This window comes from Amaranthus tricolor, chromosome 1 (assembly GCF_026212465.1).
Source record: "Amaranthus tricolor cultivar Red isolate AtriRed21 chromosome 1, ASM2621246v1, whole genome shotgun sequence".
Lineage (NCBI taxonomy): Eukaryota > Viridiplantae > Streptophyta > Magnoliopsida > Caryophyllales > Amaranthaceae > Amaranthus > Amaranthus tricolor.
Window position 1 is genome coordinate 10,232,090 of NC_080047.1, and position 71,464 is coordinate 10,303,553.

Below are 71,464 nucleotides of genomic sequence, written 5' to 3' on the forward strand. Positions count from 1 at the left end.
TATTATTTTAAGTTTTATGTGTTTTAGCTTTATGAACTTTTGCATTGAGAAAACACTTAAAAATAATATCTGGTAATGTTTTTGTGATAAAATCTTGGTAGATAAAATTGATGTGAACTAGGAATTTTAAAAAGAGTATTTTATACTTATTTTATAAAAAATAAAAGTTAGGATATCATTTTAGATATGTTCCTTGAGTTTTACTTCATTAAAATAACGTTTAACTGAATTTTCATTTAAAAATATTGTTCTAATAGGAAGAGGTCTTGAATACTTTCTTAATCATTAGAAATAGCTAAGAAAATATATTACTTAAGTTTAAAATAAGTTAAAAGTTTATTAATAAATTTGAAAAAAAAAAGTCAAATAAGAAATAAATATTAAATGGGTTCTTCTTAACTTATAACTTTTTGGCATACTCTTATAACATGCTGCATTTCATGATGACCCTTGGGCAAATTGTCGTGGACCCTATGGACTTTAATTTTTTATATGTATCGATTTATGGCTAAAATGATTGTATTAATTATTTAAAATAATAATCATGATTTTTATTTGTTAAATAAACTTATCTCTTTAAAATGATTCCATATCATCTTGGTGTTTTGATAAAATTTTTATTTTGGACTCAAGTAAATATAAAGAATTATTAATCGGTTTATCGGTAAAATGGTCAAACTAATTTGTTGAAATGCTTAGCATTGTTTTTTTAAAAACTCATTTCATTTAGATTTTGGACCATTAATAACTTGTCGGATTATTTTCATAGTTATGATAGATCCGTTTTACTATTTTACTTGGTTATTTGATAAAATACGTTATTAAGTACTTAGAAATATTACCCTTGACTTTTATGATTATTTATGACATAATTATGACTTAGTTTAGCCTCAGGAATCTTATTATAGCTATGAAAATTTATTATTTAATTGATATTAATTTATTAGATACTAGTAATTTGTTTCAATTAAAATGGTAGAATTGTCAAAATTTTGACCAGTGGAAGTTTGACTTATAAGAATATAAACTATTTCGATTTAGACTCTTGTTTGATATTGCATGATATTAATTGTATGACTCTGATAATAAGGTAACGTTGAACCATGGACCGGCATGTAAAATCCTGGCGTCCGTGTTAGCTGGCATGTAAAATGCGGTGTCAGATAGGGGATCCGAGAAAAGCCATCCTGTGGAGTCTCGAGCATAACAATATTGAGAGGAGTGACGACTTCCACCACCATTAGGGTTTAGGACTACTATTCTCACATAACCAGACCCTTACATATATTAGTTGACATTATTGTTGTGATCTTGTGATGTGCTATGATAATAAAGTTCTAAGGCTTAATCAAACTTGATTGAATAAGCTAAGGTTACCAAGTATTTAGTAGCAGTAATGAACTTCCGCAAATATTGAGAATGTAACTTAATGGTTTAATAAAGGTTAATAATGAGTAATAATCTTCTATATTGTGCTTGATGATTATTTTATAAGCATGATTAAACTATCGCATCATAAGCTTGTTGAGGAAATTGTACTCGGCTTTATCGCTGACCTATTCAATTGGCTGTCATCCGTATTATGGATGACAGTATTTTGCAGAAAATTTTAGCTCAGGTTTCGATCAAGGCCGCAACTTTAGTTATTCTATCGAGAACTTAGCTGCATTGATTTTACTTGATGACTTTGATGACTATATTGTACTTATGTTTTTTTTATCGTATTTAAGCACACCTTATGTTATATATTCTCAATTGCAAGATTTTTAAGTTAAGTTTTAAATGGTTTTAGTTTAAATGGTTTTTAGCATTTTAACGTTTTACACTTCCGCATTATTTATCTTAAGTATAATTATTAATGTTCTACACATAAAGTATACATAATTAACAAAATTAATAAGTATGCAAACTTGATGTAAAATTTGATAAAGTGTGTACAGGCTAAAACTTGATTATTATAGATATTTATTAATTCAAAGTCTTTTCTTGTCAAGACTTTTTTGTGCCACATAGATAATGTAGATATGTATACAATATTTGAAACTTGTACACTCTTCATATAGATATTTTTAAAAATTATTTATTAAATGATATACATAGATTCTAAATTATTTAAAGATTACAAAAATTTCTCAATTTACCACTATATTATAAAAATTTCTAAATTAATTTATAGGAGTAATATCTAATTCATGTGTATTTCTTTTTCCCATTGGATTTTTTTTTCTAGTATTTTTACTTTTGTATTTCTGGTTTTGTATGTCTCGTGCGGTATTATGAATTGGTCATATACATATAATAACTTTTAGGGGTACATAATATGATTTCGGGAGTACATATTTTCCTATAAATAGTGCACCATGTTTTTTGATTATTCTTTAATTATTCTTTAATTATTTTAAAATATTCAATTGATGTGTACTCTCTTTTTCATTGATATACTTAATTTTTTCTAGTTTTGTATGTCTCAAGCGGAGTTATGAATTAATCATGTATATATAGTAACTTTAGGGGTATACAATATCATTTCAGAAGTACATAAGTTTCTGTGAATAGTACACCATATTTTTCATTATTCTTTAATTATTTTATAATATTTAATTCATATGTATTTATTTTTTCCATTAGATGTTTATTTTTTCTAGTATTTCTACTTTTGTATTTCTAGTTTTGTATGCCTCGTGCAGTGTTATGATTGGTCATGTACATATATAGTAACTTAATGGGTACATAATATGATGTCAGTAGTACATAATTTTCTATTAATATTACACCATGGGTTTTTTCATTATTCTTTGATTATTTTATAATATTAAATTCATGTGCATTTCTTTTTTAATTTTAATATTTGATGTTTTTTCTAGTATTTCTACTTTTGTATTTTCAGTTTTGTATGCCTCGTGCGGTGTTATGAATTGGTCACGTACATGTAGTAACTTTAGGGATACATAATATGATTTTGAGTGTACATAATTTCCTATAAATAACACACCATGTTTTTTGATTATTCTTTAATTATTTATAATATTCAATTGATGTGTACTTCTCTTTTTCATTGATGTTTTATATTTTTTCTAGTTTTTGTATTTCTAGTTCTGTTTGCATCCTGTGGTGTTTTGAATTGGTCATCTGCATATAATAACTTTAGGAGTACATAATATGATTTCAGAAAGTTTATAATTTTCTATTAACAGTACACCATATTTTTCATTATTCTTTGATAATTTTATAATATTTAATTCATGTGTATTTCTTTTTTCCATTGAATGTTTAGTTTTTCTAGTAATTCTACTTTTATGTTTCTTGTTTTGTATTACTTATATTTAATCTAGAACAATTTGTAAACAACTTCTTTCTTAGGGATCTTTGATTATTAATATACCCTCGTACATATTGCAACCTCTTTTTTATTTTCACTTGCATTAGAAAGAAAGTACTAATAACTGTACATATACTCTTATAAATATATATATATATATATATATATATATATATATATATATATATATATATATATATATATATATATATATATATATATATATATATATATATATATATATATATATAACTAAACAAAGTAATAAGTGTATTTTAAAGAAAACAATTTGTAGTTTTTAAATATGGTACATATTTTTCATTAGGGGTACATAAGTTGTAAATAGGTGTATCCATTCTTTGCTTCCTCTTGGAGTATAACATGGAATGGGACTAAGACTTATTAAAAGTGGAGTGGATGAATTTTCAATTTCGGCATAATGAACAATAAAAAACATACATACAATGTTAGTAATCATGAAATAAGTACATAATTCTAATTAAAGTGTACAATAATAGTTTTAATAGGCATACATGTAGTTATTAGAATATATTACAAAAGATAAAGCTTTTCTGTATTGATTTTTATACATGATATATAATAATAATAATAATAATAATAATAATAATAATAATAATAATAATAATAATAATAATAATAATAATAATAAGAGCATGCATATTAGTTAAAGGTCAAAATAAAAGTTTAAAATTTAAATTTTCAAAAATTAGATTATCATTCTAAAGGTATACATAATTAAAATAAGAATATACATAATATATCTAAAGGTAATTTGATTAGCATTGTAAAGTGCACAAATTAATATACACATAAGAAAACTATTCATAATTGATAGTACAACTATGTCATTAAGTATAAGATATGAGAATTTAGGGGTGTCAAACAGGTCGGGTTGGGTCGTTTTCAGGTTCGGGTCATATATAAATGGGTCAATAGACCCTTGACCTGAACCTGACCCATTTAATTAAATGGGTCAAAAATTGAAACCCCGACCTGATCTGTTGCATGTCTAGGTCAACCTGCTAATGACCCATTTAACCTGCTTTTTTTTTTCAGGTTATTGAACCCATATATTTCAGGTCATTTGACCCATTTGACCCAAAAATTACAATATTACAAAATTACAAAATAAAAACTAATTTATGGCTAACACTGTAAAACATTACAAGCTTCATCCATTAATGGAACACAGTATAACATACTTTCATCCATTAACAGAGTTGAAAATCGAACACAGTACAAGCTTGAATTGAAGATCAGGAAGATTGAACTGAAAAATCAGAAAAATCAGAAAAATCGAACACAATCCAAATTAGAAAAAATCGATAAAAAAAATCAGAAAAATGGGAAACAAAGAAATAAATCAATAATTCTTACCTTGGTGCCGCCACAGAGAAAAGGAAGGAGAAGGCGCACTCCGAAGTCGCACAGAGAAGCAGCAAGCAGGAGACTGGAGAGTGGAGAGGATTTGAGGAAGGCGCCGCAGTTTTTAGGTTTTAGATTTTTAGGGTTTTTGATATACCAGTAAATTACACTTCAAAATCAAAATTGGGTCAGAAAACCAAAAAATGGAGTAAATAAAGAAAAATGGAGTAAAATCAAAATCAAAACGGAAAATATTACCAGTTTAGTGAAACAAAATCAAAATCAACACAGTATTAACACAGATTACACAAAGATTACAGTAAAATAAAAATCGATGAAGCAACAAGCCCAGAAAATGAAACAGAAAATATGAATCTTGCAAAACATAAAGAAAAATGGAGTAAACATAACACAAATTGAAAAATCGAAAAAATCGATAAAAATGAAATAGAAAAATGAAATAAAAAACAAGATGCAAATTACCAGTTTAGTAAAAATGAAACCCCAACAAATTCGAAAAAATCGAACCCTAAATAACACAAACACGAACCAAATTATTATGAAGAATTAAAGAGAGAAAATCAGTTCCAGCAATCAGCAATGAACATCAAAATCAAACACAAAAAAATCGAACACAATCCAAATCTAAAAATATAAAATCGATAAAAAAAAAACAGAAAAATCGGACTTACCTTGGTGCCGCAGAGAAGATGAAGGAGAAGAGAAGAAGCTGCCGGAGAGAAGAGGAAGGAGAAGGTCTGAATCGCACAAAAGAGAGAAGAGGAAGGAGAAGAGGAACTGAGGAAGTGACGAACTGGAGGCGCAAATCGGCAAAGGCAAATGTTTAGCATTTAGGGTTTAGTTTACCGCTTTATGTCTTATTGTCTTTGGTCTTTCATTTCAGTCAATTAGTCTTTAGTCTTTACTCTTTATTTAAGAAAATTTCAATGGGTTATTAAATGGGTTAATATGGGTCGACTTGACCTGATTGACCCATTCAACCTGAACCTAACCCATTTAATAAACAGATCAAGTCGGGTTGACCCATTTAATTAATTGGGTCAAAAATCTAAACCCAAACCCGCTAATTTCGGATCGGTTTCAGATCAGGTTAGCAGGTCGGGTCAGCTTTTGCCAGCCCTATACGAGATATTATGTATACTGTACAAATTAATATACACACAAGAATCAATAAATTAGATTTGAAAAAACACAATCAATTAACTAGAGAGGAGTGACATGAAATAGAGAGGAGAAAGGGGAGTGAAAGTGAAAAATGGAAAAAAATTATTATGCAAAAAAAACCTTAAATTGTGCAATACAATCTCAACTGTTTATTCAATCTAACGGCTAAATTTGTTTGTTTTCAATTTTCTTTATTTTAAGTGTTTTCACCCGATCTTTCCCGTATGTGTATATATATATATATATATATATATATATATATATATATATATATATATATATATATATATATATATATATATATATATATATATATATATATATATATATATATATATATATATATATATATATATATATATATATATATATATATATATATATGATCAAATAAGAATGATTTTAAAATGAGAAGGGTGAGAAGTATTTTTGTTTCATTTTGTTTGGTTAATATATATATAAAAAAGGATACTATGTTATAAATTAAGAACATTTTAAAAATTATTTCATAGTTACCTTTCTGTGTAACATAGTTTCTTTTACAATTATGAGTTTTTGGCTTAATCGTGACCATAGATTTTTTTTTATTTTAGTGAAATCAAGGGTGTAGAGTCTTTCTTACCCTTCTCATTTTCAACTCCTTTTCAATAGATTCTTCTCGTATATATATATATATATATATATATATATATATATATATATATATATATATATGAGTATATTCTAACAAATCTACAAAATCTAAATTTTATACACCATGAATTCTTGTTTGTTTTCTCCATTTTCGTTAAATAAAAATTTTACAAAGTTTTTCTTATCATGAATCGTTTCATTTTATGACTTCATCTTTTTAGACCAAAATAACCTATTTTTTCTAAAGGGCATTACAACGTTAAATTAATAACCCCCAATATTTGCTTAATTCTTCCAATTTACCACTCTCCTCTTTGTAATCTCTTTTTTTTTTACTAAATATAAATATCTTTACTCCGTATTAATTACAAATAACAATAATCATTAATTACTTTCAATAAATAATTACTCTTAATGAAAAATTGTCCAACATTATTATTCACCTAGATTATATTCTTCCACAAATTCCAAACGGGAATAAACAAATAAGAGGGAGTACACATTATACTTTATATGGGAAATGATTCGGAAAACAGCTAGTCTCTTGAGATATCGTCTCTATGAGAGATGTGTTTTAGGTTCAGCCCATTAATGATTAATGCCCACTTATGTTATCCTCTATGCTTTTTTATCGTATTTTTAATGTCTATTTTTATAGTCTTAAATGTCTACTTAATTATTTTTAATGCTTATTTATAATATTTTAAAAAATTTACCAAATTTACCGTTTTACTGTAGATGATACTATATCGCATAAAATTATAGAAAGGGTTGAGCAAGAATATAGGAGGAGGTCAAAATTGCGCGGAAAATTAACAAGCAAAACCTCATAAATGGCGTTGTTTATTCAAGTAATCATCTTACTTAGACAATGAGCTTCTTATTGAATAATCAAGTACTCCTATTTTTTAAAATAATTGAAAAATAATGAGTTAACTTAATTGTTGAATATTTTTTAAAATTATTACAAAATTTTGATTATCATTATCTATAAATTCCCCCTAGCTAGTAAGGCATTCACTTTAATTTACTATAAAATAATACAATAATAATAATAATAATAATAATAATAATAATAATAATAATAATAATAATAATAATAATAAAAGTTCAATGAAATAATTGGAGTAGACTAACTAATTTAGTTAAACCAAAACTCAAAAGCAAACTCTAGCATTAATTTGAAAGAAAGACAAGAAAAGCAAGACTGAAGGAGGGATAAGTGGGATTGTTTCTTTGGAAATGACAAGCATTTACTCCGCAATAACCGGGTGGGTCCCACAATTGGGAGTTTAGACTTTCTTAATCATAATCATCGTAATTACTAAAATCACTACACAATTCTATCATGCTTAACAAATTAAGTACACCACTACTGTTTGATTACTGCTTAATCTTGTTTTGGTGCATCATGATTAGGTTTTATGACTACTTTTTATGTTACTAATTACTGTTTCTACTCCGTTTTTTTGTCTTTGCCTCTTTAATTATTTTTTGTAACAGCTTTTAAATAAAATGGAGAAAAAAAGGAAGGAGTTTTCACAACGGTTTTTTTTCTGTTTCTCTCATTTTACACAAATTGAGTTAAATTTAGTAAAAATTTTAATTAGAGAATTAATAAAAAAATAAATGAATGATGATGAAATAAGTGGTTAAGATGGACACCTAGTCTCTTAAAAGACTGTCTCTCTTTTTAAGAGACATATCTCAAGCCCTACTTATTAAAGATTAGTGCATACTTATCGTATTCTTAATGCCTACTTACACTATCCTTAATACTTACTTATCGTATCCTTAATGACTACTTTTAATATTTTAAATGTCTACTTACATCATTCTTAATGCTTACTTACAATATTTTAAAAAATATATAACGGCTCCGTTCAATTAGAGATGTTTTCTCAAAAAGACCGTCTTTCACGAGAATTTGTATAAGATGAAAAGCTAGTATAAATTTGTAAATGAGATTATAAAGAAAAGAATGAGAACATTGTCAAAAACGAAAATAATGCAAAATAAAAATCATTTCCTAAAAAAAATTAATAATGTAAAATCAATGTGACAAACTAATTAGCTATTTTTGTGAGAGACTGATTCTCAAAGAGACGACCTTAAAATAAAAAGCTTACATTTTTATTTTCTCTTTAATTTGTATTAATTGGGCTATTTAGCCCATATATCTAATATATCTCTCGAAAAGACCGTCCTTTATAACAATTTGTGCAAACGAAAATGAAAAATAGTCCAAATTGAAAGGAGTGATTAATTTTGTACTAATACAATGTTGATTCGTCTCTTCGCATGCGTTATAACTTAATAAAGGAGCGTTATTTTATGAGAACATGATTCAAAATTTACAATCTTACCTTATATTATTTGGTCTTTGTGTAAGAAAGTGACTACATAATTATTAATTAGTGCCTATCTCTACCTCGCTTTTTCTTATTTATCATTCTTCATTATTACTTTCTCTTTCTTTCTAATTTAATAGCTTAAAGCAAATAGACATATGATAAACTAGAGGGAAAATTAGGAGTCCAACCCCAACCCCAACCCCAAATAAGTGATTTTTTTATATATTTTTAAATATCTCTTTACTATAATCCATTATTTTCAATTTCTTGATTTTGTGTTATTTAATGGAAAATTTGTCCTACATAATTGAACTTATTGCCTATTCTTTGCTAATAATTCAATCTTTTGAAATTCTTTAAATAATTTATCCTTTACATAGTTTTTCTTGCGAATGAACCTTTGTTGCAAAGAACCGGTTACAACTGGTAAATCTCTTTTTCTTTTAACTAATTCAAACATGACCATTTATTTTTCTAATTAAAAAATCTCTTTGACCTTCATTAAAATCTCCATCTACTTCTTCCTCTTCATCTCGGACATGAATAAAAATTTTCACTAGCCGAGAATCTTTCTTCGCCTTTTGTAACTTTGCTTTGAAACCATACTCACATTTCACATAATTTCTGGAAATTGAACTGTTAGTGTTAATGGTGATTTGAGTGCACCAAATAAATTCTATGAATTAGTGAGTGCATAGAAGTGGAATCTTATGGGTAATTAAGTATGAGTCTTAATGTGTATGTTGAATTTGGAGTTTAAGTGAGTATTGAATGCATGAAGTTACGAGGCATTTAACAAGAGACTTAAACATGTGTGTAATGAAGATGAATTATGGCTTCATGAATGATAGTTAATGAGAAGACTAAGGGGCGAAGATTCTCGTACGAGACATCAAAGTAATGAAGCATTGCCTTAATCGAGCATTGGATTCAGTTTTCGACTCTTGATGTTCCTTGAAGTTATTTATTGTGCATTAATCCTTAGCCTTAATTATGTAATACTAATTAATGTACAACCTCTATAAATAGAGGTTTCATATGTCATTGTAACATATCCACAAAAGCACCCTAAGCCTAAATACAAGTCTAATCTCTTCTCTATTGTAATTCTCCATTTGAGAGTTCTTTGAACTCCTTTTGTGATAATATAAGTGAGATACTACACATCTGAGGACGTAGCCGTAATTGGGTGAACCTCATAAAATCTTTGTGTCATTTTTATTGCATTATTATCTCCTACAAACATTGATATAATTGATAGTGTAATTTGTTTGTTACAATATTTCATACATTCGATATTGGTGATATTAGAGATTGAAACACGTTGTTTGATCTCTAATATAGCGTCGTTTTCATGAACCAACACTTCAAGAAGAAGAAGAATTAGTGTTTATGCCTTTTAAAATTATTAAGATTTTCACTAAATTAAAAATGTGAAAGTTTATTTTTTATCTCTCTAAAATTTTAAGGTTGAGTACGGTGTTACTTCATAGAAGCAAGCTTAAAAAGGAGGAGGAGGATGACTTGATTAATGTAATTGCTCTTAGTAATCTGGAATAGCCGATTTGTTTTTTAGAGGGCCCGTTCACAACAAAATGAAGGCAAAGGTTGAATTATTTAAAATTTTTCGAAAGGTGAGATTATTCATAGATAATGCCAATAGATTGGATTATTGAAGACAATTTTTTTCAATTATAAAGTATGAATTCTCATTTAATGTCTTAGATATAGTCTTAAATTGGCCAAACAATCTAGCCAAATTATTTAAACTATTGATTTTCTACTTAAGAAACTCACTTTTAGTTGCTTCATATTTACCATGTTATTTTGGATATATACCTGAAACTTTAATATTAAAACACACACTTGTTTTAAAAAATCAAATTGATTCTATTCCATTATGAGACAGTCTTATATAAGAGCTGCTTGTAAAAAAAAGGGTATTTTAAGGACAAAAGTAGTAATTTAGTTATGTTATTTAACCCAATTTACAATTACCTCACGATAATTCCATCGTAAATGAGAATTTCTGCTTTTTTGTTTAAATTGTTGAAATTATTTGTTTTTATAATTTGTCATTGATGATTCTTGTTGGGCAATTGACTTTGACCAACTTATATAATCCTAATTTTAGGGGTATTTTCCTAAAGTAAACTCAGGTAAACCGATGATATGCTATAGTAGGTAATTAACCAAAAAAGTAAACTGAAAATTAAAGAAAAAATTTGAAAATTTACATAAAAAATTCTAAATATTTTTTTAACCATTTTGTTGACATTTAATTTTAATTTATTTTTTTTAAAAAAACTTAAAATTTGCTATAGCAAGTAATTCGTTTGCCAGATTTTCTCTAGAAAAATACCCCCAATTTGGGATTATTTAAGGTTGATCAATAGATGAGATTATTGTAGAAAAATCATGAAAATGTTGGATTATTCTAGGTAATTTTTTCCTAAAATAAATATCGGTAGTTATTTTATTGGCTTTTGCTTTATTTGTTCATATGTTGCTCAATAACTAATAAAACAGTTAATAACTAATTTTATTAAATATTTTAAAATTTCAGTAACCTATATTATTAGCTGATCAAATTAATTAATAATAAATTATTAAACTCTAATTTATGTGGTAAAAGTTATGTGTGATTCAATCTCACGTAAATGATAAATGCTTTTGCCGTTTTGCGAAAACTTAACATTTTAAAAAGTTTTTGGAAACCGAAATTGAATTTTACGGTCCATAGGAGCCAAAACATTTATTTTAGTCATTAATTAAAGTTTAAAACAATTTATTTTGAATTAAATCTTGTAGAAGTATAGTAAAACTTTTAATTTATAGATCACAGTGAATTACAAGAGAGACATGGCATAATTATGTCTACTAAAGCTATGAATAGATAGTTTTTTTGTTTTAAAGAAATAGCTTAAAATACAAATAAAATGAATCAAAAAATGTGAATAAAGTAGTAAAAATGTATATTTTGATGGAAATTAAAAATTGCATATGTAGATGAGTAGATTATAACCAAAAATAAAAATACAGCAAATTCAATAGATCAAATAAAACATAAAGCTAATTATTTTAAAATAGTGAGAGTACTTATATATTCACTACTTTACCTTTATTATTATTATTGAATCAAACTTTTCACTTTATCTTTATGTTTTTTAGGGGAGTGCTCAATTAATTAACATGAGAACAACTCAACAAAGCTTTTTCCAAAACACAATCTAGTACAATACACAATATCCTTAATTGCTTCCTAAAGGTACTCATCATGCATTTGAATTTAGTTGAGTTTCCAAAGACGTATCAATTATAGGGATTATGATGAATATACTTTTTAATTAACTTTATCATCCACTTAAAAATATATACATACAAATATAAATATAAAAATTAAAAATTCACTACTCTACAAACCCCCCACAAAGTGAGGTGGGGTAACAAATAAATGATGTACATATTGCATTCCATTCAAAGAACTTTTATTTTATTCAATTTGGTAAAATAATTCACACCCACTACGAGAAATTTGACCCCTCTTGAAGTCACATGAAATAGTCCTAAGAAGTCCAGGCCCCATTGAGCAAAAGGAATCGGGTTGTGGATGTATTTCAGCTCATTAAAAGGTGTGTTGATGCTGGGACCAAGTTTTTGACACTTTTCGCATTTTTCTACCATGCCTTTTGCATCTGAAAGGGTGTTTGGCCAGTAGTACCCCGCTCTGAAAGCCCTGTGGGCCAAAGATCTTGCGCCCTGGTGGTGACCACATACTCCTTTATAAATTTCTCTCAAGATGTACTCTGCTTCCTCAAGGGTTACACACTTCAGAGGGGACCACTCTTGGCCACCTTGTACAGCTCGTCATTACTGATTGTGAATTATAGTGTTAGGTTTCTAATCTTTTTGGCTCTAGTTGGGTCTTCCGATAATGCACCCTCCTCTTTATACCTTATCATCTCCTCCATCCATGGGGGGAGGTTCAGTCTGTTAATTGCAAAGACTGAAGTTATGTCTTCATGAATTGCATTTTGGGGCTTCACTGCCACAAGAACAGATCTCTTTATCTCATGTTGACTAGCACTTTCTAGCTTAGAAAATGCATCGGCATGTTCATTTTGTGACCTGGGGAGCCTTTCTACCTCGAAGCTTTCAAAGAGTGCAATCAGGCTTTTGACTTTCGTCTGCGTTGAAGGTTTTTTGGCTTCGTATTCTCCCAGGATCTGGTTGACTACCAATTGGGAATCCATCCTCAATTTGACATGCTTAGCTTTTAAAGCTATACAGAGTTGAAGGCCTGCAATTACTGCTTCACACTTAGCTTTGTTATTTGTGGCTCTAAATTGGAATTTCAGAGCGTACTCTATGGTTTTCCCTTCTAGAGAGATCAGGACAACTCCAGCCTCGGCCCCTACATTCTTTGAAGAACCGTTTGTAAGCAGCTGCCTAACTGGGCCATCTTTTCTCAGTTCAAGGCTGTAGGTGCATTTTGCAAATATATCTGCTAAGGCTTGCCCCTTGATAGCAGTACTTGCCTGATATTTTATCCCAAACTTGTTCAGTTCGATGGCCTATTTGGCCAGCCTCCCTGACCTTAATATGTTGTCTAAAGATTTTTTTTAGTGGTAGATCAGTTAGCACAATCACCTGGTGGGCATCAAAATAAGGCTTGAGTTTCCTAGCAGCCACCACAACAACATAAGCTGGTTTCTCAATCAGGGAATATCGAGTTTCAGCATCTAATAAGATTCTGCTCACAAAATATATCGGTTGTTGTATGTACCCTTCCTCTCTGACTATTGCCGCACTTACGGTTGTTTGACTGGCAGCAGCATATAGGTACAACATTTCTCCTATAACAGGTCTTGCCAGGGTGGGCAGGCTGTGTAAATGGTTCTTCAACTCTTGAAAAGTTCTCTTCTGCTCTTCTTCCCAGAAGAAGTCCTTGTTCCCCCTGAGTGCCTTGAAGAATGGTAAGGACTTCTTTGCTGATTTAGCTATGAACCTGTAGAGAGCTGCCATCTTCTCTGTTAGCCTTATAACTTTCTTTTTGGACTTCGATTCTGCTAAATACAAATCTGCTTGTACCTTGGCAGGGTTTGCATCAATGCCCCTTTGGGACACCATGAATCCCAGAAATTTTCCAGATCTGATTCTGAAAACACATTTTTTAGGATTCAGTCTCATGTTATGCTTTCTCATGTTCCCAAAAGTTTCTCTGAGATTAGGAATGAGGTCCTCTTCCTTTTTGCTTTTGACAATCGAGTCATCCACATACACCTCTACATTTCTCCCCCTTTGGCTAGCGAAGATTTGGTCGATGAGATGCTAGTATGTTGCACCAACATTTTTTAGGCCAAATGCTATCATTTTATAATTGTCATATGGATCAATGAAAATCTGATGGTCTTTCTTTGTCACATGGGTCAATGAATATCTGATGGTACCCTGAAAAGGCATCCATACAACAGAGCAATGCATGCCCTGCCCTAGAATCTACCAGCTAGTTGATCCTAGGTAAGGGGTAGAAATCTTTGGGACACGCCTTGTTGAGGTTAGTGAAATCAATGCACATCCTCTATGCTCCTGTGGCCTTCGACACTAGTACAACATTAACTAGCCATTCAGGGTATTGACAAGGCTCGATGAACCCTGCTTCCAAAAGTTTTTGGAATTCTTTCGCAGCGGCTTTATCCTTCTCAGGAGCCATGTTTCTCTTTTTCTGCTTCACTGGTTTTGATCCCTCAATCACATTCAGTTTGTGAGTGATGGTAGTAGGATCAATACTAGGCATATCCTGCTGCAGACCATGCAAAAAGGTCAGCATTTTCTTTCGTCAATAGAGTTAGCTCGATTTTTACTGTAGGTGATAAGGTTTTGCCAATCTTGATCGTTTTGTCTGTCCTTTCGATGAGGGGTATCTTTTCTAATTCTGTCTCCTCAGGCTCGAGGGTCCTGGGAGGTATCTTGCTTCCTGCCTCATCATCATGAGAGGGCCTAGGGTCTACTTCTGCTGTTTCCCTTTCCCTAAGAGTTAGGACTGTCCCTAAACCTCTTGTTGCTTCTTCTATACACATTCTCTTGTTTCTTTTGTCTTTTCCTTCTTCCTCTCGTCTGGGTCTTTGCTTGTGAGTCCTGACAGCTTTGATCATGTTGCATGTCCTAGCTATTTGCTGACAGCCCTAGCTCTACCCACCTTTCCATTTTCTTCTGTAAACAGTAGTGTTTGATGGAAGGAGGAAGGAATACCTGTTACATCCCCCAACAGCTTTCTGGCCAGGATGCTATTGTACCTTGTTGGGGCATTAATAATATAAAACTCTTGTGGGGAGGTAATGGTATTTACAATTTACTAATACCTTACGCAAAAATTAAGTTGAAACGCAACGATCTAACTTGTCCTTCATTTCATCGATAACTTGATGCATGTTAAGGAACACAATTCAACACTGTAGTTACTCAAAACACATAACATAAGAAATTTGTTGTGCATACCAAGCTTAATATTATAATAAAAATAATATGCCTTAAACTTTAAATTCATACTTATACAACCTACTACAATTTGCAACCAAATACAATACAATTTCAATATGCATTAAAATTTAAAATTCATACTTATACATGCATAATATTATAATTTTTACTTATATCATATATCCATCAACTAGTAAAATTACCAATATTCTAATTGAGATTCACAAAACAAAAGCAATCCATAAAAGTTTAATCCATAATTATACACAACATTCCAAATTACACACAACATTCAAATAATAAACTTATACTTTAAAATTCATACTTATAATACACAAAAACAAACCTATATACACAATATTCCAAGTTATAAACTTATACTTGCATAACTTATACACAATGACATTTTACACAACATTCCGAGTTAAACACAACATTTCAAGTTATAAAGCTATATGTTAAAATTCATACTTATATTATACAAAAATAAACTTATACACAACATTCCAAGTTATACCCAACATTAAGTTATTAACTTAAACTTTAAAATTCATACTTATACACAAAAACAAACTCATACACAATATATGTTCAAAGGTTGAAGCTTGAATAAACCTTAAAATACCATGAAGCTTGAAAAACTAAATGGTTAAAGAAATTATACCTTAGATTTTTTAAAAATCCCTCATATAGTGTATACTTCTAAGAATAGCATCACATACCATTCTACAAACACCAATTTGTCAAAACCTAAGTGAGATTCACATAAGAATAGCTGTGAAGAGAACAATCAACACTCTCAGCAAAGTTGAAGATAATATCTTTTAGGGTTCACAATGATTATGAACTACTGGTGAGGTCTGAGTTGCTTTTCCGATCGTTTCACTGCGTATTCCTGCACAAGGTAGCAAACGAGGGCCGTAGAGGGGTCCTCCGGAGGTCCTCCTCCGATGATTAAGTCGGTAGGGGTTATGAAAGAATTACTGATAAATCTTTTAGGGATTTAGAGCTTTCTTTTTCTAAGAGAAGAATGCTTAGTATTCCGTGTAAAGAGTTGTCCCCTTTTTGGTGATGCATGACATCGTATATTTATAGTAATGGGTCTTAGGTGAAGTCTCCCTAAAACCCTAATGGCAGTTTAAGCTTTTACCTTAATAGAATCTTTCTTGGGACCGGTAAAAAGGGAAATAGAATATTCTGCAAGTCTACGTGGCGTTTGGTAGTTTTTTGATTCTTACACCATGGTCCCTCCTCCTTATCTTTTAGTACACCTATATGGGTAGGGTATGAGGTAGGCGTGGTGCCTTGCCTTATACAAGCATTGGCAGCTTTTCAGGGCATAACTGCAGTTGTCTCCTGACACGTCATCGTTTCCGTTGTAACCATCCTGCGGGTATTTAGGTTCTTCATTCTTTGTCAGGGTCCTTTTGATAAGACCCTGCCGCTTCTGAGAGTCATATCGTCCTGAAACTTAGCAGAGGAGTAAGTTTGGTCCTCCAGAGAGCTAAGTTGTCTTTTAAGGTTTTGGGACTAAGAAATTATTCCAGCACATACATTTCCTAATGACATAAAAGTAATAATGATTTTCCTAATCTATAAACCTATCACCATGTGCGTATATTTGGAAAACAAATTGTTTATTATTTTGAATTTAGTAAAATATATCTTCTAAAATAGATAATGGAGTAATACTTCAGATAATATTCTAAATAAAATTTCAAATAGTTATCAATTTTATTGTCTAAACTTATACACCTAAATTTTAGTGGCGCACATATTAGGAAAATCAGAGTAATAAATAAAATACCTTAATTTGTACTTATTCGGTGGGGTGTAGGCGGTAGGTATATGTGTTGGTATTATATTTCAACAGTAGAAGATGGAACTAATTTGGAGACCAAAGGTGGCCGATTACCTTGTTTCTTTCAACCTTTATTTTGTTCATCATGTTTAACATGAGCAGAGAGCAGTATGTAATATATACACAATTAGTCTAGTACACATATACCAAACTCCTGAAGTATGCATGTTTATTGTCATTATTGTACTCATTTAAAGAGGAATATGTAACCATGAAATAAACAAATGTGTTAGTTTGCCGAGTTATATAAATTTATATGGAAAAGATGGCTCTAATATTAAGAGTTAGGGTCAGTTATTATTTGTATTCTTTGTTTAAAATATGTTTTCATTCATTTAGAAAATAAAAATCAAACTATAAAAACAAGATAAGTACAAAATTAAGAGAATTTTGATAAAGATAAAAAAAAACTATGGTAAAGTGATGAAAAAGAAAAAACAAAAAAAAGTAAGCCTGATAGACTATAGTACTATAAAATAGCTAGGAAAGAAAAATGAACTAATTGTTGACAAAAGAAGAACGTGTAGTATATTATATATAGAAACGCGTAAATAATATGGAAATTCTTTGTGCTAATGCTATTTTTCCTCAAATTGTCACCAATTTTTGCAATCAAATCGATTCAAAATATAAACCCTAACTCAAAATTCTTGCAATTTTCAAAACCATTTTTGAGTACCAATATAATTTGGACGAAATCCTTTGAAATCACCTTTTTAAAAATTTTAAGTTGAACTTGAGCATCCGTGATCGAATTCGTGAAATTGGGGAGTAACTAAGACTAGTTTGATGATTTGAAGATGAGATTTGGGGAAATTCTTCTTCAAATTTGAACTTGAGAAATTAGAAGAAAACCTTCAAAAAACTTTCAACAATTGAGAGAAGGATCAGTCTCTTGACTTGGGCATCCTTTCTTAATTAACGAGTATCAAACGTTTTTTTTTATCCAAAAACGTCAGGCATGTTCTATTTGGTAAACCTCAAGGTTTATCATATGGATAATAAAAAGTCTGTCTACCTCATAGAAAATCCAATATCTCAAGACTACCACGTGAAATTTTCTAAAAAGAGAAAGCTTGTTAAAAAGAGAGGAAACTAGTTTTTGTGGCACCGTGATTCATTTATACTACTGAAAATCTTCCACTGGTTCCAATTCCCATAATATTCATGGCCACAACGGTCAAAGTTAGCTTCAATAAGTACTCCTTATGGTCTCAGTGGAGTAAAATGTAGCTCAAATAATATTATTACAATCATTGCTGAATGTTTCAATGATATAGAATCAAAACCGGGAAGAACACCAATGATATGATAGGATTTAAAAGCAACGTATTTAATATTTTTCTTACCCTGAAAATAAAAATTAAGTAAAAATCAATCCCATATAAATTTCGGATGTTGATGAATTTTTTGCATTTCCAGAAACAGCCACCTCAAGCGAAACAGATGAAAAATGAAAAATCCATTACAAATCAGTCACATGTTCTTCACATCCTTAGAAAGCCATACATCAGAAATAACCGTTGGGTCCTGAACAAAAGCTATAACACAAAATCATCAACAGCACGCCATGATACAATTAATCTTAGATTGGCTTGATTTTGAAGTGAAGTGAGATCAGCGAAAATACAAAACACTTCAGGTCCTGCAACAAAAAACGAAGCAAAAATTCACTATTACGCTCATTCACAACTAACGGACTTGCAACAAAAGAATTAATGCAACATGAATTATTTTACCCAACTCAATCAATCTGTATTAAATTAGTTCTCTTTTGCTCTAATAAAGTACTAAGTCGATTGCGAAAATTAGAAGTGTAGCAAAGTAAATGGAAGCATTCCAAAATGGTTTACGTAGCAATTTTAAGGAGACGAGGGAATTTTCCATAGTCTAGATGGCGGGGGGAGTACCACGCGTAGAAAATACAAAGGGAGCTAACACTTTCTGCCTTATTACTTGATCTTCCTATTTTTCACATGACTCCTCCCATCAACCCTTTAAGTCCTCACCCATCCCATTTTTTGTTTTGTTAAATGCCAGAGATGAAACAAAGCCTCAGCAAAACTACAGTTTCATCTAACAACAACGCTGATCATTCTCTGTACATGGAACTTATTATCTCAGTCGATATCAGAAAGACCACATTATTTCATCTCTGACAGGTAACAACTAATGACCTAACTATTCAGTCCCAGCGTCAAAAATGTAAGCAAATAACCATCAAGTTATCAAATCTGCAGAGTGAGATTTGATGTAATCCTCTAGGTACTATCTGAACCTGTAATAATAAGATATTAGTAACTATTAAGAGCGAAGCAGATAATGGTCAGGAGAATAGGGTGATCAATTCCTATTTATTGCGATTCCGTGCACATCACTTGAAACACGAGGGCATTTAGTGATCCAAATGATATCAAGTATTAAGAAAAATATAAATGTCATAATCCTTTCACAACTACAGTAAAATATCACAAGGTTTCTACAAGATAGAAATTTCAGCATTCCTGGCAAGGGAATTATGCATGAAAATTTCCAACTAGAGGAAGGATATGGTAGTATAGGGTTGTTGATAGCCTGGTGAAACTTTAGCTTGAGATACCAGAGGATCCATGAACAGTGTGTATTGGTTATCTGCTTACCGTGTCTAATTGTGATAAACTTTATATACTGAAGTATATGAATTGAATACACTTGGACTTATCAAAATGGTTGGTTGAGTGTTGGAGAACTTTTCGGTAAAGTTACTTTTAGGTTGAATCGATTTTGGTAGGTCTAAATATGGTAGACCTTCAGCCCATGTTTGGTATTATTACAGTTGACAAAATGGAATGGAAACAGATTAAAGAGTGGAAAGTATTATGTTAAGTATGTTTCATTTGGTGAAGAATGAAATTTAAACGCTGTGCAAATGGAAACGAATTAGAAAGTGGAAAGATAACAGAAGTCCAGAACTCATTGAGTTAGCAGAACCCAATTCTAAAATTCTTCTATCCAGTTTGCCAAGGAAAGAACATCAAGAAACAGACTCTATACTATCATTCTGGGAATGGTGTGTTCCCTTTGTAAAACCTGCAGTTATCCATGAAGACCTTCAAAGTTTATGAGCTTCTTGGTAGTTCAGCTTCTCGACTTCCTACAGTTAGGACACTTGTATTTTCTTTGCCAACCTGATACTGCCCTAGAAAGTAGAAATTGATTAAGCAGTATCTTCTATTCAGTCTGGTTGTTATGAGAGCCCTAAATCAGTGTTCCTCCAGTCAAGATATCATAGTCTGTCATCAAACATGATGTTCTATTCTGCTAACAGCTTTTTCTTCGGACCTCTTTAATAAGCAGTTCCAGCTACACCACCATCAATTTGACTCTCAAATCCCAAACAATAATTCCAGTTTCACTATAGAGCTAAAATTGTTTGCTAAGGTTCTGATTAGAAGACTGGTGTGTTACACATTCTAGAAAGTCAATTTCACAACAATGTAGTCAGGCATGACCTTAAAAAGGCATATGAGTCCTTAAAGGATCCATTCTGCAGGTTATGCTGCCTAGATTACGCTATCCATGCATTTCTGTCCTACACATTTCCATCATTGATAGAGCCTATTAGGCCTTCCCCAGAGAGAGACAAAGGCTTAAACATGATCCCATGTCACCCTACTAATATGCCATAGGCCTAGAGTATTTATGTAGAAAGTTGAATGCTATTGATTCAAAACACGAGATAGAAAATAATCACTTAATGTTTGCTCGTTTTGTCTACTCTAAGAATAAATCACACATGCTATCCTAATATATAAGGACAGTGCCTTTTGGATTTGAACACTCTGCAACTTAAAATAACTATAGTGTTGTTTATTTCACCAATAATACGGAATTAGTCAGATATTATTTGTCCTAAATCTTGCAAAGAGCTACTAATGAGTTGTGAGTACATTTATCTTCAGCAAATTTCACAGTAAGCTGTGAGCCAATGTAAGATAAGTATTGATAAGATTATCACTAGGACTAATCTTGGGCAAGCAGCAAATGCAGGCAAACTGCACATAATCAAAACAGTCACATTGGAATGCAGTATTTAAAGTAGTTTGAATTTAAAATGTAACGAACATTGGAACAAAGTTGCTGTCAATTAGGTTATGTGCTCTGTTCCATAAAAGAGATAGATAATTGGGTTAAAATGGAAAAAAGATACTCGCTTATATTAAGGGATGACATAAATGGTCTATGACTTTGCCCAAGAATGGTTGTTAGCCTTGTAATAGACCTTGTTCTTATACTGTAGAGGAAGAATAGAGACATAGTATTAGAAAAGAAACAATGTGTTCACTTACTCAATTACAGAATTTATCAATGTAAAATTTATATAAACTATATACTAATGTGAATCTAAGATAAGGATGGATTTACTTTATTCCGACTATTTTCTTCATTAGATAAGAACAAGACAATTGTTTTGACACTCCTCTTCAGAACATTTCTCTCATCCCAAGCATATATGTTACCACCTCAAACCTACTTTATAGAATTTTTTTTGGCTAAAGGATCACCCGCCAAGAGAAAATTTCTCCTTCCTCAGTTTTGCATTCTCGAAGCTACATTGTTATATTGCTATAATGCCCACCTAGAGTATGTAATCATAACACCATTGATTGTAAAATTTCTCTCCAATTTAATTTCCACATTGTTTTCGCATAGCATAAGTAACCAATCCAATTAAATGCCTAAGAAAGCTATTGTTAAAAGTTTTTCTTGTAGAGACGGACAGTAGCTAGTAGAAAAAGATGGAAGCCTATACTAACACCCATCAATTTTCTAAGCTCATAACTTATTATGCTATGTTGGCTTCACATCCTGAAGTTTTTTAAACAAGTTACTTTTGTTTGACCCCCTCCTAGGAGCTTATAACTTATTTATTCTATGGTTCACTAGCAATCACACAGCTCCTAGCTTAAAACATCCCTGCTCATTAATGAATCATCATTACTAAATAACATCCTCAGCTGACCAATTCAAGTTCTGGCGGTTTCAAATGTAGCAAAAAAAGAATATGAGAACAGATAATAGATTCCAACATATCTCCCCATTTTTGATAAAGATATTCACATTTTAATGCTGCCGACAATATAGGTTTTACAATTTACACAATGTGCAGAAGCCATGTTGAATCACTAAATCAGATAAAGATGCATATTAACCTGGACAAGGTAGTAGAAGATGCGAAGACCCTCAGGATCCTTACTACTTTGGACATCAACAAGTGAACCAATTTTCGAAGTTGTAAATGAAATATGCTCATTTCCCATCACAATCTCCAATTCTTGCCTCCCAATTCTATCAGGTTCTGGCCACAGATTGTCATCTTCCTTCATTATCTAATTTAAGCAATAGAACTGTTCAGTAAAATTACACGAAGCTGAGCTGCTAATAATGCTTACCACAAAAATTACCAAACCTTCTTGAACTAAATTCAATTACAATCAAAATCACACAACAATAACAAATACAAAATCTAAGTCGATATTCGATATTGAATTATAATTTAACTAAAATACTTTCTAACAATGGTATAAACTATACGCAATAATTTAAATTTTGAACCCTAAAACCCTAAAAATAAAAGAATTAAAACAAGTCTGAAAGAGAAGCAGACCTCGCTTTCAGAAATGATGCGGCGACATTCGCGAAGAGCAGAAGGAGTGAGAAATACTTCCTTACGAATCATGGTGTCATTTTTATAGTTGGAATTGTTAGCATAACGAAGTTTGCCATCGGGACGAAACTCGAATTCAAGAAATTCATGGCCGAATTTTCCTTTGTGACCTACATAATACCTAAGGTAGAACTCCCCTGCATCTTCCTCTGCTGCCGCCATAGCTAATGCACAAAGGTATCGGGTTACAGATTCGGATTGTAGACACGGGTTTGTGGACAAAATGGAAATCTGAGGAAGAAGAAGAGGTTCTCTGGGCACGTAGTTCTTATTTTAGCATTCAAATTGGGCCATAGAAGTCCATTAGTTTGCTATGGATCTAGGCCCGGTATACTAAGACTAGAAAAATTAAAATGTACAAGATAAATTATCAACAAAATGAACTAAATAAGATAAATTTCAACTTATTTTTAAAAGTAACTGCGAATAACTTTCACTTTTTTTTGACCTGTTCACAGTTACAGCTACTTTACTTAATTTGTTTTTCCTAATTATTGAGTTGCTATTTTTTGTATTTGCATTAGAGACATTAGAATAAGTTATTATAAGTCAATGTATGTTTCAGGCGGGATGATTCATCGCCAAAACTCCGAACATTCGTAATTCAAAGCTTGGAGGCTATAATAAAGTAAATAAACATATATATACAACTAAATATATACAAATGTTTGAAATATACAACTACATAAACATATATATATATACATAGTCAATCCAAATACACAAAAACGAAACGCTAACGCTTATGACCCTCATCTACCCTATCCAACTGAGTTGGTCTCCTACGCCTCCTACGGTAGTAAGAGGCGTTCGGGTGTCGCTCTAGCAAAGGAGGACTCTATAATTGTGAGCCATTTGTTCCTTGATTTCTAAGTATTTCTTTGTTAAATTGATGTTTACTTGATTATTGAGTTTACTTATTTGAGTATTTGAAATGGGTATTGGTTAAAAATGTATCTTTAGACATGATATGATTAAGACTCGATTTAGAGATGAAATTACTAACGGTGTGTGTATGCTACATTTGGTGGTGAGATGGTGGATTGGAAAATGTTACAAGTTGTTTAAAGGCTTAGTTTGGTTATCTATTGTTGTGATAAGTGATAGTTGGTAATGATATGCTTGTAGTTGACTATGAAAGTGGTCTTGATTATTAGTAGGGAGTAATAGTTGTTAATTAGTGTTGTTTGATTGTTGTTAATCACAAGTACTCTTGTTAGGTTGTTATTAAAGCTATAAATAAGGTCATGAGTATAGTGTCAACTTATCATTGATGGTTGCTAAAGTTAGTTGTTATGATGTTCGATTATAGTTCTTTCTAACCTTGGATAATGTAATAAATGATATTGCGATATGATATCTTTAAGATTTGTCATTATCATCATATTATAATAAATGATATTGTGATGTGATAACTTTAAGATTTGTTATTATCATCATATTAGCACTATATTAACATCGTAAGATTCAAGTGTAATTTGTTATTTTTTGGTAACGTGAATCAATATAACTCAAATATCGTTGATGTAAAGGAACGATTTACATGATCTCTTTATTCTTAAATTGATGGAAAGACTCGTGTTGTTGTTGATTTAATGATCATGACTTGTATTGAATGAAATGTGTGCGTGTTAGAGTAATCGAAAACTTATAGTGAATGAGTAATAGTGATTACTTTGGCTTTTAGCTGGTATGACAAAGTACATAAGTGGACTTATTAGTTATACTCCTAACTTATATAATGCCCAATTCATAAGAGGATGGTAGAACTTTAGTTGGGTGACTTTTGTGACTTTTGGTCGTGCAGTGACGCTTACAGGTACGTACACGCAGTAACTAACCCTTATATACAATTTTCTTTTAAGACATTATTGTTTATTGTTTATTGTGATAATATGCATTTTATCGAAACTATGAAGTACTAGTGAGTAAACTTTATATGAAGAGATATCGATTATGAAATCCTTGAGCTTAGAATAGTTTAGAGAATGAGAGTATTAGTAGAAGGCGGGGACCATCCCCTTGTTTATTTAAAAATTAAATTATGCCTTACTTGGAGTTAGAATGACTCCTTTATAGGTGAATTTTGTATTTTGTTTGAGTTGCTCAGTGGGTTGCTATCTAGGGCACTCATTAATAGTAGAAAGCGGGAGTTATTCCCATTTGATAAAGCATTAGATTATGATTAGCTGGCGTGACTCAACTGGACTATGTCCGGTTGATTTAATAGTCCCCTAGGTGAGATCTAGCGGGATTACTGTATGGGGGGTATGCATACTTTTGTCATTTGGGTGCCGGGTGGCCGATACCACCCCTTGACCAAGGTGTTACCGTGCGGGCTTTGCAAACTCCAATATGGTGACCTCTACACTGGATTGGTACCCCAGTGTGTTATAATTTTTCATTGGAGGGGGTATGAGCTCATACTTTTGCCATGGGTGCTGAATGGCCGATAACGCCGTTGGCCTTGTCACTATGCCATGAAGTGGAGAAAAGATCCACTGATAGAATGTTACACATTGATAGAAAGTTTATTCATTCATAGAAAGCTTACACATTGATAGAACGTTTACTCATTGATAAAAAATTTATTCAATGATTGAATAGTTTATGCTAGTGAGAAGTGCGTCTAAGTTAAGTTACCTCAAGGGAGTTACCAGTCCCAAAGATAGACTATGATCACACTTACTCTAAGATAAACAAGCTCTATAAGGTCATGGTAATCTGTTAATGTCTTGGTTGAGTTGATACTTTGCGTGTTTTACAAGAGTTATGTTTAGAGAAGAGGAGTGTGAAGACCTGCATTCTACCCAAGATCACATGGTTTGGGTTGGAAAGGGCATAATGAGATTAAGAAGTATAGGTGGACGATAAATGATTACTATTTGTGCTTGTGTCTTTTGAAATCATCTTATGTTGTTGTATAACATAATGTTATCTAGTAGTTGACCTTATTATATTTGATGCTAGTTACTGACGTGTACGTGTTTGTGTTTATGTTTGATTGTTTGATGACTTTCTATGATTGTCCTGGTATGACACATTGGCCTTTGGTCTGATGTCGAGCAGCAGGAGGATCATAGACAGACGTAGTAGGTATTAGAGCTTCGTTTGCATTTGCATTGCATTGGGGGAGAGTGATGAGGGCGAAGCATAACCTGTGTCATACCGTTTTCTTTTGATTTTGTAGTTCTTATTTATCTTTTGTAAACTTTGGTTGTGTACATTTTGTTATGAGGCCTTGTGTCATCCTTTGTATCTTTGTATTTCCACTGCGTATAGTTTATAACTTCGTATGGTTTTAAAGAATTAAGTCATTTTAAAACGCAAGCGTTGGCACTGGAACCACGATCGGTGTGTGGCATGTTGATTTGAGAAGCCGACGATGAATCATTATGTTGTGGCACATTTTTGGAAAGGCATTGAAGGCCTCAAATTAGTTTAGTTATGTTATCTATCTATATATCCTTGTCGCATCCTCAGTTTTTAGTAGAGATGCTGCCGAAATTTTCACTCACCTTTTTAAAGTTAATATTTAACATTTATCTATATTCTTTTCCGTTTCTTTTTATGTAACATCCGAATTTCCTCCCGTCCTTCACGATTTTGATTTGGTTTAAGGGATTGAAAATTCAGGTGTGTTACATAATGGGCTGGCCCAATATGGTCTCTTAAAGAGACCGTCTCTCGCAAGAATTTGTGTTCCACTATTACTACAATTACCAAATGGGCCCTAAAAGTAATAAAGTAAATCTAGATGTAATAATCTACATGATGTTCAATAGACACAAAAAATTACAAGAAAAACTCTTTAATTATGAGTTTGTCTTCTATAAATTTAGTACACACTAAAATTAATATGAATCAATCTTAAATTTAGAGAGTATGAGTTAGATAACGTGGGTTAGTAGAATGGAGAGTGAAGAGTGTAAAACAGATAAAAGACAATTAAAAAGAGATACGCAATAATAATAATAATAATAATAATAGTAATAATAATAATAATATTACACAGTATGTCTATATTAAACTTATTTGTAAATTTTCTATTATTTTACCCGTACATGCCAAGATTGCTGCATTGAACATGAAGTTTCAGGATTCTTAATGACTCAACTAATACATGTTGCTTACCAAAAGACAATGCCAACGTGTATGTTGTCTTAACCTTATAAAAATCACAAAACTAAAAAGATATTTTATACATTGTGAGGCTAAAATTGAGATTTACAATAAATTTTCAGACATTACAACAACTGATTCAAGGGTGTTGGCGCTACCTTTTTAATATACATTTATATTTTTAGTTGTAAATTTTTTAAAATCTAAGTTCCGTTAAATTATTAAATTCTACTAAAAATTTTGATCTAATTCTAGGCCTATCTTTGACTTGGATATCATGCTCTCGTCAATTGTCATAGTCTCAACAACTTATCAGTACTCCATTACAATTTTGTCTGGAAATAATTTTAGGGTTGAATGTATAATCTCCAATAAAAACCATTAACAAATCATGCTGAGCGGGGGGTTGATTTTTTTTGACCAAACTAAGGTTTTTTTATTTGTTTTCTTTAGGTGGTTCAAAAAAACCACCATATCATTACTCCAACTCTAAGGGGACTTAGATGCTGTTTCCCAATCTGTATTATATGGTCTTCATTCTTCTTGCCTTATACTAGTGGAGTATTTTGGCAAATCACCATAATACTTGCATTTTTTCTTCTTAATTTTGCAAGTTATGGATGATGATGAACTACAACAGCTCCATGTAGTTTTCTTCCCATTCATGGCATACGGCCACATGATCCCCACCTTAGACATCGCGAGACTCTTTGCAGCTCGCGGTGTCAAGACAACCATCATCACAACCCCTGTCAGCTTACCAATTGTCACTCAAGCCATCGAAAAGGCCAAAAAACACGGCTCGCCAGCAATTCACACTGAGATCTTCAGCTTCCCATCAGCAGAAAACGGTTTGCCTGATGGGTGTGAGACTGTAAACCAAGCCATAAAGTATAACATGATCCCCAAGTTTATGCAGGCAGTTGAGATGCTAAACACACAGCTTGAGCAGTACTTGGAGAAAACCCGACCCCATTGTCTTGTGTCTGATATGTTTTTACCATGGACAACTGATTGTGCAGCAAGGTTTAATGTCCCTAGGTTGGTGTTCCATGGGACTAGCTACTTTGCTCTTTGTGCTGAGGAAATTGTTCGGGTTTATAAGCCTTATAAAAACGTCTCTGATGAAGAAACGTTCATACTTCCGTCTCTTCCACATGAAGTTAAGATGACAAAATCACAATTTTCAGAGGATTTTATGAAAGAAGAGCTAAATGAATCGAAAAAGGAATTCGAACAGATCAAAGAATCGGAGATTAAGAGTTATGGAGTGGTTGTTAATAGTTTTTATGAATTGGAACGCGATTATGCCAAATTTTTCGGTAAAGAATTGGGAAGGAGAGCATGGCATATTGGTCCTGTTTCACTTTGCAATAGAAGCATTGAAGATAAGGCAAAAAGAGGGATATTAGAAGCATTGAAAGATGAACACGAGTGCTTAAAATGGCTTAACTCGAAGAAGAAAAACTCGGTTGTTTACATTTGTTTTGGGAGCATGGCTCAAATCAATGCATCTCAAATGCTTGAAATTGCAATGGGTTTAGAAGCTTCTCAACAAGATTTTATTTGGGTTGTCAAGAATGATAGACAAAGTGAAGAAGAGTTATTGCCACAAGGATTTGAACAAAGAATGGAAGATAAAGGCCTAATAATAAGAGGATGGGTTCCACAATTGTTATTGTTGGAGCATGAAGCTATAGGAGCTTTACTGACTCATTGTGGATGGAACTCGACTTTAGAAGGAATCTCAACAGGTCTACCGATGGTAACATGGCCGGCTGCAACCGAGCAATTCTACAATGAAAAATTGGTGACCGAGATTTTGAAGATCGGAGTTCCAGTTGGGGCTAAGAAGTGGAATGTAGTTCCATATAATGTAGACTATTTGGTGAGAAGGGATGCAATAGAGAAGGCATTAAGAGAAGTAATGGAAGGAGATGAGGCTCAGGAAAGGAGAAACAGGGCAATGAAGTTAAAGGAAATGGCATACAAAGCTGTTGAAGTGGATGGTTCTTCATATATTGATTTAGGTGTATTAATCAATGAATTGAGGAATAACATGCTTAACTAATCCATGATTTATCTAATAAAGCTTACTTTGTAACATGTCTAAGATTAGTTCTTTCACATACTGTATTAATTGCTATTAATTTTGTAACAAAATGTAAAATTAATAGGGCTCAAACAGCATTAATTGCTATTAATTTTTCCTCCGAATTTGAAAATTTATATTACATTTTAGCATAGACATTCTCACAATAAGATGCCTTTTTGAACGCGGTAAGTGTGACACAATGGTCTTACCCTTGTCGCAACCAACTAATTAAAGGACCATAACTCCATTACAATTAAGCCTGGTCTTACCCTCGTTGCAACCAACTAATTAAAGGACCATAACTCCATTACAATTAAGCCCGGTCGTACCCTCATCGCAACCAACTAATTAAAGGACCATATATCCATTACAAGCCAAAAGAAAAAAATATGAATTTTCACTAGACTTTTTAAACACGTAGCCTAATTTGCTTCTTCACACTAGCTCAGTAAAACATATTCGTAACATTAATAGGATCATGTGGTTTTTAGACTTCAGAGTACTCTGATCTATAAAATACATATTCCCTATGTGTAGTAAAACTTCATCAAAAGATGGCAGAAATAACTCAGCAGCTCCATGTAGTTTTCTTCCCATTCATGGCACACGGCCACATGATCCCAATCCTAGACATCGCGAGACTCTTTACTGCTCGCGGTGTCAAGACAACCATCATCACCACGCCTGTCAATCTAAAAACCTTCACTAATGCTCTTGAACACAGTGAAAAAGCTGAAGGAGCCTCAACGATTCACTTTGAGGTCTTCGAGCTCCCGTCAAACGGGTTGCCTGACGGATGTGAGACCATAAACCAAGCTATGAAGTTGGATAAGACTTACAACTTCTTCATGGCAGTTCGGATGCTAAATGAGCAGCTTGAGCAGTTTTTGGAGAAAACTCGGCCTACTTGCTTAGTGGCCGATATGTTTTTGCCATGGGCGACTGAGAGTGCTGCAAAGTTCAATGTCCCAAGGTTGGTTTTCCATGGGTTTAGCTACTTTTCCCTTTGTGCAGAGGAAATTGTTAGGCTATATAAGCCTTACAAAAATGTGTTTTCTGACGAAGATACATTCATTATTCCTTCCCTTCCACACGAAATTAAGATGACAAGATTGCAAATTTCAGAGTTCGTTATGAGAGAGGCAACTGGTTTTCAAGATGCACTCAATGCATTTAGAGAATCAGAGCTAAATAGTTACGGAGTGATTGTCAATTCTTTCTATGATTTGGAAGGCGATTATGCAGATTTTTTCAGTAAAGAATTGCGAAGGAAAGCATGGCATATCGGCCCTGTTTCGCTTTGCAATAGGAACATTGAAGACAGAGCGCAAAGAGGTGGACTACAAGCATTCCAAGACAAACATGAATGCTTAACATGGCTTAACTCGAAACAGGAAAAGTCGGTGATCTACATATGCTTTGGAAGTCTAGCAGAGCTAAACGCATCTCAACTACATGAGATTGCAACAGGTTTAGAAGCTTTGGAACAAGATTTCATTTGGGTGGTGAAGAATGAAGAGGAAAAAAAGAGCCAAGAGTGGCTGCCTCCGGGGTTTGAGCAAAGAATGGGAGGCAAAGGCTTGATAGTAAGAGGGTGGGCTCCACAGCTACTTATCTTGGAGCATAAAGCCATAGGAGTTTTCGTGACTCATTGTGGTTGGAACTCGATACTTGAAAGCATCTCAGCTGGTGTGCCTATGGTTACATGGCCTAGTGGAGCTGAGCAATTCTACAACGAACAATTAGTGACTGTTGTGTTGAATGTTGGAGTCCCCATTGGAGCTAAGAAGTGGAGTAACGTGCCTAATGCAGATGATTTTGTGAAGAGGGATGCAATTGAGAAGGCATTGAGAGAAGTCATGGAGGGAGATGAAGCTCAAGAAAGAAGAAACAGAGTCAAAATATTGAAAGAAAAGGCACTCAAAGCCGTTGAAAAAGATGGTTCTTCCTACTCTTCTTTAAGTGCATTAATCAACGAGTTAAGGAATCATTAATAAGTCAAGATCATTTTAATCATCATCCTCGTCATCATCAACATCAACATCAACATCATACCCAGTGTATTCTGCTCTGCTCATAAAAAACTAATACCAGAGCCTAGGGAGGAGAAGAAGGCGGCAACCCATACCCATTAAGAAAGATGCAGCCAAAAGTCCCTCAACTCGAAAAAGATCCTAAAAAAATCTTCAGAAAAAAATCCTCTTAATCAAACATTCAATATTCTAAATTTTACTTTTAGTGTCGCTTTTCTACTTGTTATCTAAAAGATGGAATTAATGGTGGGATAAATATTCAACATCAATAAATTAAAAATGGTGTGCACAATTTATATGTCATATGGTTTATCCCACAATTTATAAGTCAAAGGTGATTAGTGATGGTCAACGGTCATTTACGCTGGTCAAAGGTCATTTGGTTTAGTTAACGGTCATTTGCCTGAATGGTGTAGATTTTGATATTTTGGTGGCAGTAAATCACAAAAAACAAACTTTAAAACTGTAATTCGCAAAATCCCTAAACTTAAAGACTGTAATTCGCATATTTCCCTACTATGAATGATGAAGATAAATGTTATGTGTTCCTAATGTTACCATTGTCCATCCACATAAAATGATTAATTTTAAAAAAAAAGTCCACAACAAGGATAAGCAAAAATAAAAACCAAATTTACTTGCCTGTTTCTTTATTTTAGTTTGAAAGATTTAAACTTACGTAATCTTACCCCTATAAAAATAAATTTTTGCAAAAGAAAAATCATATTTCATCAAATAATAATACTCAAATTTCTTAAATTTTACTATACATACTATTCTCTGTTATCCCTTTAATTTTACTACACTTATTTTTGGCCGCCATTTGACACTCTTTGTTTTAATATAATCCCCAAAGAGGCAAACTTATTCTCCCCTCTCATCGCATCGACATATTTCTTCCAAACTCGTGTTTTTTCTCTTATACCCAATAAAATAATTGTTGTATTTTTACCTTTTGTAACAAATTTAAGAGGCAAAGGTACTACATGGAAATGCAACATCTTTTCCCACAAAATTAACTTGCTCAATAATTTGCCAACTCTAGAAACTATTGAGATGTTCTGTTCATAGCTTTATCAAACTTTTTAACAAGAAACCAAAAAAAAAAAATCATTACAAACGTTGTAATAAGGTGACTTGAGTAGCAAAATCTGCTTTCTTCAAAACACCACAGACTCATGTTTATGACATTCATAGGATCATGTGGTCTTTAATTAAACTTACCCTATATATCTACACTTGTGTAGTACAACTTCATCAAAAAAATGGGGAAAAAACCTAAACAGCTCCATGTAGTTTTCTTCCCATGTATGGCACATGGCCACATGATCCCAATCCTAGACATCGCGAGACTCTTCATTGTTCGCGGTGTCAAAACAACCATCATCACCACGCCTGTCAATCTACCAATCTTCACTAATGCCCTTGAACACACCAAAAAAGCCGAAGAAGCCTCAATGATTAACTTTGAGATCTTCAAGTTCCCACCAAACCTGTTGCCTGATGGGTGTGAGAATCTAAACCAAGCTGTGAAGTTGAGCACGATGAGAAACTTCTTAATGGCAGTTATGATGTTAAATGAGCAGCTCGAGAAGTTTTTGGAGAAAACCCGCCCTAATTGCTTAGTAGCCGATATGTTTTTACCATGGACGACTGAATGTGCTGGGAAGATCAAGGTCCCTAGGTTGGTTTTCCATGGGACTAGCTACTTTGCTCTGTGTGCCGAGGAAATTGTTAGGCTATATAAGCCTTATAAAATTGTCTCTACTGATGAAGAGACAATCATCATTCCTTCCCTTGCACATGAAATAAAGATGTCAAGATTGCAAATTTCAGAGTATATTATGGAAGAGGACACTCATTTTCTTAACGCAGTGAAAGCAATGAAAGAATCAGAGCTCAACAGTTATGGAGTGATTGTCAATTCTTTCTATGACTTAGAACATGATTATGCAGATTTTTTCAGTAAAGAATTGGGTAGGAGAGCATGGCATATCGGCCCTGTTTCGCTCTACAATACGAGCATTGAAGACAAAGCACAAAGAGGTGGACTACAAGCACTCAAAGATGAACATGAATGCTTAACATGGCTTAACTCGAAACAGGAAAAGTCGGTGATCTACATATGCTTTGGAAGTGTAGCAAAGCTAACAGCATCTCAGCTGCTTGAGATTGCAGCAGGTTTAGAAGCTTTGGAGCAAGATTTCATTTGGGTGGTGAAGAACGAAGAGGATGAAAAGAGCCAAGAGTGGCTGCCTCCGGGGTTTGAGCAAATAATGGAAGGCAAAGGCTTGATAGTAAGAGGGTGGGCTCCACAGCTACTGATCTTGGAGCATAAAGCCATAGGAGCTTTCGTGACTCATTGTGGTTGGAACTCGATACTAGAAAGCATCTCGGCTGGTGTGCCTATGGTTACATGGCCTGGTGGAGCCGAGCAATTCTACAACGAACAATTAGTGACCGTTGTGTTGAAGGTTGGAGTCCCCATTGGAGCTAAGAAGTGGAGTTACGTGCCTAATGCAGATGATTTTGTGAAGAGGGACGCACTGATAAAAGCATTGAGAGAAGTCATGGAAGGAAATGAAGCCCAAGAAAGGAGAAACAGGGCGAAAATGCTGAAAAAAATGGCACTCAAAGCTGTTGAGAAGGATGGTTCTTCATACTCTTCATTAAGTGCATTGATCAATGAGTTAAGGAATTACTAATTAGCATTTACGCTGTATGATTGTAACCCTCTTCAATCTTCATTGATCTCGTTAAACAATTAAAAAAAAATCTGCCGGAAAACAATAGTCTACTGTACCAATGTTATTTTGTAATTTCATCTAATTAAATGTTCACTGTCTAGTTATCGACTACCCATTGAGGTGATGGTGCCAAAAGCCAATGTGGTCAATGTTTCTGAATTAATTAAGGAATTATATGAAGACATGGAAGTTGTAGGGTTGACGACCCGAACCTTCATGTCGACGGTTCGTCGACGCTGGTTCTTATGATCCTGATGCTGGGTGCACGTGCTGAGTTCGTCAATCATTAAAGCTTTATTTACGTTGTAGTTTTATGTGCCTATATTGTTATTATATAAATTCTTTTATTTTATTAGTTTTAAAATTTTTATTTGAAGGTTTAAATAATTTTTTGTTGTTTTTAACTTTTTGTCTATCTTAACATCTTGTTTTTAATTAGAATATTTAACACCGTCATACTCTAGATTTATTTTAAATCTTTAGTTGACAATTGTGAAAATATTATCTATTCATACTCGAATAAAAAAACCTCCTTTTATTCATAAAATTCTTCATTTAATTTAGCAAAATTGATCACACTTTCAATGGGTCGTGGATCTCTCAACATGGAGCATTTAGTAAATAAGATCCGGGCTTTTGCTCCATCACTTGCTCAAAAATAACTCCAAAAAGTACACATGAAAATATCAAGAAATTAAATTTAAAGCATAAAGTATCTTAAACTCAATTCTTACTCAAATAAGCCAATATTATATTATACCCAAGCACAACAGAAAACCATAAAAGTACAAAGTAACATAGACTAAATAGGTGCTCTCTTCTCCATGTTACAATCTTGATGTGAAGTAAATCAGATTTAGACTTGCATGGTAATAGTAACCACTATAAGTGAATCCAATTTGAGCAGACTTGTGGAGACCTATCTAAATATCTAATTTGACAGTTCGACGTAAAAATCACATTTCCTAAAAAATATTTAATTTATTATCAACATTCCAAAGGTACACAATTTTGCTTAAGCAAGTGGCATGATATTTTTTTACCTTTCTTGGTAAAATTAAAAGTATTTCAAATCTGTTTAAAATCGGATCTTTTATCTAACTTGATCTTTATATTATTGTACATTCATTTTGAAGTCGGGTTAAAGTTGAATTCGGTTATAAAGTCGATAAATATTAAATATGTTTTGAACATCTTAGGTAAAATTCTCTATTGATATAGGTTGCCTTTGTACTCTTATTTTTTCATTATCCACGTCTAATGTTTCTATACTGACGAGACATTAGTGACCTATAGACTAAAGTGAAGCAATAATGTAAAGCAGACAAAAGACCTTTCTAGCATGCATCTAGAAATAAACCTGTCAAATTCAACTTTGCTCCTTCAATCTTCACACAATTCGAAGACGTATATACTTCATATACATATCACAATAATTTTTAGTGGTTCTCCTTCTTACTAGCTTTTCACAAAATATCAAAGTAAACATAATATCATCTTCAAATCATCAAAAAATCAAAATGGGTGTTGAACCTAAACAACTTCATGTAGTCTTTTTTCCGTTCATGGCTCATGGCCATATGATACCAACACTAGACATAGCACGGATGTTTGTTGCGCACGAAGGTGTCAAAACAACCATCATCACTACCCCTCGCAATGCGCCTACCTTCACAAAAGCTATTGAGAAGACCATAAAATCTGGAGCTTCATCTATCAACATTGAGTTATTTAACTTCCCAGCCCAAGAAGCTGGGTTACCTGAAGGATGTGAGAATCTAGAGCAGGCCTTAGGGCCAGGAACTATGGACAAATTCTTTAAGGCTGCCGCTATGTTAAGGAACCAACTCGAGCAGTTCCTTGAGAAGACTCGGCCTAACTGCCTTGTGGCGGATATGTTTTTTACTTGGTCTACTGATTCTGCAGCTAAGTTCAACATCCCAAGACTAGTGTTTCACGGACATAGCTTCTTTGCACTATGTGCTTTAGAGATTATTCGGGTTTATGAACCTTATAATAATGTCTCGACTGACATGGAGCCCTTCATTCTTCCTTTACTCCCACATGAAATAGAGCTGACAAGATCACAGCTTGCACCAGATTTATGGAAATACAAGGAAAGTGAATATAAAAAACGGAATTTTGCAATCAAGGAATCTGAGCTTAAGTGTTTTGGAGTAATTGTGAATAGTTTTTACGAGTTAGAACCCGAATATGCAGATTTTTACAGGCAAAAGTTGGGAAGAAGGGCATGGCATATTGGTCCTGTTTCACTCTACAATAGAAATATTGAGGAAAAGATTCAAAGAGGGAAACAAGTTTCCATTGATGAACATGAATGCTTAAAATGGCTTAACTCAAAGAAGTTCAATTCAGTCATTTACATCTGTTTTGGGAGTACAATTCACATGATACCTCCTCAACTGCAGGAGATTGCAATGGGTTTAGAAGCATCAGGGAAAGATTTCATATGGGTGGTTAAAAATGATGATGATCTTGGAGGTTTTGAAGATAGAATTAAAGGAAAAGGTCTAATTATCAGAGGGTGGGCCCCACAGATTTTGATTTTGGAGCATGATGCTGTTGGAGCATTTATGACTCATTGTGGATGGAATTCGACACTGGAAGCAATCTCTAACGGTGTTCCGATGATTACATGGCCAATGTTTGCTGAACAATTCTACAATGAAAAATTTGTCACTCAGATCTTAAGAATTGGTGTACCTGTTGGAGCTAAGAGGTATACTACTGCACCTTCTTTAGAGGATGTAGTGAATCAGCATGATATAGAGAAGGCTTTAAGAGAAATAATGGAGGGAAATACAGCTGATGGGAGGAGATACAGAGCAAAGGAATTCAAAAAATTGGCAAGGAAAGCTTTAGAAGAAGGTGGTTCTTCTTCTTCAGATTTGAGTGCTTTGATTAATGAACTGAGATGTTTATCCACCTAAACACCAAGATCAATGATCACATTTAAATTTGTATGGTCCCTTTCGCTAGTACTTTTTGTTTTCTTGTACTTTCATGTAACAAATTAATTAGAACATGAAAAAAAAATTTAAACATTTTAGAACATGAATAATAGCTGCACTATTCCGTTTTAATTTGTCTTATTTTCATTCAGATGTAAGAGAGTAATTAGTCCTTAACATAATCCAAAATCTTGAATACCATTGGTCACGACAGATGATAAAATCATTTTTTCTGTCTCAGCCTCTATTGTGATCGCATTGACCTCAAAATCTTTATATTAAAGTGGGTCAATATTTTGCGTGTAATTCCTACGTCGAAAAAATGTTGCATAATAATGTCAACATTTCTCAACAAATTAGTACTAGTATACACTAACCTCTGCAACACAAGCATTGGTCATCTTGCAGAAATTCATATGCATCAAATATGCACGTTACGTGGGCATGATCCACAGTTATTCAAATTCGCAAATCTGCTAAGTAAGCAGCTAAATGAGTGCTTAGAGAAGATATATTCCAACCGCCTTGTGGTGGATATGATCTTGCTGTGGGATACTGAATCTGCATCCAAGTTCAACATCCAGAGATTAATATTCCATGGGATTTGTTGCATCTCATGAGGAATCGTTGAGGTTCAGCTCACAAATTCCAAGTTTGAGTTACCAGACTGTTTATAAAAAACAAAGAAGCAGAATTTTGAAAGCTGATTATTATAAAGGAACCAGAGCTCAACAATTACAAGGTGATTGTTGATAGTTTATATCTGGATGAGGCTCGTTTCTCAAAAAGGCAATCACGCTTCTAAAAAAAAGTAATTCTTTAAAATGGCTCAACTTAATGAAACCAAGTTTAGTAATTTACATCTGCTTCAAAGGTATTGAAAATTTCATAGCTCCCCAATCACATAATTGCAATGACCCTAGAAGACTTGGGAAAACAATTCATCTAGGTCACAAAGAATGACAATATACGAGGGTAGCTACATAAGTGTTGATCTTCGAGAAGGAAGTCATAAGAGCTTTCATGACTCCAGTTTGTTAACTAGTACATGACTGCTTTTGCATAATCTGGCATGAAAACTAGCACATCACTGTTTTTACATAATCTTTCATCCTAAATTTCCAGTTTGTTAACTTTTCCAACCATCATAACATAACGTCTCCCAAAACATGGGAAAATTGATGAATTTTCAAATTCGTCGGAATAATTTGCGTCAGAAAAAGAATACTAATTGTAATTTTTCAAATTGATACTAGTTGAAAAACTGCAGCAGTTTCATTAGAGGCATGGGGAGTTATCGAAAAAGATGGAGGATATTAAAGGAAATTGAGAGGGCAAGAGAAAGGGTCAAATTTGAGTCACTAGCAATTAATATCTATGGTGAAAGTAAAATTGGTCAGTACATGGTGATGAAAGAAATTTGTATGATAATTATGGAGAAAGTTACCATCCCTCGTAAGGGAGAAAATGGAAGAAAGTATGGGCGTGTTGGGGACTAAAATAACAAAGACTCAGAGAATACTTGTCGTGTGAAATTGTGCGGGTGTCGATGTGGGCCTTTGATGTGTTTGGTAGGTGGTTTGTAGACATGAACATGGGCGGGCCGGAATGCGGGTGGCACAAACATGGCCCCCAATCGCCTTGTAGCAGATATGATCTTTCTATGGGCAACTTAATCAGCATCAAAGTTCAACATCATGAGACAAATACTCCATGGGACTTGTCGGGTGTGATGAGGAATCACCAGTTCTTTCTACCATCCACCATGATATTCAATTGACAGAATCCTTGCTACCAGACTATCTATGGATAAATGGGGATCAGAATATTGAAAGCAAATGATTAGGGTAACGGAATCCGAGCACAACAATTACAAGGTGATAGTTAATAGTTTTTATGAAATTGCACCACACTACGCAGAATTATACGTGAGAAAACTGGGAAAGCAAGCATGGACTGATGGTCCTGTTTCCCTCTGCAACACAAACATTATGATAAAGCTCAAAGAGGCAACTACGTTTAAAAAATGAAAGGAATTTGTTAAATTTTTTCAACTTAATGAAATTAGGTTCAGTAATTTACATCTGCTTCAGAAGTATAGCAAATTTCATAGCTCCCCAATTACATGAGATTGCAATGACTCTAGAAGCCTAAGGAAATCAGAAAGACTAAGAATGGTTGCCACCATGATTTGACCAAGGCATGGAGTGATGGAGGCAAAAGTATTGATCTTAGAGCAGGAAGCCATGGGAGCTTTTGTGATCACTGTGTATGATATTCAACGGTTGAAGGGAGCTGAGGTCGCTTACCAGTGATAACATGGCCTATTTTCTCGGCACAATTTTACAATGGAAAGTTGGTGTATCGGATTCTGGCATTTCTGTCGGAGTTAAATAATAGAGTAATATACTTGTAATAAGGCTATCATCAAATGAGATGCAATAGAGAAGGCGTTGAGACATATAACAAATGGAAAAGAGGTGGTAGAGAGAACCATAGCAAAGAAAAAGAAAGAAATGATATGCAACTTATACTTAGACCATTGATAACATCTTTGCCTTATTTATTGTTTGGACTTTCAGCCTTTATGTTCTTGGATTTTTGTTTTTGATCTCTATAATTGTGTTGTTTTTTCTTGCCTTGCTACGTGCCTTGTCTTGTCTTTTATTTTTATTTGTCGGTTGGTCTCATTGGCCGCAGCCTTCTATCACAAGGATATGGTCTATCATCCTCCATCTCTCCCAACCCAAATCATAACTTCTATAAGTGGTATACACTTGATATGATGATGATGATAGATGAGTCAAAGAGTTATACCTTCAAAGCAAGAACAGCCATGATAACAGCCAAAGTTTAAAAAGGTCATCTTTTTTCCCATGTATTCTTTTCAAATGTGCCTATAAAATTTTAGTTGCTCAGTTCAACCATCTTTAAGAAGTTACTTCTAATAAATTTGATGCATAGTACTCAAAAAGTATGTAAACTATGACTTATTATATATACACCAACTAGCTACGCATTCACCATCTACATAGGCAATCATCCAAATAATGTTTCACTTAATTGACAACCACAAAAATTAGGGCTTCTGCACAAGAGGGGAAAACACACTCAGCTTCTATATACCAGTTATTAAGAAAAGAAAGAACAAAGAGAGATAGAAGAAAAGAATGTAAAGCCACAATTCAAGCCTAACAAATTGATCACAAGAAGCCTCTTTAATGACCTCATAACAGAAAGCATTTATTATCATAACTAGCAATCCCTTAACCAACTTTCATCCAGCTCGCATAACGGAATTCTCCTCTCCTTTTGTATATTCCTCTTCTTACGTCTCTGATATGTTTGAATTGCTAGCTCCTCACTCACAGGTGTGACACTTACATTTAGAATACAATGATAATTTTTATAGGGAAGAACCAAGTGGAAAAATCCAAAAATAACGCAATGAAAATTCCTCCAAATAAGAGGTGGAATAAAATTATAAACAGAATGAGCACCTCATCACTCTCTTTCCACTGCTGTTGCTTCAGATACGAGTGATAAAAGTATACAACAGACAGCAGAAAAGGTGCGCCAAGCAAATAAGACATTCCAATAAAACATTACATACAACAACTTATTTTATAACAAAAATCAATGTAAAGTATTATCATATAAAATCAAAATTAAAGGTTCTGAACTTACCGCGACCGCAATATAAGCTTAAACAACCGCAAAACCATCAGCATGGATGGAAAAAGTCATTTCCCAACTGTGTCCGCATCTAACATTTTGCACAGGGCTCCATAATTATTATATTTTTGGTCCCTATGAACTATTATAAGTCAAACTTGAGAAAAATTTGGCAATTAGATGCATTATTTTATGAACTATATCAGACAATTTGTCTTCAAAAGTACTTGCATACTGAGTCCTATTAAAAAAATAGACCACAATACAACATGAAAATTATGGTCAAATCTCAAAACCCCTCCTTGCATAGGCACTATGACAAACAATTGAGTAAACGGGAAAAAGAAAAAGGAGTTAAGAGTTACCCTTTGCCTTGACATCTTCAATCTAGAGCTATATAGATTGTAAATCAAGACCAAATGTCTGGGTCCAGGGTCCTTACTGGAAAATACATGAGCACGTTTCATCCGTTACCATACTGCGCATTCAAAAGATGCCAACTAACTAACAAGCCAATGAAACAACATAATTCTCATGACACAGCTTAAGAACCCGATGAAACACAAGATTGTTGATAGATTAGAGAAGACTTCTTACGTATACATATTTCACTATTACAAGCAAATGAGAGCATCCAGTTCTTAGAGTTTCAGATTAATGTGCACTCGCATGTATTCCTAATTATGTATGATTCCATTTCCTCCTTGTATAATCACACCATCAAAAATCTGAAAATATTGATTGATTGGTGGCAACTTTAAACTTTAGAATAAATTATTCACGGAACGAATATCGTAACAACATAGCGTCTCCCTAAAATTGGACAATATATACTAATTAGGGCATAAACTGATGAATATTTCAAATTCGTCGGAATATTTTGCATCGAATGCTGATAAATTACATTTCAAAATTAAAAAACTACTATAATTCAATTATTTCAAATCGAGTACTAGATGAAAAACTGCATCAGTTTCAATCAAGGGAAGGAGACATACCTTACAAAGTTGGATTATTAATTGTTAATCAATAAATGGGATTACCCCATAAAATCATAAAAAGTTGGATTGTTTTAGGTATTTTTTTTTTTTAAGGGTTATTTGACACTTGGCTCGTGTGGAATTTGAAAAACGCAATTCTCCTAGAGAAACCATCTCTAATTAGGTAAGACTATAAAAGAAAATATAAAGTAAGAGTAGGTATTAAGCTTTAATAATAAAAAAATAAAAAAAAAGTTATCAAAATAAGTTTCGAAAAATTTTAATTTTTAAAATAAGAATCTCTGTGTCCGAGCCTAAAATTAAAGTTTGTTCGTTGTTACTAAGAGCCAAAAAATTTTACGTATATATGAAAAAAAATAAATTTCATGTTGTTCGTTGTTATCAACAGCAAAGTAATATTATTCGTTAATTTTTTTGGTCCTTTTAAACATTAATTATGATATTGTCTATTCATGTGGGAATTAATTTCTTTACCTTTACAATTTACAACTACTTAGAGGATTGTTTCGGTAGTGAAACGAGGAAGTGGAAGATACTTAAAATACTGTAAGTGGAAGCGTTATCAGGAACGGCGATTCGTGGAAGGAAGCAACCTGAATTCCTGCAACACAACGCGTTAGCCTTGTCCGGGGGTGATCTCTCGGAAAACCCCTCCGACGCTCAAGTTAGAACAGTGATATAAGATTATTGAAGAGACGATTATAAACTGAATGCAAGAATTAAGATATCGAGGTTGATATTGCTTGTATTTTGGTAGGCTAATGAAATGGAGTGTGAGTAAGGATGCTAAGAGGATTATTTTCAGATGATCCCTTCCTTTCTGATGGTAGCCTCTATTTATAGCGATGAAGAAGGAAATTATTTCAGAGAGGAGGTTGATCATCATGGGGGTAGTGGGCAGTTATCAGCCTTGGAGGAAGGAGAACCATGCAATGAGGGATAAGTGGGAAGTTGGGTCAATCTGGAGGTTACTTTCCTGGAAGTTAGGGTATTTTGAGGGTTATTTGCTCATGGGCCAACTAAGGAGTTTGGAGAATTCAGGAAAAGCTCATTGACTAAAAGTCAAGGTCAATACGAAAAGTCAAAGGGTATTAGGGTAATATGACATTAATAATTTAAATAAATAAATAAATTAGATAAGTGATACCATGACAAGGATAAAGTTACAATTTGTGTAGAGAATTATAGAATGAACACAATAACAGTATCTTCATTTTCTGCTTTTTAGAATAACTTGCATTCTATTAAGTTTTAGCTCATTTTATATGAGATCATTTTACTGTGAGACGGATCCATATAATTAGCTTATTTTTTTAAATGATCAATTTAAAATTATATGTGATTATTTAGCACTATAAATATACATAAGTCAGTCAGCTTAATAAATAATTTCATTTAAGAATTTGTGATTAAGTTTTTAGTCTTGGGTATCCTGAGCAAATTTATGACCACATTACGAGCTTAGGGCCAAACAGTCAACCCATTTGTCATCATTTTGCAATATGCAATTTTGAAGATATAGAGAGGTAAAATGAACCATAAATTAAAAAAAAAAATAAACATACAATCTAGTCTAGCTATTCAAAATAATTGTTCATTTACTAACAGAAATTTGTAACGTTCCTAGGCTACCATTTTTACATAACTTTATATACTTCTTAAAATTATGTAACTTTGTTTAACAGGAAGTAATAAATTATTTTGTGAAAACTCATTATTTTTTTACTGGTATGTTCAGAAAATAAAGAGTTTTGTATTTTTATTTTGTATAAGATTGAACACAATTGAAGCATAAATCACAAGATTGGTGAAGATTTCAAATCAAAGTGGAATGAGCAATAAAGAAGTCTATGTAAACACTTATAAGAAGCTAAAATGTTAGTCCAAGTGCCAATAAACTTAACAATGACGATAACTTTAATCATATTATCGAATCTTTTTTATCATGTATATCGGAGGATGATGGTGAAGATGTGTCAAGTGTGAGTGGATTAAGGTTTGAAACAATACATGAGGTGTTTAACATGGAGCGTTTGAGGTTCCATTGAAGCGAAGAACCAGTCAAGGCATGGGAAAGTATGGTGCTCGATTAAGACAACAAGGATTCGAGGTCAGAAGCTGGATCATGGGGACTGCTCGTTCGAGCATATGCTCGCTCGTCCGAGCAGTGTGTATTGAGGCTGGCAGAATGTGCAGGAAGACCCTGCTCGTTCGAGCATGTAACGCCCTGCCATTTTTATGATGTCATTAATTATTATTATTATTATCACTTTTGGATATTTTATAAATATATTAAATTATTTTGAGTTAGTCTTAATATATTTCATTCACATACGAATTTAAATATTGACATATTTAGATTAAAAATGAATTTGCGATTACTAAACCAAAGAGGTTCGAATTAAAATTATTATTTAAATGTATGAACAAAACGAATGTAAGTTTTTCTTAGTCGCGCCTTGTGAGAAAATTAAGCTAGAAAATAAATAAATTACATAATTAAATGAGTTAGGTTTTATTTTTAAGTGAGACCAAACACTTCCCTAATCTTATGAGCCGTCATTCGCCTTCCTTCTCTTCTTCTCTCCTTTCTCCCTCACTCATGGCTGATCACGAACACCACCACCATCAGCGGCAGCCCAGCCACACAGCAGCAGGCCTCAACATGAAATGACTATGAGTAATAAGGAAAGGTGCTATCCTTGAAATTAGTAGTGGTGTGGGCTTTCATGTTATGTTTTTGGTGGTGTATTAGTTTTATTGATTCTTGCTATGGACAATGGTTAAAAAGTGTTATCTTTGAACATGAAATGACTAGGGTTTGGATTTAGAGATGAAATTACTAATGATGTGTGTTTTATGCTATATTTTGGTAGTGTGATGATTGATTAAATAACCTTAAAAGTTGTTTTAAGACTTAGTCGATTGGTTATTGTTATGATAACTAGTAATGGTGATGATTTTAGTTGACTATGAAAGTGATTTTGGTTGCTAAATTAGGAATAATAGTTGCTACTTGTTGTGCTTTGATTGTTGCGAATTACAAGTACTCTTATTAGGTTGTTATTGAAGTCATAATGCATAATATTATTTAGCTAAGAGTATAATGTCAACTTATCGTCGATGGTTGCTAAAGTTACTTGTCGTGTTATTTTGATTATGGATCTTTCTAGCTTTAGAGAATGTAACAAATGATATCGCGATTCGATAACTCTAAGATTTGCCTTATCGTCGTATAAGCGTTATATTAAAGTTGTAAGGCTTAGTTGTGATTGATTATTTTTGGGTAACGCAAACCGATATACTCAAAATTAGTTGATGAAAAAAAACAATTCACATATGCTTTTACTCTTAAATTGGTGAAAAGACTTATGTTGTGTTGAGTTAATGATTTTGACTTGTATTAAATGAGTTGTGTGCGTGCTAGAGTAATCGAAAACTCATGTTGAATGAGTGATAGTTGTCACTTGGGCATTTAGTTGGTATGACAAAGTAGTTAAGAGAACTTATTAGTTCTATTCCTAACTTGTATAGGTTCATAGTTCATAAGAGGAAAGTTAGAACCTTAGTTATAGTCCATTGCGTAGTTTCTGGATGTACGATCGTAAGAATAGTTCTTTTGTATCCGTTAAACCAATGCGTCAACACTGGAACCAAGATCGTGCTGGAATTAGTGAATTGATGAGCCGACGATGATTCATTCCGCCGTGGCATCTTTTGGAGGGCTTTGATACGTTCGATTAGTTTAGTTGAATTACTCTATTTATCGATCTACATGATATCCTCAATTTCAGTAGAGATGCAGTCAAAATTTTCACTCACTCATCCTTTTTAGCTAGTCTTTAACGGTTTTGTTTTATAATTTTTTTCATTTTTCTTTTTATGTAACACTAGAATTCCCTCTCATCCTTCACGATTTTGGTTTCGTTTAAGGGGCTGGAAATTCAGGGGTGTTACAAAGCAGGCCTGTCATAGGCACTCCAACGATCTTTTTAGCAACGTTTTGGTCATTCAATGTGTTAATTACTCTATTATTTATTGTAATGTTTATTGTTGTGGTTATTATCATAGTTAATTTTGTGATGTTATTGTGCTTTATGGTGCATTGAAGTGTGATTCTAAGAATAATGCTTTCCTTTCTCTATAAAATGGAGCATCATTCATAGAACAAAGCATCACAAAGACATATTGTTGAGAGCTATACATTGTTAGAAACTTGAGAGTGTTCTTACTTTGTATTAGCATTTAGTGATCTTGAGAGGATTGTTCTCAAGATAAGAATGGTTTATTACACTGTAATATAATTGTTGAATTCAATCTAATAAAACACTTTTGTTTATTTGTGCTTATTACTTTTATATTGTTTTTCATTGTTGAACCTCTTTAAGGCTTTCATTTCATAAAATTATCAAAGGTTTAACCATATTGAGAGGGTAGAAATCTAAACATCAAATTCTAAAATAAGACATATTTGATCTTTATGTTATATGTAGTATAAGTTTTAGAACTTGTAGGATTAGTCTAAGGTTCCAAAGAGTTAATGAAAGATGTTTGAATTTTACGGATTGTGATAAACCTAGGTGGGGAATAAACTATTTGTAGTTCAACCTCGTGCATGATTGGCTACGTTTGGTCCATTGCAATTCCGCATAAAATTTATTTTGTTTTTAATTCTTTGAGACACATTTAAACAAAAAAGGGGCAAACTCTTTATTCACCCTTTAAAGGGTTTCGATCTTCTATTGAACCTTTAATTTTTTTATAACATGAAACGACGTTTGTCGTAAACTATCTACTCCAAAAGACAAATCATGTCAAACGTAGAAAAGTAGACAATAAGACGACCTTGATAATGTAGTAATTTCATTACTGAGAACTGAGTTGACTCTTCAAAGTCAATTTTGTCATGAAACGATTCTTATCGTAAACTACTTTAAAAGCAAAAGCGTGTCAAACGGAGAAAATTAGACAATAAGACGGCCTTGAAAATGTCATAATTCGAGCATTGAGAGAGGAGTTCATTCTTTAAAGTCAATTTTGTGTTTTAAATTTTTTCAAATATGAAATGACTTGTCTTAAACTATCTATTCCAAAAGTCAAACCATGTTAAACAAAAAAAGTAGACAATAAAACGATCTTGATAGTTTAGTAATTTAATACTAATATTTTCTTTTATTTATATATAAATTCTAAAATGAAAATGTCAATAGCCTTATATAGTAAGACGGTATAATATAAGACCAATTATTATTTAAAAAATTATTCTTTCAATGGTCAAATACTTGAACGGCCAAGTAAAAGTTCCAACCACGTCATCAAACATAAGACCCCACGTAAAATAGCCTTCTTAATCAGCGGTCCAAATTCCATCTTAGAAACAAATCCAACGCCGCAAAGTACTCCAATTCTTACAGACATCTTTTTCTTCTCTCCCCAGTGTCTTCTATTAATCCACCAACAAACAAACCCTTCTGTCTCTTACCATTTCTTTGCATCCTTTGTTTCTCTCACTAGCTCTTCCGTTTTTTTCTCTCTGCTGTCGCCGCCGCCGTTATTTTCGGCGGCGATTATCTATCTCCGGCGTCCTTTCGCCTTTACCCATCAACCCTTCCCTCTCCTCTCTTTATTTCTCTCTTTAAAAAATTAAAAAACGAAAAAATTTCATCGAAATTCCCTCAAGAAAAGCTCTTTTAACGATTTCTAGTTTTTATAGTGAATCGATTTGCTTATTGTTCAATAATCAGAGGAGAGGGAAGTGGGTTTTATCTAAATCTAAAAAAGAAAAAAAATCTGAAAATTTCGAAAACCAAAAAACCCTAATTTATTTTCCCCGTATTTTAAGGTTTTAGGGTTTTTTCTGGAGCAAAAAAATGTCTCAAGTCCAGCTTCAGTTGAATGGCGCTGTTCCACCTGTTTCCACCGCGGCTGTAGGTGGTGGAGCCCCTAACAATGCTGGGGTTGTTACGACATCGTTGTATGTCGGAGATTTGGAGACGAATGTGACTGATTCACATTTGTTTGATTTGTTTAGTGGCATCGGTCATGTTGTTTCGGTTCGGGTATGTAGGGATTTGAGTACCCGCCGGTCACTTGGATATGGGTATGTCAATTATGCGAACCCACAAGATGGTGAGTCATGATTTTGTTTGATTTATGTTTCTGGGTTTATTTTGATAGATTGGTTGCTTTTTTGATTATGAAATGGCTTTATATTTTGATGGATTATTGAATTAGTTGTTTTTACCAGGCAATATTTTTCATTTAAAATTAAATGTGAATGATTCATTAGTTTAATACATTATTGAATAGAATTGGTCTGACTGTTTGAGCTGAATTCGTTGGGGTAACATTTGTGGATGGAAAATTTGTGTTAAATTTGACTATGTAATTCATTAAATTTAGGGCTCCTTAACTGAGTTAAATTTGATCCTGACTAAAAGTGCCTTGAAATCAAATTCAACTTATCAAATTACTTTGATTTTCGCGATTTGATTGCATTGAGGTAACATAGCCGATATTTTGCCTTATAATGTGTGTGGTGTTGGTGGCAGCTTTGTTCTTGTTGGAGAAATAGGAAGGCTATGATCTTAAATCTAATGTTTTGCTTGCTTGCAAGTTTCTGTTTTTGTTAGTTTTCTAATGGGTTTCAGAATTTTGTATCTTTTCCAAGCTCTGAGAGTTTTTAATGTCCAATAAGAACTAGTTAAATAATGAATAATGAATTATGCGGTTATGTATTACTGTGTTTTTATGAATAATGAATGAATATTCTCTTGATAGGGTTACCATTGCGATATGTATTTTGTGTGTGCATTGGCAGAATGAAAAAGCAATTTTTGATTGACAGAATGAGCATTGTTTCTTATCACAAACTAGACCAACAATAGTAAATGGTTTTCAATATGATAGGCTTAATTTTTTGTTTCTTTGTAATCTTGACAGCTGCAAGAGCTATTGATCTCCTGAACTTTACTCCTCTGATCAACAAGCCAATCAGGATTATGTACTCTCATCGCGATCCTAGTATCCGTAAAAGCGGAGCTGGAAATATCTTTATCAAGGTCAGAGTTTCTGCATATTATAGTAAACGATTGATCTTCTCTAGTCTTATTTATCGCCTTGTCGGTTCATTTCATGTTGTTTTTGTCTTGTTTTTTATTTAGAATTTGGACAAGGCAATTGACAACAAGGCACTGCATGAAACATTTTCTACTTTTGGGACTATACTCTCTTGCAAGGTTGCTACTGATGCATCTGGACTGTCGAAAGGACATGGTTTTGTGCAGTTTGAGAGTGAGGAGTCTGCCCAAAAAGCAATTGAGAAGCTGAATGGAATGCTGTTGAATGACAAACAAGTTTATGTTGGGCCTTTTCAGCGTAGACAAGAAAGAGATAATGCAATTGACAAAACGAAGTTCACAAATGTGTATGTGAAGAATCTTGCTGAAGCAACATCAGATGATGATTTGGACAGAATTTTTAGTCAATATGGAAAAATTACTAGTGCTGTTGTGATGCGTGATGTAGATGGGAAATCAAAAGGCTTTGGATTTGTCAACTTTGAAAATTCTGATGATGCTGCCAATGCTGTGGACACTTTGAATGGGCAGGTGATTGAAGGGAAGGAATGGTATGTTGGTAAGGCTCAGAAGAAAGCCGAAAGGGAAGCTGAGCTGAAGCAACAATTTGATCAGAGTATGAAAGAGATGGTAGACCAATACCAGGGAAAAAACCTCTATATAAAAAACTTAGATGATACTATTGATGATGAGAAACTTAAAGAATTGTTTGCTCAGTATGGTACAATTACTTCATGCAAGGTGAGTACTATTTGTGATTGTATACTCCATGAATAGAAAAATTAAGAGCCAATATCATTTGTTAGAGTAAATCATGGGAGACCCTGTTCAGTGCTGTTCTATGTGCGTCTTACATTAGGCTTTTTGTTTGGTCTATAATTTTGAAGGTTATGCGAGACCCTAGTGGTGTAAGCAAAGGTTCTGGCTTTGTTGCATTTTCAACCGCTGAGGAGGCATCTCGAGCTGTAAGTTGATTTGAGCGTTTACTGGGAATGCTGTAATGATATATTCACCGATTGTATTGTTTTTACTAGTTATTGGAGATGAATGGGAAGATGATTGTTAGCAAGCCACTGTATGTTGCTCTTGCGCAACGTAAAGAAGACAGAAGGGCCAGGCTGCAGGTATTGTTTCTATTTCGATATGCTTCTGCCAACTTTGATTAGTGGTGTGATTCTGATTGCTTGGGAAGTGAAGTACCAGACTCTTATAATGTTTTTTTGTGTGGAATGAGAAAAATAACACTGCTGCAGTTTTGGGAAACCTTTGGCCTAGAGTTGCAACAGCTTGTGAAGTTTTCTCCCTCTGCAGCACAAGCTCCATTATAAAGCACCTGGGAATGTGTTGTAAATGCTATCTCAAAGTTTTAATGTGGTTTGGAGCTAGTCAAAGGTTTACTTAAGGATGTTAGTTGCACAATCGTGGTGTTTTTATTTGCGTTTCATCTCATATTTTCCTTTTGTGATATTGACAATTTGACATACAGACTTTCACTGTATGAGTAGCTCATGAAGTAGACTTCGGCCCTCTTAAGTTCTTACTGTTTGTTTGTTATTTGCGGTGGGGAGTGTTAAAGTGCTAAACTGAGGAAATTGTAAGTTTTTGTGCTGATATTAACCTCTTTATTTTGCAGGCTCAATTCTCTCAAATGCGTCCTGTTGCAATGACGCCATCTGTTGGTCCTAGGATGCCAATGTATCCTCCTGGTGGTCCTGGGATTGGGCAACAAATATATTATGGGCAAGGACCACCAGCTATGATTCCTCCCCAGGCAATCTTCTAATTCATTCTCTTTGTTGCACCTTATAAAAATAAGGCCACATTGCATCGCTTGCGTTGTAAAAGTTTTTAAAACAAACGAATTGATATTTTCTACGTTGTAAAGGTGTGACATCTTCGTCTTGGGCTGTGTCAAAGGATATCTTGTGATTCGACCAATATTTAGGCATTACCATAACCGTATGGTCATAGTGCTTATGGGTTTGTTGTCCTTGTCCATATTTATGGCATATGAATTTTTTGATGTTGGAGATGTGTCCTAGGAACAAAAATGAAATACAATAACGTAAATGTTTTTCTCCGGTTCAGTTAGCTCCTATTTTAAGATAACTCAGTCAGCTTTTTATCTGATCTGATGTTCACTAGTCATGAATGGAGGAACTCACTAATGGGTTTTGTTTCTGATTTTTTATTGCTTTTAGCCCTTTGGATATCAGCACCAACTCATGCCTGGTATAAGAGGTGGTGGTCCAGTGCCAAATTTCTATATGCCCATGGTTCAACAAGGGCAGCAAGGGCAACGTCCTGGTGGGAGGCGTGGAGGCGGGGGTCCAGTCCAGCAGCCACAGCAGCCTATGCCTATGATGCCACAACAGGTGATTTGTTTTTAATTTTTATTTTTAACATGCATTATCAAGGACTCTTTAATCGCAGGGCTTAATTTGATATGTTCTCTAATTCTAGATGATGCCAAGGGGTCGTTATCGTTATCCCTCCGCACGTGCACTGCCAGATGCTCCTATGCCAGGTGTCACTGGAGGTGTGCTCCCTGGTGTTCAATATGATATGGGTGGCATGTCGATTCGGGATGCTGCATTGCCTCCTACTCCTGTTGGTACATTGGCAACCCTGCTGGCTAATGCTACTCCTGAGCACCAGAGGCTTGTAAGTCTTCTTCTGCTGCTTTTTTTAAGTATTGAAGATATACCTGACTCGTTATACTATATTTTGCAATGGATTTCTGTTTTTGCTCATTTGCTGCGTTGTAGCTGTTGGGAGAGAACCTGTATCCATTGGTGGAGCAACTGGAGCCGGAAATGGCAGCTAAAGTAACTGGAATGTTGCTGGAGATGGATCAGACTGAAGTCCTGCACTTACTAGAGTCTCCCGATGCACTCAAGGCCAAGGTTGCCGAGGCAATGGAAGTCCTGAGGAACGTTGCTCAGCAACAGCAGTCCAGCAACCCAGCTGATCAGCTTGCTGCTTTGTCGCTGAATGACAACATATCTTAAGGGGTAATGACCCATGGTACTGAAACTAAAACCAGAACGGATTGCGTTTTGGGGATTTTGATAAACTTCAGGTGTGTTTTGAATTGCGGATTTCTGGTTCTTGATTACATCTTAGGGTTCTCAAGATGTAGTTTGTTTTAACTCTTGCTTTTTTGTTTAGTACTGATGTTCATGCTTTGGGTTGGATGCTGAAAAAAACTGCTGTTTTTTAATTTATGTTTCAAGTTGACTGTCAGCGAGCGTGTATTTTTGAATTTGAATGCATGATATTATGTGGTCGTAGAATCTGGTAAGCTCTCTCCTGTACTGTGTTCGAGGTTAGAGCTTGTCCGTCCTCAGGGATGTCAATTGCCTATCATTTTGTGAATTTTGCACGGCATAAATTTGGTTACATGGGAGTGGGTACGAGCAGCTTATCTTGCTCTTGGTACCCGCTTCCCTGTGTTTTTTGCACTCCATGTTAATCGCACAATACCAATAAGATGCTTTTTATGTAAAACTTTAGCATGTTCAATTTTGTAAAATTAATCAACTTTGGGCTAAGTTTTGTATGCACCTTTACGTGAAAATTTGAAAAAAAAAGATTATTTAACAACTTTATTCCAAAAATAAGCTTCGTGAAAACTTTATTCCTGAAATAAGCGTCCGTACATCCATATCTAGGCTTGGTGTAATGTCGTTGTTACTAACAGCATAATAAAAAAAAAACTAGTAAAGTTTCAAGTCGCTGTTAGTAATAGCGACTTTAAGGTTGACTAGTCAACTCCTTAATCTTTACGATTGGAATGAGGAAGTAACTGAAATGATGAAGAAGAAACTTAAAACGCATTAAGTCGCTGTTAATAACAGCGACTTGGGGCTTTACTAATTTATTTATTTTTTTAAATATTAATTTTTTTAATTCGCTGTTAGTAACAGTGACATTACACCTAGCCTACGTTTGAATGTATGAACGCTTATTTTGGAAATAAAGTTTTTACGAAGCTTATTTTTGGAATAAAGTTGTTAAATAATCTTATTTTTTCAAATTTTCCCTTTATGTAACACTAACGGCCTATTTGATAGGTGGTACTAAACGGTAGTTATGGGAATGAAAATTAGTGTAATTTTGGTTAAAAAATCTATTGCTATTATTACCACTGGGAAATGTGGTATTAGGTGGTAATAAAAATTTATGAACAAAAAATTTTTTTTTGATTAAAGTCTCATTACCATGAGAATGATTTGGAACTTTTGATGAAATTTTATACTATAAAGTATTCTTATTATCGTCATTTATTACCACTAATCAAACAAGCTGTAAATACTATAACATGGATTTTGTTTGTATTGGCCTATTGGGTGGGTATGAAGGGTGTGGGACTGTGGGGGCGGTATACCACGAGTCTTGGTTGCTATTCCAATTATTGCTCATGGAAAGCTATTCCCTTTGGTAATTTTGTAGGAATTTGATTATATATTTTGTTTTACCATTATAAATTTATAATTGACACTGAGCGTCCAGACTGAGTCTAAATATTTAAAGGGTAAATAAAAGTTAAAGTCGGAAAATAAAATTAATGGATAGAAGATTAACTGAATTTGATTGTTAAAGAGGTAGATAAATTAGTTATAATGTAATGAAAAATGGATAAGATAGCAATTAGTTTTCCTCTTTTGGATATAAATTTATGCTAGGAGAAAATAGGGAAAACTTCTCTCCAAATGAGGTATATCATTCTCTTTTATTATTTATCGTTTTAGTTTACATTTTGTTACTTATTTGCACTTTTACTTACCTTTATTTTATTATTCCAATTACTTATTTATACCTCTATTTATTTTTATTTTATTAGTTTGACTTTTTTTAATTCTCTTAAATATTTATACTCGATTCAAGCAAGGCCTTAGGGTTGTACATACTTGTATTGAGAGTAAATAATTATAAAGGAAGTAAAAGTCAATAAAAGAAAATATGGTTATTAGACTAGAAGATTTAGAAAATATTATTGTGAAAGGTAAAAAATAATATTAAAGTGAAGGAGAAGAAGAAATAGAAGAGTTAGGCTTTTAATTTTAAATTGTTCACTATGCATATTTTTAATTTATATTTGATGTTTTTGTAAAAAATAATTTATCAAATTTTCAAATAATATCATCTTATATTGACTTTACGAAATTACTTCACATTTTTATAAATTTTTATTAAGTTTGACAAAAATTTATAAAATTACGTCTTGACATGAAGAAAAAACATATGGGTTATGTTTAACTTGATCATTTTATGGAAAATTCAAAGTTTATTTTGGATGGAGCTAGAGTGGCAAAATTGGAAGGTTTTTTTTTAAAAAAGTGATAACATGAAGGCTTATTTTTTCATTAATTTTTGGCTTTGCATTTGGCTTAGTGGTTAGTTAAAAAGTGTTTGATAATGTCATGTTTGGAAATTGGAAATGATAATTTCATTTAGAATTTTGGAATTGACTTAAATTTATTGTTTGACAAATTATAAATTTTCAAACCTTGTCATTCTCAAATTCTTCATTTATAATTTCATAATTGAGATCCAAAATATAAAATGAAATTCTTGTTCCCAAACACTACATAAATGATTTTTTATTGAACTAAAAAGATGTTTTAAGTCAAAATGATAAAGCTAACTTTTTTTTTTTCAATGGTTTATGATTTGTTAGCTCATTTTTCCTCTAAAATATACAACTAACTTCCAATACTAAATTTTACCAAACATATTCTTAAACAACCGACTCATCTAGTTGGCTTAAAAAAAACAATTAGCATTTTTCGCTTGTTAAACAAACCAATTAAAAATGCCAAAATCTACAACCAACAATCATATTACTTAGCAAAAAATAATAGCTTTTTGATAATTTGATAATTTTATAAAAAAAACATTAATAACCCATATTACTAAACAAAAAATGTGTATATATATCTTAATTTAATTTAAGTTAGTATCAACATTGTACATAAAAATAAATTTTTTTGACTCTAAAAAATTTAGGGTCCTAAGCAACAGCCTGTTTTGCCCTTGCCAATTGACTACTATGCTTCTATATAATAGCGTTATAATGCATTGACCTTAAGAATCCAATAAAAAGCAAATTATAAACTTAATCTATTGGTTGCCTTGAGGTGTGCTGCAAGTCACAAGTTTATATCACATCTAATCTTCATACAAGTGAATATGTAGTAGTTATAGAAATGTGTCGTATTTATATTTTTAGCTGAAAGGCTCTTATGTGAAAGAGAATGGTCAAGTATAAAACATATTTTGGAGCTCTAATAATAAATTTTATTTAGGTTGATTTTTTGACAATTAGATTGGAAATTTTCGATTGTTGATGGAACCTGCATTGCCCTATTCAACGGGAGCTCCAATAATAGTTATTTGCAATTGCCAGTTAAATCAGAATTAGATCTTGTCTTTATTGAAAAGCATATACCATCTTAAATTAACTGAATCAATGTGAATATGAGAGTTACCAATGAAAACAAGGAAATCTGTATGCAATTAATTATGTACTCCTAGTCTATTAGTACAGAAAGACATCAATAATTAAAATCATACATGCTCCGTTTTGAAATAGTATTGCGGTTAATGTGTAACTAAAAATATAATTATGTAAAATCTTATTTGAATCGTCTAATTATGTACTTTTATAATATTAACTTTTTATAATTTTACAAGTATATGAAACGGAGAAAGTATGTCAAAAGTCATAACGAATGAGCTGTCCTCTGGTTTGCTGTCTTGATCGGATTTATGCCACTTTTGCTTATTGATCCACATTTTTAAATAGGGCATTAGTAAATATTGTCACCTTTTTTATTTTATTGCCTCCCTATATATAATGAATTTTCAAGATTGCCCCTGCATAATTTTCGAACTCAAAAACTGTAACATGTCTCTAAAATTCTCTAAAAACACTATGTTAACTTAAACAAGCTAAAAGTGTATATCGAATAACAATGGCGAACCAAAACGAGCGTAATAACGATTCGGTAAATAATTAATCGATTCAAAATTTTTCAAAAAAAAAAAAAGTTTCCAGAACCCCCTCCAGTCGCACAAAAAGTGCGACTCGACCTAGGTTCAGTCGCACTTTTTGTACGACTCCTCCTAGGTCAAGTCGCACTTTTTGTGCGACTGAGGGGTTCTGAAATTTTTTTTTTAATTTTTTTTTTGAAAAATTAATTTTTTTTATTTATTATAATTATTTTTTAAGTTATTATTGTTTATTAAATATTATAGTAAATTATTTTATTTTATTATATATTTATATATATTTTTATATTTACTTAAATTATTTATTTATGTTATTTTAATTTATTTTATTTTATATATGTATTTTAAATTCAAAACTAATTATTATAATAATATTATCATAATATAACAATATATTAAAATAAAATAATTTATTACAAGATTTATTAAATAACAATCACTTAAAAAATAAATTAAATAAACAAAAAGAATTTTAAAATTCAAAAAAAAGAGAAAAAAAGGTGCGACTGAACCTAGGAGGAGTCGCACAAAAAGTGCGAGTGGACCTAGGTTTAGTCGCACTTTTTGTGCGACTCGTAATTTTTTTTTATATAATTTTCAATTACATTAAAATAGAAATTACCTCGAGTTTTTGTTAACGACTCCTTCAAGGTTCAATCGCACTTTAGCTCCGATTAATTTGATTTGTAGATTTTGTATTTTTTTAAGTGATTAAAGTGTTGTTGAGTGAGTTTAAAGTGTTCTATAGAAGTTTTAAAATTTTTAAGTCCAAGTGCATTCTCATCATTTTATTAAATTAATTTAAAATAAAGGTGACGATAAAATGGAAAAGGTAGCGAAAACTAAGGATTGGGTATTACTACAATACAAATAAATTTGCTTTCTTAGTGTGCTCTCTTAGATTTCAATAGATATTCACATGTTGACTATTTACACAATTACACCTGCATTTACTAATACAACTTGTGTTAACATTTTGCATCACACAACCATACCACACACAGACTTCAGGGTAGTATAAGATTTCATTTTTGTCAATTGTTTCTGATTGTATAATAATAACTTTATATAAAAATAAAGTTTGTGATTAAGGAAACTTTTGAACAACAAAAATAGCCAAGTGAAAGAAAAAAATTTGAATAAAAAAACACTATTTAATTTTGTAAATCGATTAACTAGCTATAAAATGATCATAAGTATTTTTATGAGATTTCTTTCCATCAGAAATTTCAAATCCCAATTATACATAGACGTTAAACTATGCACGTTAGTTGAGAACGAGAAAAGATCATTTAGAATAGGTTTGACATGCCTTCCCATAAAACACTTCTGGGCTCCGAATACTCGAAACCAGGGTCTCTCAGAAAAGAGAGTCGAGAATCAGAACGACTACCTTATGGCACTTCGGCAGTTCAACGAGTCGGCCCCTGTAGTAATACAAATTTATTTTTCGCGCAAAACAGGACAACACGAACATAAGTATCCTTAAAGTTGTCAGCAGGAGACTAAGATGAATTACTAAGAAACAAAAATAAATAGTAATACATTCCTCTTCCTTCTATATTATTACACGTTATAATATGCACAAAACTAATATAAATTGATCTACAATTACCTCAACTTCCTTCAAAACATGTATGGTATAAACGTAATCAAATCAAGCATCAACTTGGTTGCCTCGTCTTATAATCACAAACCCACATCATCTTGTCTAATTACGGCATCCCTCTGCAAACTCATACTCTCTGTTTCTTCAGCAGCCCTTTTTACTTCCCCAAAATTATGGAGCCTTCGACCAATAAGATAGCGGTCATCGCGAATGGAATTGTGCAAGTCTGTGAACCAAACATGGAACCTTTTCGCACAGAAAAATAACACACTTAAGGACAAGCATCCCAACCAAGAGAACCGGTAGACAGCTGAATTCACAATCAAGGGGTAACCAAAAACAGGAAATACTCCTCGAGCTAGAACGTAAGGTACACAAAGAGCTGTTAGCAGTTTCATTATGATAGGGAGCACGATCTCCCGCAGCACCCACAGACTCTGCAACCTGGAGAAACCATTTTCTCTCACTCTCTCAAATTTAGTTCTCCAAGTCTCATCTACCAGGGGCATCATGTGGTCCAACATAACCTGAGGAATATTCAATAACCAATTAGGTTTCCGAGGTTTAAAAATGAAATCAACATAATAATGATAAATTCGAATCAAGAAGAAACAGATCAATCTCTAGTTCGATACAAATTTTCAACAAAACAGAAAACTGATTCTGGTAAACTCAGCCTAAACATTTCCCATGCCCCAAGGCACAAGTACTATGCTCAATAAGTGACCTACATTGCTCATTCGGCACCAAGAACCAGTTAGCTGACAAAACAGGATAAAGGTAGTTCATTAAAGATTCCAAAATGATCCAACACTCACCAATCTTGTCCATATCTTCAGAAATATTAGTCCCAAAGCCCAGTCCTGGTACAGGAGGAAAACAGGGCTTTCATCCACTGGCACTCGCATTGGAACGATCACCAAAAGCTCGAATAGCAGCCCTATCAAGACAGGAATCACAAATATCTGCACCAGCACAGCCATTGAAAGTCAAAATAACTCATCTAATCGGAATTCAACTTCAATAAATTAACAGCAGTTTCAAAATCCCACCCTATTCTTTTTTTTAAAAAAAATTAAGAAAAAAAATTATCACAATACTGCAGAAATCTTCCAACAGCACACATGCATCCTTTCTTTGCTTGATCTGCGTAGTGCAAAATATGGTGTATTCTTTGTGGGTCGAAACAGTATGTACACTCACCCATATTGATAAAAGAGCAGAACTTTTGAGAACAATTCCAAACCACTTCCAAATTTGTCCAAACAGAACTGCAGCCCTCCTTGACTTGACCTGCTCAATTGTATACCTGACTCCAGCTATAGCAGTCCAGATAAGATAGCTTCCAATGGTGAAAGCATACAGGTCTATAGACAACCAGATATATGGTTAAAACACGTACTCATACAAAGTTTAGCAACACTAAAAAGTACAGCCAATAGAATTACCATTGCATTTTATGCCATGTGTTATCGGAAGAAGAGGGAGAGAATTGAAAATAGCCCTTCCAAAGGACACAGGTATGATGACTAATACAGAATTGAAGACTAGTAAGGTCATCCAGGCCAGCATCAAGAGTAGGACAATACGAAATACAAATCTGTATCGCCTGTGAAGATAAAGGAAAAATTGAGAATGTAGTTAAAGCAAATATGAGAATACTAAGTTAAATTATTTCGAGGAAAGTAAAAAAATAATGAAAACTAGATCGAAGAAATGTAGCAAAATGAATTGCTAATCGTATGCATATTCCAACAGCATATCTAAACCCGTAAACCGTCTTTCTTATGTTGTGAATTGTGATTGAGGAAGGAGTATGGTTGAAAATATCGATGAAATAGTGCAAAAATGCCCATTCAATTGCATAACAGCCCCAAAATAGCATTTGAGGTCAATCTAGATGATTTCGCTATTGTCTTGGCCAATAATTCGATCAGGGTAAGCTGATAACCTTTCCGGTACAGTTGTGATAAGGTAATGTGGAATTCCCCTATAATTATAATGTAACTTACTCTGAATCAGATTGTTCTTCCTCATCATCCTCTATTACATCTGAAGTTTCAGAACCATGGGCCTCATTATATTGAGCATCAGGAAGAAGTGGCAGCTGAGCTTGATCCTGCTGTACTCCACCCACATGTAGATGGCGTAACCTCTCTTGTCTAGCTGCTTCACCATTGCCATTATCCTGACCATTTGTATCCTCAGGCTCTGGGAGCAAAAACTCTGTCAACCCAAGAGCCCAGCCAACAGCAGTAAACCAATACCGAAGAAGAGATTTAATCGTAGTCTTCAATTTGAAATGCTCAATGGCAAAGGGAATGCAGATTTGGAACAGCAATATGTCAGCAGGTATCTCAGTAAATGGATCAGAAACTCTGAAAGACAACCAAATAAAAGTAGCAAGTTCAAACTGAAAATTTAATTCGAAAACTGAAGTCACATTAACATATACACAGTAACTTCTACAAAATGGTGATCTTACGAGATATCTAATGGGAAAATGGAGGGTGCCATCCGCATTGCAAGTTTAACAGGCAGATAAACAAGCATCACAATCAAACTGCCATAGACAGCTACAGAAAGCAAAACTCTACGAGCATGCTTGTAAACTGGATCATCAATGAGATCACGAAATGGATTGTAGTTAGGATCAGCCGGATCTCGAAGAAAATATAGGACTCCATTACGTAAAACCTATAACAAGAAGGTAATCAATAATCTTCAATATAAGAAAAGAAATTTGTAGAGCATGAAAACATATTAGGACAAGATAAACGTACTCCTCGAAGAAGGCTGACGAAGATACTGATCTGAAGCATGTAGAATATCCCAACAACCCAATGAACAAAAGAGCTAGCCAATGGAGAGACAGAAAAGAATTCAACTCTTTGAGCCATTGATTTCCCAAACATCCGAATTGTGCAGATATCAAGCCACCAGCCACACATCAAAGGGAAAACCCCAAGTTCAATAACCAAAAGGAATGCAACCTTAATCATCGTCATTAAGTGTCTCATGCCTGAAAAGAACTGTCGTAAAAGAGATGGAACATTTTCTGCAGCTGAAGCAATACTTTGGAACCTCCCCATAGTAAGAGGCTCACCTTTGATATACTTAATTAATGCAACAGCACCAAAGTAAAGAAGGATAAGGGAGAAAATAAACATATATCCAACTGCCAATGTAGTAACATCAGAAAGCTTTGATGTTCCAGCAGTCACCCCTTTCAGGACATCTGAAGCAAGGGGGGAGCTGATGTTGTTATGAGATAAATTCAGCTCACTTGCATTTGCTTTCATTACTTCATTTACATGATCATTAAGATTTCCAGAGTTTACGGAAAGACTAGTCACAGCTGTCAAGGCATTCTTCAAGGTGATGTTAGCCAATGAAAGAGCTGATCCCGTAAGTGGCACAAAAGAGGAAAGTACCGGATTCGAAGAAGAAGAGAAAAACCACGAAACATAATGTAATATTACACGCCCAAGTGAGAAAGGAGCAAATATAACAACTCCAAGAAAGATCATGTTGCTTGCCAAAACCTGAAACATAACAATGACCAAAAATGCCAGAATTAACCAAGAGAACTAGTTTATAACTATCAAAAGCATCAATATTGCCAAAATGCAACCATAAAGGCTTCCTTTCAGATGGAAAGGCAGCCAGATTTTCTAGTGAACTAAATTGGATCTTGCTAATGAAAATTCTTCATGTATAATGTATTTTCTAGTGGTTCCACAATGTCCTACCCCCTACACAGCATGCTCAAAAGAGCATAGTTCTAATGTCTTTGAAATACCAAATTCTATTCACACAAATACTATATGCTCAAAAGAAATGTTTAACGTAATGAAGGCCAATAATTATCGTGGCACGAACTATCAAGTTTCTTCTCAATTCCATCAACATTTCACTTCAGATTTTAGATTATCGGGTGGAGTGAAATGAGATGAGGCAAGAAAAAAAGCAAAAGGATAGTAGATACTCACAGTAAAAGCATTCTCTACCAAATGGAAAACAGGACCTTGCATACCAACAAGCTCATCAAAGGGGACATCATCAGCACCATCAGCATCATCCACACCATCAAAAATTTGATCAACTTGAACATCAAGTTGAGCAGCACCTCTATCCCAATCAGCAGCAAGATGTTCTGCCCGCCTGTTCAACTGAACAGGTGCAATTGCAGCTTCCCCAATATCATCACCATTGCCATCAGCAAGCAAATTTCTATTCACCTGTCCAAATGGCCTTCTAACTGCTCGTGCCCCATTCCTATCCCCTTCATCCTCTCTATCCGCATCCTGCCCTTGAACTTCTCTTGCATGTCGAAAATAATCCCTCAAGGATGTAGCCCCTAGGAATATAAACACAATGCTTGCCGAGAGAAGAAAACCATGTAGACAATCGGTGAGCATAAATGTGAATGACATATGACCAAGGAATAAGCGGTTGGCTTCGGAGAAACTACGAACAAAAGCCAGCCGCCAAATCCAAAAAGTGATGAAAGGGATTATCAAAAGCCAGACAGATAAAACAAAACCAAGACGCAAAAAGAATTTCAGGACATGACAAGTCTTCTTCCCAATCCCAAAAACAAATTCCTGAAATGGAAGTCTACTAGGAGCATTCTCGGCGTAGACAGGGGAGAAGGAAAATGCATGCTTGCATACCTGTACGAAATATAGGCATTAGCATATTATCAAGTAAAAAAGAAAAGTAAGAGATTCCAAAAACTTTAAGCTCTCTAAGCACTAGTCAAGAGATGAAAGAGCCATAATCACATACATTTCAAATGCTAACTTCTATGATTATAATTTGCCAACATCGAAGAGAATTGTATTCATTTCTCTTAAATTGTAGACTACTAGAACTAGATGCCTAGAGCCAAAATTTGCCTCCGTTCAACTCAACTCAATGAAGCTTATTAGGCATTTATGGTCATCATAGTTTCATTCTTGCATTTCATACTCTCAAAAGCAAGAAAAGCAGACTATAAGTACTCTTTCAATTAGTTCGAACAGTAAGTACAGTAAAGTGAACAATTGCATCATAATATAGTCCAAGACTCATCATAAATTGATTAGTCAGCTTCATTACAGGAGCATGATGCACCACAACAACTTCATCATTCAACTTCACGTAACTCAAATTTCTCAAGATCATCAATCATCATTCAAGTATGCCAATAGAATTCAAACAAAAAAAGACATGAAAAGAATGTGAATTCTGATTGCCTCTCAAAACCCTAACTCCGAAGAAATGCTTATATATCAGTATGAACTAAGGTAACAATCTCCTTAAGAAATGTTCAGATGCTAATTTTTCCTTTTCTTTAACAAAAATAAAACCTCTATATTACATCTACAATACTCAACTGCACACTAATTAAGAATCAAGAAGGTCAAAATTTCCCTAAAATATTCATACCTCAATCATAAACTCACACAGTTCAATCAATTATCCACAAAAGCCCTAAATTAAACAATTTTCACAATCAATCAACCAACCTCACACTGACGAGCATTACTGTGATTAAGCCATTGAAGAAGACAATCCTGATGAACAAACTTAATACTACCGCTACAAGCACACGGATATCTCAACGGATTATCAGCCTCACCAGGGTTTCGACAAATCCTACAAACATCCTCATCTTCATCATCATCATCGAACACATTCCTCGCAACTGATGATGATGACGCCGCCGGAACCGAAAACTCAGCGCTATCCACGGATGATTCTCTCTCTTCATCTTGATCTTCGATTTTAACTTCGCTTGAATCAATCATTTCGTTCGAAGACGCATCATTTGAGGTTGAATTTAAGGATTGGATCTGAGAATCGAACGATGATGTCGGCGATGCCGACGAAATCTCCATTGAAGGGAGAGAAAATGCTAGGGTTCCGGCGAAGAGATGAAAGGGGGGAAATTAAAGTGTTTTTCTTTTGTTTTTTTGGTGGAAAGAAAATATTTTGGGGTTTCCGTTTCCGGTTTTGCCTTTTAGGATGATGATCTGTTTTTCATTGGTAATGGTGATATATAAATTAAAAAAAAATGGATGGCGGGTAGAACAAACTGAAAAAACTGATGGAGATGAAATAGACCGACTTATCACTTACCCATTTTTTTTTGTTTAAAGAGACCGACTTATCTAAGCTAATTTTTAATCACTTGAGAGACCCTCTTTCTTTAGCAATTATATTTCAAGCCCAGTCCATTAAAGATTAATGTTTATTTACCGTATTTTTAATAATTACTTACATAATCATTAATTCCTACTTACCGTATTTTTAACGCTTACTTTCAATATCTTACTTCATTCTTAATGCTTACTTACAATATTTTTAAAAAATATAATGGGTCAGTCTAAAAAAGATACTCTATCAAAGAAATCGTCTTTACAAGAATCATGATTTTTAAATTATGTAGTTTTTTTATGATGTCTATTTTTAGTTTGATTTAATAAATATTTTTAAAACATATTTATTAAATCTATTGTTCTAATTATTTTATTTTGATTTTCTTTGATATTAGGAGTATTAAGCTAATAATATATATGTTTTCATTTAAAACTAAGTAAACATTAGTATTATTAAAATTCATTCTTACTTTCATAACAACTATAGTTACTTATTTTATGATATATATTCTAAGGCTCTTTTTTATTCAACTGATTCAAACTAACTTATTTTTACTGATGGAAATTAATTTTACTATTTATAAAAGATTTTTAGTTATAAATTTTAACTCAGTTTTACTTATTAAAACTGATTTGTTACTGATTGCAATTGATTATTATTGATTGTAACTGATTATTATTAGTTAAAATTGATTTTTACTGATTAAAATTAATTTTTACTGATTACTTATTTTTTTACTGTGAACTAAACATGATCTAACTTGAATAAATAAATAATCTTAATTCATACTAATTATTTATTATTTGTATAATTTTTTAGATTTTTGAGAGAACCATGTTTAAGGAAATTAGTTCTTATGATTAAAAGAATTTAGCTAGTATTTGAGATTAGGATGTTAATTAATATGCTTAGTTCATATGAAAAGAAGTATCTCTATAATTTGAGTTGGATAAAATAAGTAAATAGGAAATTTAGTATTAATTATTTAAGAAATGAAAAGTATCAAAATGATATGTGTTTTTTTTTATAAGAGAGAGATAGAGAGATATTTATATGGTTTGTCTACTTATTTTTTTAGTATTAACTATCAAATAAATAATTAAATTTAAGAATTAGGTTTTATCTCAACAAGAATAAGTATTAATTTTCTTAGGTAAAGATAATGGATCAATTATCACCTTGTCCTCACGTCCTCTCATTCTATTCTAAAATCAAAAATTTATAACAAAATCAAAAAAAAAGCTGGTAGAAAAATATGCTCCTACTATTTTGCTATATTTTTTTATTTATTACAAAAAAAGATCAAATTATTTCTCTTAATTTCATTCACTAATAAAAAATTTTCTCAATATCTCATTTAATTAATTTTTTTCAATCCATTTTTTGTTGAATTTCTTTCGCTAATACATGATCAAAAATAAAAACCTACCAATTAATAAATAATATTATTATTAGAGGACAACTAATCATAAATTTAGAGAATCATTACAAGGGTGGAGTATAATAATAAGAATTTATTTTTAAAATTTTTTAAAGCTTTCTTATGAGTTACTAAGGATGTACTTTTTGTTTAATTTGATTGAATAAGTTTGCATTTATTAAGGTATGATTTCATCTTGTTTGGTCTAGTTTGGTCTTATTTGATTTGATCTAATTTGACATAATCTGATGAGGTTTGATTTGGTTTAATCTGATTTAATTTGATCTGATTTGATCTGATAACATGTCAAATGAAAGATGCATTCCTAAGATTTTATACTACTTGAGTTACTCAAAGAAAAAGATGCAATTCTCAATAACATGTCAAGCGCATTATCACCTAACTCTTCAAAAGTGAAGAAAGCAAAGGGGATGAATTCATAGTCATTCTCCTCACTTATCAGTGTATTTCTTCCTATTTTATGTGCATCATTGGCTAAAGAAGCAGCAGGGCCCATGAGGAGACCTCGTGCTGACAAAAGGCGATCCTCCAATTACATCCACACAAGTGTCTTTGCCATGAAGCCAATTAAACAGTAGGAGAGCCGCTGGCTTAAGATCTTTCCCTAACTCTGACAAAAACACCATAGGTGCCTCTTAACGAACTGATACCCCAGCTTTGAAATAAATGTCCATAAGCATGTCCCGAACCAAATTGTGTCGAAACTTCACACCAATCTCACTGGAGCAATAAACTGCATGATCCCCCATATATGCATCTTGGTAGTGTTGCAGCTCGAACATAAACAACCTTCGACGAACAAGAAAATGGTGAGCCCATAACATAAAATCATGTGCATGTGGTTCTCGAGTAGAACTAAGAACGACAACTTGTCTTGGGGTAAGCATGTAGCTAGACACAGGATTGTTCTCAACAACACTAAGATAGACCTCTGCTAGCTTTTTCATCATATGGGGGACAAAAGATTCATCATTGAGAGAAAAAGCATACATATGACACGGAAGACACCAAGTGCTTGTTCAAAAGCCAGGCTCAGAGAAGGAAGATCACTGTTAGCCAAGATCTTAGCTTCGATCGAGCTAGCATGAAGATGAGACGCAAGTAAAGCATAGTAAATAACATCACATGCCGAGTAGACACCAAGGCCACTCATCTTGATTGGAAGGGTGGCTAACCTCCATTGCCAATCCTCAAACCCCAGTCCTGAAATCATAACTATCTTCTCTAAGAAAGAGCGCAAGTAAGATCAAACTGAACCTGTGCGTCGTCAAACACATCCGAAGGACAAGCCCTCAACGCATAAAATAACCTCCCAACCCCGCAAAATTGCAAAGAAGGAGAAGCTCACATTGTAGGTCACGCAGTTTGCTAACAGCTGCCATGAGCTCAATGGTTTTAGAACCCCCTTCAAGGAAAAATCACATGTACATCTTTCTATTCAATTAAAAAAAAATAGTGATAGTAGAGCTTTATTTTATGATTATTCTCAAAAAAATATATCCAACTAGTCCAATTTTGCCCAAAAATAATTTATTAGATCAAACTCTATTAACTATAACCGTTTGGGCTGACTTTAAGTTAAGTCAACTAAATTTTAAAAATTTATTTATATAATATGTACATCTTTCTATCCAACTCAAAATTGAAGTCTTAAAATTAAATTAAAACAAACAAAATTATTAAACGATCCGACAAATCAAAATAATATTATTTCAATCAATATGTATAAATAATAGTTAAATCGTTAATAATAAATAATATCAATAATAGCAAAGATAAATACTAAAGATATATAATAAGAATAAGTAGTAAGATTTCATCTGATTTGATCTTATTTGATTATGTCTGATCTGATCCGATTATATTTAATCTTATTTAATTTGATCTAATATAGTTCAATCTGATCTAAATTCTAATAAAAATAAATAATAAACTAAATTAATTTGTTGAAGAGAACATGATCTTTAGTTACAACTTACGACTACAACTTGTACAAGTTACCTCACGTAGGCCGAGGGCGTAGACCAAGTTAATCCACTTGATAATTCAAATTGGGTCATAGCAGGCTAAATAAAAGCTGGGCTATCGGACACGAATAGGAAATTGTGGACATGGCTAGATTTTTAGAATTTTTGAAATACTTAAATAAAAAATAAATAAATAAATAAATTAAGTTCTAAACTTATTCCAAAAGTAAGCGTGAAAATCCCATACCTGAGGTTTGGGTCTGTTCGCAGTTACTAACTGTGAACAGGTCAAAAAAAACAAAAATAGCTGTTCCCACTTAGTAACTGGGAACAACTATTTTGTCCTGTTGCTGTTCGCAGTTACTAACTGCGAACAGGTCAAATAGCTATTTGCAGTTAGTAAGTGCGAACAACTATTTTTTTTTCTCGACCTGTTCGCAGTTAGTAACTGTGAAGAACCCCAAACCTCAGGTTTGAGAATTTCACGCTTACTTTTAGAATAAGTTTGATTCTTAGTTTATTTTGTTAATTGTTTTTATTTTTTCTCTTATGTTTTTCAAATTTTCAGATTCTTATCATTGTGGGTTGTGTAATTGGGCTGGCAAAACTTCGGCGCGTATCATATGTGTCAAGTATTGAGTGTAAGTTTTATGCAAATTATTGTATGAGACAATTTAATGTTTATAACCCCTATCATGAACAACCCTTCGTGTATGAGATTGTGAGACGAGTCCATACAAAAGGCTTATTATGCTAAAAGTTTCTATTATTAGGTTATTTAGCATAAGTATAGGGCACGTCTCACTGTGAGACCTTCTCATATAAGAATTTGTGATGAATCATGAGTGTTCTATTTTAATATACACATCTTGTTTCATTTCTTGCTTTTAACACATTATCCAATTTGAGTGGCCTTTTGCGATGATCATTCTAACTTTTCTTAATAAGTGCCTACAAGAGTTGGGTAATGTGTTACTTTTTGGAAATGGTGTTTATTGAGCAGTATGAGCACATACTCACCAAGTACATTCTTAAGGAAGACAAGTCTAGGTCCTTCTCGGTGCACCAAGTATCTTATTCCATCTATTTTTCATTTGTTTAGTTTTCTTTTGTTTTTGTAATTTTAATTTTGTTCTTCTTTTTTTTTTCCCCAAGATTGTTTTTTATATCATTGTTATCATTTGCTAATACACAACCAACTAATGTTTTGATAATATTTTTTTTGACATCATGTCATTTCGAGAAGTTACATAAATACCTAGATTAATATACTTGGTGAAATATGACATATCTTAACTAGACCTTTGCATGAGCCTATCGTGCACTTGTTTGGTCTCAAGAGGCTTGTTTGTCTTATAGTTTGGTGCTTTATATGTCTTTGTTTTCATTGCTTGTTCCTTTATAAAAGTTCGATAATTCTACTCATTTTAACGACTTTTACGAGTCTATTAGACCTGAAGCTTCAGTTAGTTAGAGACCAACCTCTTGGGGCTAACAAAGGATCCACTCAAGGACTTACTGCTTAAGCTAAGCACTAGTTCATTTTTTAGTCAATGTTAAAGGTTGAATTAGAGATGATCGAGTTTATGTCATCCCTAATCTTGGTCATTCAAGTTTATAAAACCAAGTTAAGAGTCGATATACTTTAAGCTAAGTCAGAGTTGAGTCAAATCAATAAAGTCTATATCCAGGTTGAGTTAAAGTTTGATTAATTTGGGTTCAAATTGATTTTACATCGGGACGATCTCGATTAAGTTTGAGTTAGAATGCTACAATTTGTTTAAGCCCACGTTGAGTGTGTCGTGTTCAGATTGAGTTATTAGAAGTAGTAGACAATTAGGCCAATAGATTAGGTTTAAACAATGACAACTTGACTTAATCATTTTTAGATTTTTAAGTGTAATGTACGCCCTATACTTGTATGGGCCCATGTTTAAAGTATTTGCCGTTTTTGCTTGTTATAGACTTATAGTACGTCAATACACTTATTATATATATATATATATATATATATATACTTATATATATATATATATATATATATATATATATATATATATATATATATATATATATATATATATATATATATATATATATATATATATATATATATATATATATATATATATATATATATACTTTTATATATATATATATATATATATATATATATATATATATATATATATATATATATATAGGGTTAAGTTTCAGTAAAACCAAGTTTATATGAGAACCGTAAGAATCAAAAAATGTGTTACTTTTTTACAGAAAAGGTGTTACTTTTGCACAAAAAATGTGTTACTTTTGTTTTTAAAAAAATTTGGTATTTTTTTATCAAAAAAGTGTAACTTTCAGAAAAAAATATAAATGCAAAGTAACATGTTTTTTTTTGAAAAAATAACACTTTTTTATATAAAAAGTAACACATTTTTATGGTTCTTACGGTTTTCATATAAGGATGGTTTTCACTTGAACTGCTTCCTATATATATATATATATATATATATATATATATATTGAAAATAGTGATGAAATCGATATAAATTTTTGTGATATGAAATAATAAAATAGAGTTTTTTTTGTTAATTATAAGGTAGACTAAGGGAATGAGAGAACTTGATAAGAATTAAACACAAGATTTAATTTGAGAAAGTAGTACTTACTTTTCAGATATGATAAAGACCTAATTTTGATAAGTTACATAAAAACTTGAAATACCACATACAATTGAAGTAGTTTAGAATAGTCGCAATAACACAATCATTTTCAACTTCATTACTTCACAATTGAAGTAACACATGGAGGACTTAAAGTCCACCAATTTAACTTAGTAATGTGGCAGCTTGATTAGCAAGAGAGTGTAATTCCACCAAGCTAAGAGACAATGACTTAAAAAACAAATTATTGAAGTAAATTAGAGTATTATCTGGTTATAAATAACAAAATCAACAACCCAAATGAAATAGGGCAAAAGTATGATTGATGGTGAAAAGACTTAAGGGATAAACTAAAGCATTTTACCCTAAACTAGCATGTACTTTAATGAATGTTCTTTCACCAATTTATCAATAATAATGTGCAGACGGATTGTTGAATTTTATCTTGATGATAAATTTAACCCATTAAATTCATCCTTTTCTCATTTTATGTCCCTTTGAATCACACCATTTTTCTTTTTGATGTGTAAATTTTTGGTCTTTTAGTTGAGATCATGCTGATTATTATTAATATTTTTAATTGAGACGAATTAAATAAGATTTCACGTGATTATGTTATAATTTATAGATTATAATGTCAAAAGTCAAAAAAAACATCACTTATGCTGAATAGACAGTAGTATGAATTATTTCTAATTTTTGCAGATATATATATTTTTAATTTTATAAATAATATAAATAGTAATTGATGAATAATATAAAATCGGATGTATCTATCAACCGACCAAGTAAAATAATAAATGCAACAGATTTGGTGAATATGGAAACTTTGAACGTAGTCACTCTCTACTCTCTTGTCTCTAAGGTGGTTGTGGTGGAGCATGTGTGGTCATGACTTAGCTGTTTTTACAACGTAGGCTAGAGTTTTGCTCACTTGGACTTCTTTTTGACTTTATGAAAAATTACTTAGAATAATTTAATTTATTTGTAATTTTTCTATAATAATCTCACTTATTGATTAATCATGAATAATTTTAATTTTAAGGGGTATTTGTCTAGAGTAAACTTGGGTAGCTCGATGACCTGCTATAATAGGTAATTCACCAAAAAAGTAAAATGAAAATTAGTTTAAAATTTAAAAAAAATTTTGAAATTTTACATAAAATTTTCTGAATAGTAAAAAAAATCATAAATTTTTTTGAACATTTTTTAAACATTTTTTCGACATTTTATTTTAATTTATCTTTTTTTAAAAAATAATAAAATTTGCTATAGCAAGTCATTCGTTCACTGGGTTTACAGTAGGAAAATACTCCTCAAAATTAAGATTATTCATGGTTAATTAATAGGTGGGATATTATAGAAAAATCATGAATAGGTTGGATTATTCTAGGTAATTTTTACTAATAATAATAATTATTATTACATATTAAATTATGAAACAATGTAATATATTTTGATAACTAATTTAATTATAAATTTCAAATTCAATGCTAATTAAGTGATATAATTAATACTTACCTAATTTTAAAATTTAAAATATTTTCTAATTTACTATTTAAAATAATTTATTTCTTCATTCCAAACGTTCCTAGAACAATTGTTAACATGATCTTTTCATTAGCTTTACTATCACAAATTATTATATGAGACAGTTTCAATATGAAATACACCACATACATAGCTTAAATAAAATTATTAATACAAATTATGAGAATACATGCTCACACATGAAGGCGCTGCATCTAAAAAAATTAGATAACTGGCTATACAATAAAACTCAAACCTGCAGCTGTGGTTTGTAAGGCAAGTGCAAAAACAGTTGTGCTATTCAATTTTCTAACTAATAAGGAATTGCCAATTTGCCATTGGTTTTGAAGCCACTTTACTAAAAATTGATGTCTCACAACAGCAACTAATATACATTCAATCCCCTTCAAGAATTTTAAAAACCAAATTAATTCAGATAGG

The 71,464-nt window shown here is 32.8% G+C and overlaps 7 protein-coding genes across 7 annotated transcripts; 5 read left to right on the forward strand and 2 right to left on the reverse strand.

The window, feature by feature from the left end:
- Positions 1-18,514: 18,514 nt before the first annotated feature.
- LOC130825195 (protein mago nashi homolog 2) lies at positions 18,515-23,219 on the reverse strand. The gene is made up of 3 exons (XM_057690307.1): positions 22,866-23,219; positions 22,411-22,587; positions 18,515-18,863 (listed from the first exon to the last, which is right to left on the reverse strand). The coding sequence occupies exons 1-3, from the start codon at positions 23,085-23,087 to the stop codon at positions 18,804-18,806; spliced, it is 459 nt and encodes a 152-aa protein (XP_057546290.1). The 5' UTR covers positions 23,088-23,219; the 3' UTR covers positions 18,515-18,803.
- A 4,040-nt stretch (positions 23,220-27,259) lies between these two features.
- On the forward strand, positions 27,260-29,220 carry LOC130825203 (scopoletin glucosyltransferase-like). Its single transcript, XM_057690320.1, has one exon. The coding sequence runs from the start codon at positions 27,664-27,666 to the stop codon at positions 29,116-29,118; it is 1,455 nt and encodes a 484-aa protein (XP_057546303.1). The 5' UTR covers positions 27,260-27,663; the 3' UTR covers positions 29,119-29,220.
- Positions 29,221-29,321: 101 nt separating this feature from the next.
- On the forward strand, positions 29,322-31,699 carry LOC130825212 (scopoletin glucosyltransferase-like). The gene has a single exon (XM_057690329.1). It carries the CDS (start codon positions 29,697-29,699, stop codon positions 31,134-31,136), a length of 1,440 nt encoding a protein of 479 aa, XP_057546312.1. The 5' UTR covers positions 29,322-29,696; the 3' UTR covers positions 31,137-31,699.
- A 612-nt stretch (positions 31,700-32,311) lies between these two features.
- Positions 32,312-34,033, forward strand: LOC130825220 (scopoletin glucosyltransferase-like). The gene has a single exon (XM_057690341.1). The coding sequence runs from the start codon at positions 32,441-32,443 to the stop codon at positions 33,878-33,880; it is 1,440 nt and encodes a 479-aa protein (XP_057546324.1). The 5' UTR covers positions 32,312-32,440; the 3' UTR covers positions 33,881-34,033.
- Positions 34,034-35,192: 1,159 nt separating this feature from the next.
- On the forward strand, positions 35,193-37,026 carry LOC130825231 (scopoletin glucosyltransferase-like). Its single transcript, XM_057690354.1, has one exon. The coding sequence runs from the start codon at positions 35,443-35,445 to the stop codon at positions 36,871-36,873; it is 1,431 nt and encodes a 476-aa protein (XP_057546337.1). The 5' UTR covers positions 35,193-35,442; the 3' UTR covers positions 36,874-37,026.
- Positions 37,027-46,969: 9,943 nt separating this feature from the next.
- Positions 46,970-51,895, forward strand: LOC130825237 (polyadenylate-binding protein 2-like). Its single transcript, XM_057690367.1, has 9 exons — positions 46,970-47,699; positions 48,513-48,631; positions 48,734-49,390; positions 49,537-49,614; positions 49,684-49,773; positions 50,283-50,420; positions 50,851-51,024; positions 51,113-51,313; positions 51,418-51,895. Exons 1-9 carry the CDS (start codon positions 47,441-47,443, stop codon positions 51,658-51,660), a joined length of 1,959 nt encoding a protein of 652 aa, XP_057546350.1. The 5' UTR covers positions 46,970-47,440; the 3' UTR covers positions 51,661-51,895.
- Positions 51,896-57,146: 5,251 nt separating this feature from the next.
- LOC130825245 (probable E3 ubiquitin ligase SUD1) lies at positions 57,147-63,399 on the reverse strand. Its single transcript, XM_057690378.1, has 9 exons — positions 62,789-63,399; positions 61,268-61,951; positions 60,059-60,820; positions 59,761-59,972; positions 59,288-59,653; positions 58,724-58,884; positions 58,479-58,642; positions 58,094-58,240; positions 57,147-57,802 (listed from the first exon to the last, which is right to left on the reverse strand). Exons 1-9 carry the CDS (start codon positions 63,158-63,160, stop codon positions 57,356-57,358), a joined length of 3,315 nt encoding a protein of 1,104 aa, XP_057546361.1. The 5' UTR covers positions 63,161-63,399; the 3' UTR covers positions 57,147-57,355.
- Positions 63,400-71,464: the final 8,065 nt, after the last annotated feature.

What these genes read in the sequence shown, in the direction of transcription:
- LOC130825245 (XM_057690378.1), bottom strand. Translation starts at nt 63,160, where the DNA reads ATGGAGATTTCGTCGGCATCGCCGACATCATCGTTCGATTCTCAGATC. An exon ending in TGGTAGAGAATGCTTTTACT is followed by an intron (nt 60,821 to 61,267) that starts GTGAGTATCTAC and finishes GTTATGTTTCAG; the next exon opens with GTTTTGGCAAGCAACATGAT. An exon ending in TGAAGATATGGACAAGATTG is followed by an intron (nt 57,803 to 58,093) that starts GTGAGTGTTGGA and finishes AATATTCCTCAG; the next exon opens with GTTATGTTGGACCACATGAT.
- LOC130825220 (XM_057690341.1), top strand. Translation starts at nt 32,441, where the DNA reads ATGGGGAAAAAACCTAAACAGCTCCATGTAGTTTTCTTCCCATGTATG.
- LOC130825195 (XM_057690307.1), bottom strand. Translation starts at nt 23,087, where the DNA reads ATGGCGGCAGCAGAGGAAGATGCAGGGGAGTTCTACCTTAGGTATTAT. An exon ending in GCATCATTTCTGAAAGCGAG is followed by an intron (nt 22,588 to 22,865) that starts GTCTGCTTCTCT and finishes TGCTTAAATTAG; the next exon opens with ATAATGAAGGAAGATGACAA. An exon ending in TCTTCTACTACCTTGTCCAG is followed by an intron (nt 18,864 to 22,410) that starts GTTAATATGCAT and finishes TTTTTGTTGCAG; the next exon opens with GACCTGAAGTGTTTTGTATT.
- LOC130825231 (XM_057690354.1), top strand. Translation starts at nt 35,443, where the DNA reads ATGGGTGTTGAACCTAAACAACTTCATGTAGTCTTTTTTCCGTTCATG.
- LOC130825212 (XM_057690329.1), top strand. Translation starts at nt 29,697, where the DNA reads ATGGCAGAAATAACTCAGCAGCTCCATGTAGTTTTCTTCCCATTCATG.
- LOC130825203 (XM_057690320.1), top strand. Translation starts at nt 27,664, where the DNA reads ATGGATGATGATGAACTACAACAGCTCCATGTAGTTTTCTTCCCATTC.
- LOC130825237 (XM_057690367.1), top strand. Translation starts at nt 47,441, where the DNA reads ATGTCTCAAGTCCAGCTTCAGTTGAATGGCGCTGTTCCACCTGTTTCC. An exon ending in CTGAGGAGGCATCTCGAGCT is followed by an intron (nt 49,615 to 49,683) that starts GTAAGTTGATTT and finishes TGTTTTTACTAG; the next exon opens with TTATTGGAGATGAATGGGAA. An exon ending in CAGCTATGATTCCTCCCCAG is followed by an intron (nt 50,421 to 50,850) that starts GCAATCTTCTAA and finishes TATTGCTTTTAG; the next exon opens with CCCTTTGGATATCAGCACCA.